At 40.4% G+C, this 72,089-nt stretch overlaps 1 protein-coding gene across 2 annotated transcripts; it reads right to left on the minus strand.

The window, feature by feature from the left end:
- Nucleotides 1–1,312: 1,312 nt before the first annotated feature.
- MTX2 (metaxin 2) lies at nucleotides 1,313–56,714 on the minus strand. Of its 2 annotated transcripts, XM_042440177.1 has the most exons (11): nucleotides 56,484–56,714; nucleotides 33,543–33,700; nucleotides 29,135–29,182; nucleotides 28,068–28,114; nucleotides 14,682–14,754; nucleotides 8,753–8,829; nucleotides 7,144–7,236; nucleotides 6,730–6,768; nucleotides 6,215–6,340; nucleotides 3,438–3,514; nucleotides 1,313–1,807 (listed from the first exon to the last, which is right to left on the minus strand). In XM_042440177.1, exons 2-11 carry the CDS (start codon nucleotides 33,586–33,588, stop codon nucleotides 1,597–1,599), a joined length of 837 nt encoding a protein of 278 aa, XP_042296111.1. In that variant the 5' UTR covers nucleotides 33,589–33,700; nucleotides 56,484–56,714; the 3' UTR covers nucleotides 1,313–1,596. The 2 variants fall into 2 exon arrangements, with proteins under 2 accessions (XP_042296111.1, XP_042296118.1); XM_042440184.1 differs by lacking the exon at nucleotides 33,543–33,700 and having other exon boundaries at nucleotides 56,484–56,713.
- Nucleotides 56,715–72,089: the final 15,375 nt, after the last annotated feature.

Below are 72,089 nucleotides of genomic sequence, written 5' to 3' on the forward strand. Positions count from 1 at the left end.
CGCATGACAAAACTGATCAGTTGATCAAGCTGACATGAGAAAAGAATGAGAGGAAAAAGGCAGGAGACAAAGTGTTTTGAGTAAGTTTTGATGACTCTCTCGGCATCAAGGACACTTTTCACAAATTATTTTTAAACCTAAACATCCTGAGGTAAGACATAGTTTACATCAAGACTATGAAACATTTGACTATTCAGATATTCTGAAATGGTACACCCGGACATTCCAGTTAGCATGGCTAATGGTCGGGGATTCTGGCAGTTACAATCTGAGTCTGGAGGGCCAAAGATTCTCCATCTCTCATTTACATTGTCAGCTAAAAACAGCAATTTTTAGAACAGAGGCATGGAGCTTTTGGGACCCCGAGGTCCCTCAAATCCCTCAGACCCACCACCCATCTCCAATTTTAAATAAATGTTGTTCAGGGTGATTTGCAGGCTATTTTTATTTTATTTTTTTTTTGCCATCTGAAATCTCCCAAAATCCACCTTAAAATGTCAGTTTGCTTCCCCTAAACCCCCCCCCCCCCTTAAATCTCTCAAACATACTCATACCCATACACCATCAGTTCAAAGTCCTAGAAAATGGGGGCTGAAATTGACATCATGTCACGTTGGGGATGCTGAAATGTACTGCTGCAGCTCAGGGTGCAAAAGAAAAATGCTCCCCCCCCCATCTGTTTCATGTGCAGTTGCCCACCTCTGCTTTCGAAGACAGGCTAATCAGTTCTTCTCTTCATGTTATATAGAAAGTTACTAAAATGTCAGGGAGGGCAGACATTTTTGTATAACTCATAAGTGCTCAAACCCATGCGCCAGAATAGCTGCAATGGTTTCAAGGCTGGAAGGGTAGGCAACAGGTGGGCCTTTGGTTGTTGCTGTCTTGTAATTCACTGAATCCTAGTCAGCATTGCCAGTGGTGAAGGATTAGAAGCCAGAAGGGGAAAAGGCTGGTGGTAAGTTTTATTGTATATCCACCCTGAGATCTTTTGGTGTAAGACAGGATATATATATTTCAATAAATAAATGCATACATAAAAAGATACTGTCTACCCTGATATAAGACAGAAAGCAAGAGCAATATCAAAATCACAGTGGCATATTTATTCAAACTGAGTAGGGGGGGGAAAGTCCTTTTTGATTCTATGTAGGGCTGGTTAGATTCAGAAGTCTGAATAATTCCTTTCTGGATATCTATAAGTGTTTACTCAGATTGATAGTTCAAGAGAAAGCAGTGCAACATTTTGAGGACCTTAGAGAATGCAAAAAGGTTTGTTTGTGGTTTTTTTGGAAAGATTGAGAAAAGGTATCTGTAGAGTTATCATAAGTTTTATTGTTATTACAACCTGAAATAATGCTGCATCAAGGACACTTAACAGTAATATTATAATGGCATGCAGTCTACAATTATGAAAACTCTAATAATTTCACTTTAAATAGAATGTGAATTTGAGCAGAGATTACCCTGGGCTAGAACAGTTTGGCAGTTTGAAACAAAGTGTACATCAAGCTCAGTTATCAAAGCCACAGCTAGTATCTTCTAAACAATACAAAAATCAAAGACATCCATTTCATAATTTCTGCTACCATAAAGCATTCAGCTCCTTAATGTCTGCCTCAGTGTTGGAGATGGAAGTCTTGCCGAAATATCTTTATTATGGCCCTCAAAGTAGTGTTGCTCTATTCTTCTGCAAAATGCAATGAGGTTGCTGTAGCCTTTCACTTTTTCAGACAGTTCATCACTGATCAGCTCGGTAGTAAGGATTGTGAACAGATGGCCAAATACCAAGGCATCTAATTCAGTTGGCCTAGGAATAAAGAAAAATTACTATCTTGAAAAGAAACAGATCAACTTTTGCATATAACACTAAGCATCAGTATATAAGTGATGGCGAACATTTTAGAGACTGAGTGCCCAAACCACAACCCAAAACCCACTTAACTATTGCAAAGTGCCACGTCCCTCTGGCTTTCTACGAACAATCTCTGGCAAACTCTGTGCTGGGGTAATGGCATGTGTACCCACGGAGAGGGCTCTGAGTGCCACCTCTGGCACTAGTACCATAGGTTCGCCACCACTGGATGGGTTTCTTTATACAGTGGGCCCTTCCTTTACACGGGGATCCGTTCTGGACTCTCCAGTGTAAGGGGAATTCCGTGTATGCTTGCACCCCATTGAAAACAATGGCCCTCTTGTGGTGCACACAGCATTAGCTTAATTGTTGTGCACCTTCAGCGTAAGCTTGAACCTGCGTATGGCGCACCCGCGTATGATGTTGGCGCACTGTATAGGCTGCTGGACAGCCATTTTAAGGAGAACATTCTAATGATCACCATAATGTGAGAACTGCCCTTACAAAAGTTGGTTGGGTTTTCTCTTCTTGAATGCTCTGAGGTTCCAACACTGATACAGGAGCACAAAATGGTTTCCCACACTCTGCTCACTGCCTGACGTAATGGCAGAATGAGGCCAGGGGAAGGCAAGACAGACAGCGGAGGCAGGCTGGGTGGTATATTAAGCAGCAGCAGCTAGTTTTAACTCTTGCACCTTCTTGTTCTCCAAGTCTTTCCCCTTTATTATAAAGACAGAAAGGTGGGCAACATTCACAGAAAAAAATGTGTAGGTAAGGTTAAGGGGTGGGGTGGCAAAACCCCCAATTTTTTTTTCTTTTTAAGGACAGGGTGGATAGGAATGATATTGGTGGGACAAATCAATTTAAGGAGAATTGATCAGGAAGCTGTTTAGGGTTGAAAGAATCAAAAGCATCTAAAATAAATTAAAACACACACAACAATAAAAAAATAAATTCCCCCTGCAGCCAGACAACAAAGGATTTTGTTATCAACCACTGCTTGGTTTGTATGTATGGTGTGGTGTGGTGTATGATAGTATGGTACAGTAATAGACTGCCGATTGCCAGCAGCACTTTTGCATACTGATATATCTGCATCTCATGAACAAAAGCAATACAGAAACTTCTAACCTCACAGCTCATTTGCTGTTAGCCTTACCCTAAACCCTCAGAAGGTGTAATATGTAATGAGATAAATAAATAAATCCAGATCTTAAAAGGTCTGTAGAAACCAGTTTGGAAACTAATATAAGCAGAATTCCTCATATCTTAGATCTGAAAAGCAATAGAGTATTTTGTTTTTTGATCACACTGAAACTCTTTTCCTGACTTCTGAAATTAATATTGCCATAGTCTGTTCAACAGACTGAAGTGTAGACAATCAAATGAACTTTTATACAGACACCTTAACATTTCCCCACTTGTTAGCTCTTCCACTAATTCACATTCCAAGGCACTGCTGCAGTGTGAACAAAAAACAGGGGAGCAAGACACTAGGAATGTCTCCCTATCTTTTAGAAAAGTAGATGATGCTTTCCTCTTCCTAAACAGCCAATTCCTTAATTTAAATGTAGAAGTCACTTACTTCTTATTGAAGAAATACAGTTGTGTCCCAAGTCTTTGAGAAAGGGCTTGACAACACTGATCTACATCTTCTATCACCTAAACAGCATGTAGATAGAAAGAGCAAAAATTCAATTAATAGTGGCTGCCTGCAGAATGCATACTCATTCATATTCATACTCATATGCTCAAGGGTTCAAAATAAATTGTAGATATTGGTACAGAAAAATGTTACAGATTGATACTGACATGTCACTCCAAACAGCTTCTAGCATAGAAAAATTACCCCCACACCACTCAGTCCATGGCTGACTCTACTGCTGATCAGAGTGAAGCACCTGCCTCAGGCAACAGGTGCTAAAAGATGAAGAGTGGATAGATTTGTACAAGAGAGATGGCATGCTTTGTCCACCCTCCATGATCTCTCTGTCCTCAGGTGTGGCTACCAATACGTTTAGTATGTTACCAGTACTAAAATAAGATTCAATTCCAGTTCAGCTGACTTCTGAACATAGAAAGAAGAATGCTTCTGAAATGGATCGGTCTTCTTTTCCCCAAATATACTTCTGCTTTTTGCTTTTTAATCTGGTAAAAACATTACACTGACAATATGAAATAATTCTCACATATGTTTTTTCAGGAATAAACAATACAATCCGTGTGCTACTACAGATCATATATGGAGGGCAGTATATAAAGGGCCCAACATCTTACTCTCTGCTACACCTATTAGTTAGGAGGCCCTTCATGATGGCTGCTGTTAGGAGGAAAACCAATGATGCTCAAACTAAATCAAAGGCAATTATACAGGGGCTTATTTTCCATGAACCCCACCCCATGGTTACACACACACACACACACACACACACACACCTTGAACATGCTAAATCATCTTGTTTTCCTTTAGATTCTCCTTCAAAATCGTGACAAGAAGTAATATTGTGTGACTTCCTGATAATATTTTAATAGAGAAATGGGGGAAAACAAGATATTTGTAAGGAAGTAGCATTCTTGAAGTTTGCATGTTTACTTGCATTTGGAAAGAATTCAGGTGTAATTTTCAAGCACTTTTCATTTGAAAATAAATATTAAAAAATAATAAAATGGAGGGTAACCAGGCTTTAGGAGACTTGTTGGAGGCTTCAGGAGCCACAGAAGTTAGAATGCCCAACCAGCTATTAATGCAATCCACCTGCAGGTCTTTGCCTGGACCGCAACTAGAGATGTTGTACTGGCTCTATGTAAACATTTAAAATACTTATTAAAACTGGGAAAACTGAAATATTCTAAATTCAATTGTTCCGTTTTTTTATAAGGACTTCCATGGGCACCATGGGAAGCTCATGGGCACCTTATTGTCTTCTTAATGATTTTATGTCAAACATTCATATCTCCCATTCAGATGTTCCACAGCATGATTTCATGTTTGGTTGACCTTTTTGGACAGGAGACATGTGTGTATGAAATTCAAAAAAATCTTACAAACTTGGGTGGAGGGCAGGCACCTTCTCAAATTACCAACAGCATACCTAACCAAAAGAATACTTCTTCTGGCCTTGCCATCCGGCCTCCCTAAAGGAATTGAACCCTTCCCACAAGGCATCTAACTCCATCCTGGCCTCTGAGGGGGAGAGAGGGTGGGCCAATGCCATCAGGCCTATCCTTAAGATACAGAGCCCTCCATCTGTCCATCTGCCTTGGTCCAGGCCTCAGAGGGAGAGAAGAATGCTCGACCTGATCCTCTTCCCCTCCCCCCCCACCATTCCATTCTCCTTTTGTGTCGTGTCTTCTTAGAGTGTAAGCCTGAAGGCAGAGAACCGTCTAATTAAAAGATTTTATGTACAGTGCTGTGTAAATTTACAGCGCTATATATATAAAGCTTAATAATAATAATAATAATAATAATAATAATAATAATAATAATAATCACTTTCTAACACAAAATTTATGGAGTGTGTTCCACTGTTGAACAGCTCACACTGTCAGGAAGTTCCTCCTATTGTTGAGGTGGAATTCCTTATCTAAGCATTTAAACAAAGGCTGGATGGCCATCTTTCATGGGTACTTTGATTGTGAGTTACTGCATTGCAGGGGGTTGGACTGGATGGCCCTTGTGGTCTCTTCCAACTCTATGATTCTAAATCCCGTCATCCCTCACCACTGGCCATGCTGCCCAAGGCTGATAGGAATTTCACCCCAGTATCGCTGAGTCAAGGGTTGCCCATAGCTGCTTTAAAAGTCCTTTCTCAACCAATCTACCAAGCTGTTGGGGCTACAGTGTCTGCCAACAACCACCACTGATCATGCCAATTGAGCTGACTAGAACTGCAGCCCAGAAAAACTACTATAGAATGAGAACTGGGATGGGCAAGAATGTTTATGAATGAGTAGATCACATCTGGAAGAGTTTCCTTCAATTCTCTTATTATATTTAAATGAATGTATAAAATATCCAAAAGGCATCAAGTTCAACTCTGGTTAGTACTGGTTAGAGAACCAGGTGCTGTAGGCTGTATTTCAGAGGAAGGAACTGAGTATTCCTTGCCTAAGAAAACCCTGTGCAATTTATGGGGCAACCATAAGTCGATAGGCAACTTGAAGTCACATACATTCTTTCACACACATAAGCACACACACACAGATGTAACAATGAATTCTTTAATATGTGACCATGTTTCTATGTGTATTTAGGCAATACAAATAATCACATGCAAAAAAAGCAGCAACCTTGTCTAATTTTTAGATTTTTGATATCATTTTATACAGACACAATTCAAGGTTGTAGCATTAGTGACAGACCTGATCAAGTGATTTGTTGCCCCATCCAATAGCTTTCATTTTACGACGGACTTCCCATTGCTTCTGATAGGCCAAAATATGGTTCAAGGGCCAAGGGTAAGGAGATCCATATCTTGGGTGAGTAATCTTTAAGAGAGGAAAAACACCTACTCATGTTATTGCACAGTTGAGAATAAAGCTATGTTTTACAAAATGATTCAGGCTGCTATGTTTTTATTGTCATGGCATAGCTCTGTACACTAGTCTGTGCAATTATTCATAAACTGCAGCTAAAGAAAAATCAGAACACATGCCTTTAAAATTATATGAAAAACATTTCTGCTCTGCAAACAGTATATCCAGTAATGACATGGAGCTCTTCCTCAAAACGTATATGCAAGCAAAATTAAAGCAAAAAATGGTATCATCAGTGGTATAAACCTCTATGTTTCATTTATGAGGAGGGACTTGCAATTGTGAGCAAAAGTGTTTTCTCATTAAAATTTAATTAAGATAAATGCTGCGGAATCACTCACCTCCTGGACTGTAGCATCGTCACACCACTGGAGATAGAGCTAGAAACCAGAAGAATACAAAAACTTCCGTTAAGATATAAGGTTACAGAGACAGCTAGTTATTCCTTACAGCTTTGTCTTCTTTCTCTCCCAAAGAAGACATTAAGAATAATATTTAGAATACAGAAAGGTGGTTGCCAGTTATGTAATGGAACAAGCACAAGATCCCACTTGACCAGACAAAACCAAAACCAAAATCTCATTTGAGTCTGAGTATGCAAAACAGAAATATGCTGTGTCTTGAGCCTTTAGCCCACCTTATATTTTATTTTTAAGGCTGGTATCACTTGTAGTATTGCAAAGAAAGCAGCATTCATCCCCACCCAAGTATCAATTATTTCCCAAGAATGAAGAATTAGCAGTGTTTTGCTATACCTCTGCTGTCAAAAGCATATTATTGACTAATTCCATGTAGGCTTTCATCTCAGCTTTTTGGACTTCATCCAGCCCATCACTAAGTGAATGGCCCTAAGGCAAAAAAAAGAAAAGGGGGTGGGGACGAAAATTATCAGTTTGGTTTACCTCCCTCCAAAGCCCATGGAATATTGGGCTTTGGCTCACTCAAAAAATTCACTACATCATAATATTACACATTAAAAGCAGATCTGTTGAACACAACGACAATTATAGTTCCACAAAGAAAAATAAAACAAATACTGAAATGTAATACTTTAAGCAGAAAAACATAAGGGATATAAGAGACAGTACTGCAAATAACAACATATTGCAAATATTGTTTTGGCTTTTCCGTTGAAAAGCTTTTTTAATGCTTTTTTAAACAAAAGTACATTGCAGTGATAAAAATAAAAATACAACGCACAGAAACAATAGCCTGAATAATGATTACCTGGCACTGTAAGATTTAAACAAAGTGAATCCCTGCTCCAAAAGCAGTTGACTGCAGAAGCCTAACCCAGCCAATATGGCTGAAAGCTGCATGCAGAAATCTTTTAGGCTTGAAGGCAAATTCCAGAAGGCTATTTGGTTTCTGGGACACTTTTGTTTCTACACTGCCAAGCTGCCTGAAGAACAGTCTGCAAAACGGAAGGGGACAGCTTGAGAGTGGCATATGTGCCACTAGAAAAGGAATTTATAGTTTGTTTATTTTTTATTGTAAATTTATTGTTAATTTGTTTACTCATACAAAGCCAATTAAGAATTCTGTTGGCCATTGTTATGGAAGCTCTTAAGTAGGGGCACAGGCACTAAGATATACAGTTTCTAGACCTACCTTAGTCTACAGATTTTAACAAAATCAGACATCATTCAATACTTTTTTTCTTTTTCAGCAGGCATTCTAACACATTCTCTTGTCAAAAACAGCTATGTTGAATTATTTTCAACAGAAAACAGAAAGGCATTATTGTGTCTGTCTTTCAGGTTTCCAACTCAGAAGGAGATCCCACAGAACTTCTAGACATTTTTGCACCAATCTCAAAAATGTTGGGTTCTTGTTTTTACATGAGAATGTCTGTTTTGGTTTTCAGTAGGTCTGAGAAGTGAATCCACCCTTTCTGGGCCCTCCCATGTCCACACATTCAGAGTACTGCACGAGTATTTCAAAGCAAGTGAACCTCTTCTAGGGATCACAGGCTCCAAACTGACAAGAAAGGGCATATGGGCTAACTTGAAAATGTAACTTTTTTAGATTGTAAGCCTGAGGGTAGGGAAATATCTAATTAACAAATTGTAAGCCGCTCTGATAGCCTTGGCCGAAGATATCAGATTATCCATCTGCAGATGTGTGTCTGCAAACTCTCCTTGTATCCCTCCTCCTCGTGCAAAACTGAATCCAGTCCTAGAGCTCATTAATAAATTATTTTCTTTATGAGCCATTAAAAGATGCCTTACCATGCAAAATAAATTATTCTGTCCTGTCTTCCAAAGTTCTGATTCTACTTTATTAAGTCACAGCATGATTTCATAGACACAAACTTAATTAGTACAACTGCTGAACAGATATTTTAAGCAATTTGCACCTTACCTTGGCTTTTACAAATTGAACAATGGGGCCAAGTTCGGAAACTACTTGACTTCCTACGTGAATAAAAGGCACTTTTCCTGGGGTGGGGAGACAAATAGTGCTTAAAAGAAAATACTGTTGTACTTTAAAGAAATTTTAAAACTTGTTACCAAATCAAGAATATAATTTGACCTTCTGATTTATTACTCTAACCAAATGTATATACAGCGAACCCGTTATCTGCTGGAGTTTGGTTCCAGGACCAAACAAAATCCTTGGATGCTCAAGTCCCATTAAACACAATGGCATAGTAACATGGTGTCTCTTATATAAAATGGAAAAATCAAGGTTTGCTATTTGGAATTTATACTTTTTAGGAGTATTTTCACGCCATGGATGCTTAGATCTGTGGATAAAAAATCCATGGATAAGGAGGGCTGACTGTACTGTATTTCATATTTTTTAAAAAGCTCCCAAAGTGGTCTGGGGAAAATTTATCTGAATTTAAGTGCAGTTTAACTGTTACACTGAAATTGTGAGACTTCAACAGAGACAAATATAAACACCTTCACCAGAAAATCTGCATTCAGAGCTGCATTTGTTTCAGCTAGAGATTGAAAAAGTTACATTTTGGACTCCAACTGGTTTCCACACAGCTATGGTGAAGCAAAATGTAAAAACAAATTGTGATCAGTTATACGACATAATAGAATTGCTTGGTTCCTTCAGCACTGAGAATCTCGCTGACACATTTATTCAGAGGAACCAGACAGAGTGACCACACACAACTCACCCTACCCCTCTGCAGACCTGATCACCAGTTGTAGGGAATTGTGGTCAGCACTTAAGATTGGTCAGACTCCAAGTTATAGTTTATGCTTACTTAGCTTATGCATAAAACCAACATTGACACTATTCGTGGAGGAAAATCTGGGTCACATCACACTACCATTTTCCTGCCTGCCTCTTCCCGTTGTGTATTAAATCAAAGAGACCGGACTTCCCTGCAGTACTCTTTCAGGGTAACCTATGGACCTCCAAGTAGTGTTTGACCACTATTCCTGACATGCCTCACCATTCACTATCCTGGCTGAGGCTGATTGGAGCTGCAATGCAATGACATTTGGGGGGGGGGGGGGCACAGGTTCCCCACGCACGCTTTAAAAATATAAAATATCATGCACAATACCCATATGGGAAGTGGTAAATTTTAACATATTTGCTTTCTTTTTGTAATTGGAAGCCTACATCATCAACTGACTACATGTTTCCATTTTGACAGCTGTCACTGTACTCTTTTGAATGCGATTTCAAACCAGATATACCTAATATAGTAAAATTAAACCAAAAATTAGGAGAGAGTATCACTTGATGACCAGAATAGCAGCTACATTTCTTGTTGATGTCCTATGCATGCCTAGGTTCCCCTACAGAAGAGAGGACATTTTTGGTCTGATGTCAAATGGCTGCTGCATTGAGTCCAAGGCTGTGGTAGCAGAGTTGCACCTCTGTGACCACTGAGCGATACATCTATGTACATTTGAATGCAAATCTGGGTGTGTTACAGTTGCTCAGTGTTACCGTTTAACGCAAGGGCTACACAGCACAATCAGTGTGCAACTCTCAATGTTGAGACTTATGTCAAAAAGGGAAAAAAAGAGGATCCCAACAATTATCGTCCAGTTAGTCTGACATCAATACCAGGAAAGATTCTGGAGCAGATCATTAAACAAAGGGTCTGTGAACATCTAGAAAGCAATTCCATAATCACAAAAACTCAACATGGGTTTCAGAGAAACAAGTCATGCCAGACAAATCTAATCTCTTTCTTTGATAAAATTACCAGCTTGGTAGATGAAGGGAATGCTGTGGATATAGTATATCTTGATTTCAGTAAGGCCTTTGACAAGGTTTCCCATGACATTCTTGCAAAGAAGCTTGTAAAATGTGAACTAGACAAGGTAACTGTTACATGGATTTGTAACTGGTTGACTGGCCGAACCCAAAGGGTGCTCAACAATGGCTCCTTTTCATCCTGGAGAGAAGTGACCAGTGGGGTCCCACAGGGCTCTGTCCTGGGCCCAGTGCTATTCAACATCTTTATCAATGACCTGGATGACAGAATTGGGAGCACACTTATCAAATTTGCAGATGACACCAAATTAGGAGGAATAGCTAATACCCCAGAGGACAGGATCAAGATCCATAATGACCTGAATAGACTAGAAAGCTGGACCAAAGCTAACAAAATGAAATTCAACACGGAGAAATGTAAGGTATTGCACTTAGGGCGGAAAAATAAAATGCACAGATATAGGATGGGTGACACCTGGCTGAATGAAACTACGTGTGAAAGGGATCTAGGAGTCCAAGTAGACCACAAGTTGAACATGAGTGAACAGTGTGATGTGGCAGCTAAAAAGGCCAATGCAATTTTAGGCTGCATCAATAAAAGTATAGTGTCTAGATCAAGAGAAGTAATAGTGCCACTGTATTCTGCTTTGGTCAGGCCCCACCTGGAATATTGTGACCAGTTCTGGGCACCACAATTCAAAAAGGACATTGAGAAACTGGAGCGTGTCCAAAGGAGGGCAACTAAAATGGTGAAGGGTCTGGAATCCATGCCCTATGAGGAACGACTTAGGGAGCTGGGGATGTTTAGCCTGGAGAAAAGAAGGTTAAGAGGTGATATAATAGCCCTGTTTAAATATTTGAAAGGATGTCATGTTGAAGAGGGAGCAAGCTTGTTTTCTGCTGCTCCAGAGAACAGGACCCGGAACAATGGATGCAAGCTACAGGAAAAGAGATTCCACCTGAACATTAGGAGGAACTTCCTGACAGTAAGGGCTGTTCGACAGTGGAATGCACTCCCTCGGAGGGTGATAGAGTCTCCTTCCTTGGAGGTCTTTAAACAGAGGCTGGATGGCCATCTGTCAGGGATGCTTTGATTTGGATTTCCTGCATGGCAGGGGGTTGGACTGGATGGCCTTACTGGTCTCTTCCAACTCTACGATTCTATGATTCTATGATTCTATGGTGTAGTGTCTTGGCCTATAACTCTTCAATTATCTATTGAAACTACACTTGGTTAGCTTTAGCAGTGTTATGTCAGCTTCATGAAAGATATGTAAAGATGCAGTGGATGCTTCAATACAGATAAAAACAGATATATGACTTAAGAATCTGTTAGCTCCACCTAAAGTATAATTCAGAGCTAGTCTACATATAAGTATATTATGCAAATTGGTGTGGATTTTCTCACATTTGCACTGACAATTAATTGTCTTCACTTTCCTGCGCAAATTCACACCTATTTGCATCTATTCATCCTCCGTCTGCCAAAAATGTGCAGCCAAGCAATCCACACAAAGCAAATGGATGGCCATACATGCAATAATGCACATTTGGGCATTTGGGGACAAAGAATGGGAAAAGGGGTCCTGATGGCCACAATAATGGCCTGGAGGGGGCAGCATGAGGCCCATGGGCTCTACTCTGCCCACTCCTACCAAGAGTCAAAGGCTGTAATCCTGAGACCTCTTTCTTGTAGTACATTCATCTCCTCAGTGAAGGGCTTTGTATCACTGGTGGTTGGTGGTTTTCATGTCAGTAGGTTGGTGAATCTGAAGTTTTAAAGCAACCCGGGGGGGGGGGGGGTGTTCAGCACTTTAGATAGTGCCTTTAATTTTGCACTACAACCTGAAGCAGATTTACCACCCAACTACTGGGAGACACTGCTTTAAATTAATAGGTATAAAAGTAAAGTCACTTTCATCAATAGAGAAATACTGTTGAAGAAAAGAGGAGAACTTATAGCAGTTTTAAAGGATTATCAAACAGGTAAACTCCATGGTCCACAGCATTACTCAGGATCACTGCCAATCTCAGACACTCAACAAAGTAATCGTAAGCAAGAAGCAACGTATCCACACAATGACGTGCATTGCAAAAGGCACCCGGGGTCTTTTGAACTTCCAGACCTCTCAATGGTTTTATCGATCCAGACTTTACTTCCACAGAGCTGCTATATAAAGAATGATCTTTTGGTGCTCTTGCAACAGGAGTCAGCATTTCAGTGCTCTCAGAAGGTTCTTAACAGATGGCAAGAATGAAAGTAGAGCCAACCATGCTGCTCTTGCATACAAAATCCCAGAGAGGGGGGAAATGCTTCTGCAACTATGGGTTTCACTTCATGCAATTAGAGCCGTTATCCTAGGCATACTGCTCTCAAGCAAGACCCACTAAATCCAGTCAAATATATTTCTGAGTAAATACACATAAAACTATATTTGAAAATTAATAAGACTTTTCCAAGTTTAATAAAGTTAGACAGGAGAAAATGCTAATAACCAGCCTATAAAACCAAGAGAATATTGACTTAAAATTGCAATTTTATTTGTTTCCATTATTTGTTTGTTTTCTCAAAACACAATGGCCTGGATAGGTGATGAGTAAGTAGGATAGATCCATCATATTATTAGTTCACTTTTAGATTATTTTCCTAAAGAGGAACAGATTAAATCCAAGTATTTTTTTAGAAAACAGGTAGGCATGCCAAAATGATAAATGGAAAGGATTCGGCACCACTATTTCAGTAAATCCAGTCCTTACTTCTTCACACAAAGCATGCTTTAGTCCACAGATGGGGAACACATAGCCCCCAAATGTGGCTGAGCTACTTATTCCCATCATTCCTCATTACTGGAAGAATGGGAATTGGAGTTGACAACATCTGGAGAGTCACATGTTCTCACTGCTGTTGCATTAGCCTATAGTTGTCCACTATTAGTCAGTTCAAATGACAAGGAGTCACTGAGGTTGTTGAAGTTGACATATCTAGTTTCTTGCAGTGAGCAAAGGGTGTAGCCATGTGCATGAGGGTATGTGTCTAGGTATTTCCATTCTCTAGTTATATAATAAAGTTCAAGTAATATGGTAACCTCCCCCTCCCAGATATGATCCCTGGAAAAGTTACTTTTTTGGACTATGCTCCCACAACCTGCCATCAGCATGATCAGCAGCTCTGCTGGCTAGGGCAATCGGGGAGCTGTAATCCAAATAATTCTTCCAGGCTTTAACCTTAGGAAACTAATGAACAATGTCATTTAAGTACAGTTAGCCCTTCTTATACACGGATTTCTTATACATGGATTCAAGCATCCACAGCTTGAAAATGTTATATATATCAAACCTTGATTTTCCATTTTTATAAGGGACACCATTTTGCTATGTCATTATATTTAATGGGACTTGAGCATCCACAGATTTTGTTATCCACGGGGATCTTGGAACCAAACCCCATTGTACAGTACTAAGTACATAAATCAATGGTACTTGAATCCACACAACAGTTCCATAAATACACAAAATTACCCCCAAGTGAACTAGAAGGGGAATGGGATTGGGGATTCTGACAGCAGAACTGAAAGGGCGATGTGGAACTGTGGCTTCGCTTTCCACAGGCCCTCTTCTCCAGCCACTTTTCCCAGGTGAACATGGATACTGTAAGTGATCTTTGTTAAGAGAAAAAGGATTGGCAAAAAGAGGCTGCAGAGATCTTTAGTCACGAGTAGTGAAGGTCTAGTTTCTCTCCTTCTGATGTGCAAATATGGCTTCCCCACTACATTTCCTAATCTAATACAAAGGAAGACAACAGATGAAAAACATCCCGAATCTCTCTTACATGATGAGTGGGACAGTTCCATAATTAAACACACAGAACAGCTGTCATCATACCTACCTCGCAGCTGAAACTGTTCCATTTTAACCCACTGTACTGCAAGTGATCCTAAATGCTTTAGTGTATTACATCTCTTCTTTGCAGAAAACAAATTTGTACAGTAACAAGAAGCAAGCTCACATACAGCAACTCTGACTGATCTCCAAGATGAAATATTGTTGTCATGGTTTCTGATCACAGGTGTGTAATGCAAATGATTGCTACACTTACCAGATGGGGACATATATTCTGCATTTGCCGTACAAACCACTTGGACTGGCAGATTGCACATTTGTAAAAAGGCCTGAAAAAGAAGATTTTTTTTTTAAAAAAAGGTTATACTTATTATCTGAAAATAAAATAAATATTTCTAAAAGTGCTGGAATTATAAACCTCAAGACAGTGAAATATCTGTATTACCCAGCTACAGGATAAATGACACAAAATCTTGTGGCACTTTAAACACTAAAGAAGTTTTATTTGGTGCCTGAAGGCACCTGGAGTCCAGAAAAGCTTAGGCCAAATAAAATGTACTAGTTTGTTTGTCAAGCAGCTTTACTTGTACATGAGAGAGAGATACCTGTAGCCCTCCAAATCATGGGGGATTCCAATGCCCAGCAGCCCTAGCCAATGCAGTAGATGGTGACAGATGCTCCAAACTACAGCATAACAATATCTGAAGGGGCCACAAGGTGTGTGTTTCCCTTTGAAGTGGACAGCCTGAGATTTGGGTGTCATAAAGGGGAAGCAAACTCTTGGTTACTTAATTTGTGATTATTGGATTTTTACTGCCATGGAGTCGTTAAGAGATGTCTATGGGGTTTTCTGCTTCTTGTGCCAAGACCATTTGGCTGGTTTTGAATACTGTTTGGGGATGGGTGGGTGCTATTTGATATAGTCTGGCTCTGGCAAAATAATGTCTGCCAGTTGAGCTGGTCCACAAACGCATACGCAGTAGCAGAAAACCAAAACCAAATATTTTGGAAAACAAAGGCTGCTGAAATAAAGCAGTTTGGCACCACTTTAACTGCCATGGCTCAATGCAATGGAATTCTGGGATTTGTAGTTTTGTGATATATTTAGCCTTCCCAGTTAGAAAGCTCACCAAACTACAAATCCCAGAACCCCACAGCACTGAGAAATGGCAAGTAAAATGGTGTCAAACTGCTTTATTTCTACAGTGAGGCAGCAGCCAAAATCAACCAAATTCTTTACAGCTACACATTATTAGTCTTAAAAATAAACTGGTTTGAATACTACCGCAGTAAGATAATATTGTTAAACAAAGCTCCGTACGATGCCTTTATGAAAACACATGGAAAGAAAAGAGATTTGTACTTCCCATCACAAAACACACACACACACACAGGGATAGCTACATTGACAATTGAAGAATTATTCTCCAGTGTAATGGGGAAAATATGCCTGGAAATTATAATGCATGAATAAATGTACAAAATCTTCCAGTTTTCCTATCAAGCAGTGGCAGACACTGTAAACTGAAAAGTCTGTCTGAAATTATAAATGAAAACTGTTCAGGATCTTCTTGGCATGACAGATAGTATTCCTAATGCAGTTATGGTAATAGGCACATTTGTAGTTTAACATAAATTAAGAGTTTAATTGTATTTGTGACTCCTTTAAACAAAGTAACACATTCTTTTGTACCTGTAAATGTAATTTATTGCAAAGCCAGGTTCATTTTCCAAAACAATCTGTTCTACACTGCACTGGAATGCTGCTATAATGGTATAATGTAATTCCTCCTGCAGAATGTGAGAAAGAGTAGACTCACTAGTAGCACAGAGGAGGTTTTGAAGATAAATGAAGATGCTATTCATTCAGGGGTAATTTCATCTTAGAACCATATGAAAGATGTTTCACTCAGACACAGTAGATGCCTGGCTTGGGATTTCAGTCTATTTTCAGCTACAATGTAATGTTGTTAAATTGATTATGTAGATACTGTATTTCTAATCATGAAGAATTCCAGCTATTATTCTGCTTAAAAATGGATTGTCAGGCTTTCATTCAATGGCTCAACCTCTCTCCAGGCTGGAGCAAAGAGCAGCTTTTAGTTCACAAAATTGAAATTATAGATTTACATTAAAAGAGTCACCAATTAGTAAAACTCAAGACCAAACAACCTGTAAAGTTGCTTTTTTAAAAAATGTGGTGGCATAAACAGCCCTCTTTTCCATGCTTAATAAAAAGCAGACCAAAGATCTGAGGTTTTTTTTAACCGTCTCCATGTTTCTTGGTTGCAATGCTTTCTTCTGCCACACCAAGGAGGCCTCCAGGGGCAGATCTCTCTCTCTCCAGGAGGAATCTACAATATCCTATGGTTCTTCAGCCCCCTACACGGAGCACAGGCTGCTTCCCTAAAATGTCATGGAGTGTATTCTATTTTCACAAGGGGCAAAAAGTTCACAGAAAGGTCTAAAGCTCATATATAATTTTTTTAACTGCCAGTTATTAGGAAAACAAGGTAGAAGTGGATAATATTGGTACTAAATATGAGCCCTCGCTTAAATAAAAAAATACTTTCTAAATGGAAAGTTCCTGAAGCATTATCAAGAGAAAAGCTAGATAGGAATAATGGACAACTGTGTGAACAGACACATTTAAGATTTGAAAAAGCAGGTCAACAGCAAATCTACTGAAAATAGAATGTATTCATTAGATACTGCAAATGATTTACTATTTAAGGGATTTATGTTTCATGTTTCTAATTTATGAAAGAAAATGTTTTAGGTGACTTTAAATACCTATATACCTCCAAGATTTAAAACAAATGACCTAAATTCAACTGTTACCCCAGCTAGAGAAAAGCTATTAAATCAATGGAAACTTGCAATGTTTGCACTTAAGTAAGTTCCATTTACTCAGTGGATCTACACCTGAAGGGACAAGCAATTGGATTTAAGCCATAGAGCAGAAAATGAAGCCTGCTACCACCTCCTTACACAATTTCAGACCTAACCCCAAATATAAGAAAGAGACTCTTGCTGTAGGAGCAAACATTAAGAGCACATCTCTGTAATGGCAATTAAAGTCGTATTAGGGAAATATTTCTGCTCACATTGAGTCTTCCTTATATTCAGTTCCAAAATCCAAATGTTCACATGGCTGAGACAGTGACACCTTTGTTTTATAATTCAATGAATTCTGATAATTCAGTGAACACAAACTTTGTGTCATGCACAAAGTTATTTAAAATACTGTGTATTAAATTACCTTCAGGCTATATGTATAAGGTATACATAAACATTAATGAATTTCATGTTTACATTTGGGTCTCATCTCCAACATATTTCATTATATATATGCTAATATTCCAAAATCTGAAAAAATCCCAAATCTAAAACATGTCTGGTCCCAAGCATTTCAGATAAGGGAGATTCAACCTGTATCCCCTTGTACATGTAAGAGGGTTAAGAATAATGCTACTATTTCTCTCTAATCTTTTTATCTTTACTATTGAGTCATGGACATGTTCAGTCAGTAAATGTATCTATAATATTTCTGTATAGCTACTCCCAACTAGAGTACACTTATTCAATTAACTACTGAATGGTAAATCAGCACATATGTAAATCCCACTGATTCAATGTGTTTATTCTAATTAGGACTAAGCAATAGAATTCAGGCCTATGAGTGACTGAAATAGCCAACTACCTATGGGAAACTTAATCATACAGCAAAAGTATAGATTTCTGTAATTTTCATGATACAACTGAAAGTACACTAAGGGCCAGAACAGAATGGCAAGAAGGGGCAGCTTGAAAATTGGGGTTGCTGCAAACACACGCCATGGCCCCAATCTAACTTGAACCCAGCCCAAACAGGAGAAGAAAAGATCAGCTTTTATTTGGGCCTGGAAAGGACCAGCTTTCCCAGCCCCACCACAACCCCAGGGTGGTTCAAGATGCTCCAGTGGCACACAGTATGTAAACGTTTTGACAGGAGCGTTTTGAAGCTGCCCACGTTTGGGCAGCCAGTCTGCTTCTGGGCATATTGGAGTATGCAGCATGTAAACACCGCACTTTCAAGATGCCTGGAAGGCATCTTTAACAAGCCATCTATTCTGGCCCTGTATACAAGTTTTAAGCACATCATTGGGGAACAGGCTAGGTATGTCTAAAATAAATATCTGATTACTGAAACTAAAGTGCACACACACAAGGGACTGACAATTTACTGAACACTACACAACATGGTCATTAATGACCTAATAGTGTTGCATTAATTCTATTACCCATTTTGTGAGGAAATCTGAAGAGATGGTATTTCACCACATGTACATAATATTTCAATAATATAACAGGCAAGGAAATATTTAAAGATTGTGGGCAACCTCCTTGATTGCTCTCAAACTCATGCCCAACTGGTAATTGGAAGTCTAGGCTGGCTCCCTTCTTGCTGTCCTTCTGCCAGTAAGTGAATAACTTTTTAATCCTAGCAGACCATGGGATCTCACTGTTTTACAAGAAAAGGGCTTTTGTTAATGTTCTCCATTGCTTTTACTCTTTGACTTTAATTTTGAATGATTTTAATTCTACAGATAGAATTTGAGAGCCAGTGTGGTGTAATGGTTTGAGCACTGGACTATGGGGCGAAACAGACAGTCCACCAGGAGTGGCCAGAGGCCACTCCGGCCACAATCATACTGATCATACTGGGACCATAGCGACTGCACAGCCTGCTTCCAAAGCGGGCTGCTGCCATGGTCCCAAGCCAGTCACCACCAGGAGTCAGATCATTCCAGCTCCTTTTGATCCCACCCAATGGACTGGATCACAGTGCTAGAGCAGCTTCAAGCCTCTTTTGGGGTGTGTGTCATCTGAACGCCATACCCTCAAATAGGCCAGAAGCTGCTTCCTTCGGCCTGTGCATTTTGGGCCTAAGACTCTGAAGACCAGGGTATAAATCCCTGCTCCACCATGGAGACCCACTAGATGACCCTCTCTCAACATCAGAGGAAAGCAGTGGCAAAAACCCCTCAGAATGAATCTTGCCAAGAAAACCCCATAATAGGTTCGCCACAAATCAGAAATGACTCCAAGGCATACAACAAGACAGTTTAATATTATTTTAAGCAGAACTTTTTGTATGTTTTTAGTTACATGTGTTTTTCTTTGTTTTTCTTTTTATCTTGCAAGCTGCCTTGAGCTCCCACTTTAAAAAACAGGAGGGTATAAAAAAGAAAGAGAATATGCAGGGTATAAATAAACAGGGTGTCCCTCCAGATGTTTTGGACTGGAATTGCCATCAGCGCCAGACAGATGTGAGTTGTGATCTAACACATCTGGACAGTCCTGGACTAGGGAAGGCACATAAGAACTCTCAGGCACAGCAGCTTCCTCAAGTTCCACTTTCGCAGGGACTCTGGACTTATTTATGGATCAAGCATCTAGTCTATGTATATGTCCCAATAGGTGTGTGGGCAACTACACTAGATGTAGTAGACGATTTTCACACCAAGCCCTTCCAGTGGGCTACAAGAACATGTTAGGTCTGATTTAGAAGTGACATGGTATAACTTCAGGGTTAAGGATAAACGATAAAAACATAACTGACAAGTTAAAACAGAATTAAAAGACTGAAAACTATGCGCAATAGCATTTGAAAAAATCAATGTGGCTCAAAGGTTCTGATGAATAGCCATGCTTCTCCTTGGTACATAAATGAAATCAGTCAGTCCTCTGAGGGGAGGGCATTCCACAATTGGGGTGCCATGGCTGACAAAGCCCTTTCCCACATCTCCAACAGATTGTATTGATTTCAATGTGTCCCCAAGCATAGCAGAGCTCAATCCTTGGCAAGCACATATAGAAAGAGGCGTCCCCTCAAGTATCAAATCCCAAGTCATTTAGGGCTTTAAATGTCATCACAAGCACATTGGATTCAGACTTGAGATATATTGGCAGCCAGTGCAACTGTTTCAGGATTGGCATTATATATTAATGTGATATAGTGATTAGAGTGTCAGACTAGGACACTGGTAGACCAGGATGTTCAGCATGCACACACACAAAGAAAAGAGAACCTGTTTCAAGGAGATTATTGGAGAGAGAGAAAATAGGAAAGAGTGTGATGGGTGAGGCATTCAGTCTGGCCCCATTTGAGAATGAAGACTGGGTGAACAGTTGCACAGCTTTTCAGGAGGGATGCATTGACTATTATGGGTTAATTGTACATTTTCACAGTGGTAGTACTTTGCATCATAGCAGAAGGAAGGATTTCTCAAAAGACTGGATACAGCTGAAAGCCAATTTATCACTACCACTGCTAGTATTATCACACAGGACCAAAGAACCCAGTGGAACCAAAATAAAGTGTGTGCTATTTCAAGCAACACCTGCATCACTGCCACTGAGCCAAAGGGAAATATTTGGGGGGGGGGGGGAGAAATGGAGAAGAAACAGGCAACATAAAAATATACTGAAGAAGGTCTTACACACTGGTTTCTTTTGTTTGTATACTTCCTTTACTATTTTCTTTAAATGGTCATCTGTGTCTACTTACTGTATTTCATCTTATTATTTATACCACCGTGGAAGGGAGGATATTATCCCACACTAGCTTACAATAAAATTTAGAATATAGTAATAAATAGAATTAAATCTAAAAATCAGTTAACAACAAAGCAGCAAAGCAAAATATTTCTACAATGTCCATACTTAAAACATGAAATCTTTAAAAGCCTCAAAACAATAGAAGTTTTAACCAGCCACCTAAAAGATAGTAAAGTGAATGCTAGCAAATTCTTTGGAAAAGCTGCACCACAACTGAGATATCACAAATGAAAAGGTTCCCTCCTTGATTGCTAACCGCCTTGATTCTGTTGATTAAGAACCACCACCATTAAGGTTCTTAACATGTGATCAGGATGATAAAGGAACAGGTGGTCCTTAATAAATATATTGGAAGAACTTCACAGGTCAAAACCAGCACTTTCAACTGTGTCTGAAAAACATTATTAGGAAATAAATAAAGAAATTATTAGGAAATAAAACTGCCATATTAAATTAAATTTTAAAAACAAAATAAATGGACACCACAAGATGCAATTCTACCCCAACTAGAATCATGGCTCCCAAATTCTGAACCAGCTGCAGCTTCCTTTACGGCTGATGCAAAACAATGATCCAACCAGTTACAGATTATGGATTACCAACAGGTAAAGTACAAGGTAGTCTTCATCAGAAAGGTTAAAGAGTTGTTATTCTATTAAGTACTGCTTAAAATATTTAGTAAACCAATGGACCAATGCACTCCTTAGAAAACAGCTCTTTTAAAAAGAAGAAATAACTAGTGCATTCCTTATTACAGATTCTTATGAACTGATACCATCACCTTACATCAAAGAAAATTGTTCTATAAAGTTTAAAATCAGATATGTTGTGAAGTCATTTTTATAGTCATGGCTACTATCAGCTGTCAAAACAAAGAAAATTGAAGAAAAATAAGATTTGTAATATATTACGGTTAATTTATCATCTAAGTGACATGTGTAGAACAACAGGTTTGAAATAAACTAAATCCTCCTTTGAAATAAAAATTTGCTTTTTAATGTTCTTATGATAATGATTACAGTCTCCAGTAACTTTGCTATAATACAGATAGAAATAAAGATTAAAAATATAATAGTTCCTTCTTCTCTATTAAGTGAATACTTACAATGACTATACAATAAAAATACAATATGGGCTCCATCCTGCATCAGGCAGGAAGACATATCTTAATGCAAAGGGATTTCCACTTACTCTCCTCACCTATGCACCCCTCCTTCTTCTCATATCTGTAGAGGTTCATTCTCCAAATTTCTGGAAAAGCTTTGCAAAATTTATAAAACACAGAATCCACTCTATCAGTGGTGTCCATTCTGCTGGTGGCACCATCAACAACAATTTTATTTATATCCTCCCTTGTTCCAGAAACCTGGGCTCAAGAAAATTTATCAATTAAATTAAATTAAAATAAAATATAAAAACAAAATAAATGGACACCACAAGATGCAATTCTATGCAAGCAATTGCTCACCAGAATACTGTAACAGTCCTAATCTCATCCACAGGATCAAGATTATCAGTTAGAAATGGTCCCATAAAAAAATAATTTCATAGACTTTCATTGGTATTGTAAATACAGTGGTTCTTTCCTTTATGCAGGGGATCCATTCCAGCCCCCCCCCCCCCCCCCCCCCCCGCACACGTAAGGCAAATAGTGTGTATGCTTGAGCCCCATTGAAAATAACAGGGCTCGTGCATGTCACGGACGCACACACCATTGCCATTTCCATTGCGCAGCTTTCAGCATAAGCTGAAAGCCGTGTATGACATGGGCACATTGTATTTGCACAATATAATCCTATCACAATCGCCTAGGAATAAAAACTCATAACTACAGAAAGGACAGTTAGACTGTGCTAATATTCTTATACATTCGCTTTTTTTAAAAAAATCTACTCAGTCCTTTCTTTCAAAACAGTAGGCATGTTCATCTCCTGCAGAATTAAAAAAGAGGAAGAGGGAGAAGAAAAAGAAATATGGCAGCACCTTTAAGCTTAACTGGTTTTTATTTTCACATAGCCTTAGTGTACTTCGTCAAATGAAGTACGGAGCGATAATAAATGTTCAGTTCATATTTACATATTTCTGAGAGTGGAATGGAATGTAACAGGAACCAAAAAGATGCAAATGCCCATGAACTATTTATGAAAAAATAGGCCAAAAATACAAAATGACAGAACATCCCTAGTGGTCACCTTCAGTCCATTCAAATGAACCAACTACAAGCTACAGCCAATTCTGGAGAATAACACAGCCCTCCCAAAAGATATGGGAGGCAGACTTTTATTGGCCTAAATCTTAAAAAAATACAACAAGATAGATTTTATGGATGGTAAGGCAGAGACAAGACCTTGCCACAAACACAGATGCCAACCCTGTCCCCACATCTACTCTGGGAGCAATATTGCAGGGGTCAATAACCTCACTCACAACATCAGACGTACATTTGCTTGCTCTTCCTCCAATGCAATATATGCTATCCTAGGCCAGCAATGCTCCCCTACATGCTACAGTGGACAAACAGTACAATCTCTATGCTAGAGAATAAACAGACACAAATCCGACATTAGAAATGGCAATACACAAAAACAGTTGCAAAACATTTCAGCTTTCCAGGATATACAGTAAAGAATTTACAGGTTGTAGTCCTTTAACAAGGAAATTACAAATGAGTACTAGTAAGAGAAAGTGCTGAACAGAATTATATTCACAAATTCCAGTCCATTAGCAGAAGTATGACCAAAGCCAATGTCTTCACGGCACACTATCTATAGCAATACAAGAGTCCTCACTACTGTACATGTAACAAAAGGAATCCTCTCAGAGAGCGTTCTGAACTCAGGAAAACTGACTTTCTATAAGCAGATTTATTGCTTTCACACATCAACACTAACTGACCACTGTACAGATCTGAAAGACCTGTTTCACCTCAAACCATCCTATGAAAAGTTAGGGCAAGGGTCATAATTTCCATCTTTCTGGATCCACTCGGTACTGCGCTGGAAGAAGTAGGTTTATCTCCATGAAAACTCATGCGAAAATAAAAACCATTTAGTCTGAAAGGTGCTGCCACATTTCTTTTTCCTTCTTTTCCTTCCCCTTCCTTCCTCTTTTTTATCCATCCTTGGTTTCACTCAGGATTTTTAATTTAAATTTTAGAGCATTTTAACATAGAATACATGTATGTGTGTGTGTGCCTTCAAGTCACCTGTTCACTTATGGCAAACCCATGTTTAAGTGGCTTGCTATTTATTGCCTTTGTCTGAAATATAGTCTACAGCATCAGGTACTCCCTGATGGTTCCCCCATCCAAGTACTAATCAGGGATAACCCTGCTTAGCTTTCAAGTTCAGAAGAGATTTGGTGTCTTTAGGGTATTTTGGTAATAGAAAACATACATAACAATAGCAACAGAACGTACAGTACATTTGTATAACACTTATCAGTGCACTTAAGCACTCCCTATGTGGTTTACAATGTGTTAAGCTAATTGCTCCCAACAAGCTGGGTACTCATTTTAGCAACCTACGGAAGGATGCAAAGCTGAGTGGACCCTGGAGCCCTTCCTGGGATCAAACTCACAACCTTATGGCTGTGAACAGCTGCAGTACCAGTATTTAACCACTGTACCACCAGGGTTCCCTATATGCCTGCAATTATGACAAAGTGTACAACTGTCACAATTTTGATTTTTTTTACATTATATATGGCTTTACTAATCTACATACCTCTCCTTCCTTTTTACTTAAGAAAAAACCCTTAAAAGTGAAAACCTATACATGACTACTCAGAAGTCAGCCCCACTGGATTAAGTGAGGCTCACTCGCAGTTAAGTAGATAGAAAGAGGACTGCAACCAAATCCCCTTTTCAGGCTACAACTTATCTGTCACGTTTCTGCTCTTTACACCTATATGCTGTTGTCTTGTCCTATTTCTCATCACACAGAATGCTGAAAATCAGCATGAACAATTCTCCAATTTTCAATTTTTGGGATCGGGGCAGGTTGCAACTTTCTCCCAATTCAAGCTGACATCTCCCACGAGTTTGCCACTAAATCTACTGTATAAGTTTCTCCTCTTTACAGAGCCCAGGCATTTTACACCTTTCAACCTTAAAACCTCAGGAAAGTGATGTTGTTTCTTCAGAAAAAAACAGAACTGAAAAATCTTCCAGAAAATCTTCCAGTGCTCTAAATAATAGAGTACAGTCGCCCCTCCAAGTCCACAGACTTGAGATGCGTGGACTTGAAAATCCATGGAGGGGCAACCACCATTAATGTTACTGGGCTGCGTGCCACAGGCACATGCTCCTTTCAAGCCTATGAGGCTTGAATATGTGCAGGTTTTGGAAGACATGGGGGGGGGGGCGGAATGGATCCCCCACAAGTTCCAAGGGCCAACAGTATATACATTTTCACAAAACAACATTCCTTAATATAATTTTGTGCTTTTTCTCCACTAATATAAGCTTTCATATACAAAGTTTTTCATTCAGAGAGAAAATTCTGAGACTTATGAAGACCAAAGCATATGGTTTATATTTTGATTTTGGTTCACTTCCTGACAAGAATCCTGTTGGGAGCCTTATGCATGCATAGGGTCCCCTACGATAAGCAGCTGGACATATTTGCCCAGTGCAAAATGCATGCATCCACTTCAAGGCTGCAGCAACAGGGTTGGGCATGTGGCCTCATTGCATACAGATGCATGGGTGAATTCAGATGCATATTCAGTTGCTTAACTTTGCCATTCAACATACGAATTCTGTAACACAATCAGTGCATAAATCCACATGTTGAGATTTATGTTATACAACCCTGATGCAGAATCTTGGCTTCTGATTTAGGAAGGATGAATCTGTCACATTCCCACTGAAATGAGAACTAAATGGAATCCTTTTCCATCACTATTCACAAAATGCTTGGAACCAGAGGTGTTTTGGATTTGTAGCTTTTTTGGAATACATGCTTAAACATAATGAGATATTTTAGAGATGGAACTCCAAGTCTAAACGTTAAGTTTATGTTTTGTACACAACTTATACACATAGCCTGAAGATAATTTTATACACAATATTTTTAATAATTTTTGCATGAAACAAAGTTTGTGTATATTGAATCATCAATCATCAGAATCATCAGACAACAAAAGTGTCACTATCTTATGTAGGCAATTTTGGAATTCTGGATAAGAAGGACTCAACCTCTACAATAGACTATTTTTTATCCTGCTGCTCTTCCCTAAAAAAACTATAATTTTGTGGATTATTAACTCAAAAAATACTAACAAATCTTCAAAGATTCTGGTGTGGGGGAGTACAGGGACGTAGCCAGGATTTTAGGAAGGGGGGGTCCAGACTAAGTGCCACCATTATATTGGGGCTTGGGTGTGGTGGCGCAGCAGCACGCACCATTCATTTTTCTAACGGAAGGTGGGGGTCCGGACCACAAGAACACCCCCCCCTTGGCTATGTCCCTGGGGAGTAGCAATTACCCAACCACCCCAATGTGCCAAGGTTGGCACCATATTTGTGCCCATTGGCTACAACTGTTGCTTTCTTTTTTGGAAACTTCCTAGGGAAAGTCTAAAGTAAAGAGGAAAAGAATCTAAGGTCCAAAACACACTGCAGAAATAATCCAATTTGAGGCTGCTTTAACTATCCTGGATCGATGCTAGGGAATTCTGGGAACTATCATTTTCTGAGACATTTAGCCTTCTCTGTCAGAGATCTTTGCTGCCACCATAAACTACAAATCCCAGGATTCAATAGGATGGAGCCAGTATTAAAGCAGTCTCAAATTGGATTAATTTTGCAGTGTGTTTTGGACCTAAATAATATTTTCCCCACATTCCCATTAAGCTTCTTGAAAGAAAACTGGGAACACAAACACTGCCAGAATAAAATGACTCAGAGTTAAACCCTCACTGAAGCATAAAACTCCAATTTCAATGGAATTAATGAAATTTTCAGCCAACCCGGTAAATCCTATGAAATTGATAGGGTCATCATAAGTCGACAGGCTACCTGAAGGCACAGGTGTGCATGTACGTACACACACACACACACACACACACACACACACACAGAAGGTCCCCAGTCTCATGCAACAAAGGCTCCCAATTTACAGTGTCCAGATGTTGTTGCATTTACATGTATCAGAAGCCCAAGATGGCCTAATGAAGTCTCTTCTAGACCAACCCTCTGTTATGCAATAATGCATAACTAAAGCACTTCTGAAAGATGCTCATCCAACCTCTCTTTAGAGACTTCCAAAGAAAGAGAGTCCTTCCTTCAAATCAATCTATTTCACTGGTGAACAATTCTTTCAGTAAGAAATGTTTAATTGGAATTTTTCTTGTAATTTGAATTCATTGGTTCATATTCCAGTCTCTGGAAGAGCAGAAAACAAGTTTGCTCCATTTTCTACATAACATCCCTTCAGATATTGAAAGAAAGCTATCATGTCATCTTTCAGTATTCTCTTCTCCAAGCTAAAAATTGTAAGCCGCTCTGATAGCCTTTAGGGCTGAAGGTTGGGGTATAAATACAATAAATAAACCAACTCCTTAAGCCATTTCTCAAAGGGTTTGTTCTGACCCATAAACATCTTGGTTGCCATTCTCTGGACATGTTCCAGCTTCCTGAATTGTGGTGGCCAGAATGGAACATTATATTCAAGGTGAGGTCTTACCAAAAGCAGAACAGAGTGGCACTACTAACTACTTCCTTTGATCTGGACACTGTACTCCTGTTGATGCAACCCAGAACTGTCCAAGAACATCTAGGGACTCATGGTTGAAATCTAAGATATATTAATAGGTGGGAAACGGCTGTAGCACATATGTAGAGCACATTCTTTAAATGCAGAAGATCTCAGATTCAATTCCCGAAATCACCAGGTACCGTTGGGATAGACTCCTCTGCAAAAAGCCAGATTGCTGTTCCCAATCAGTTCAACATAAGTGGGTAAGAGGAATCAATAGTCCCATTAAGTATAAAAAGTACCCTACATTCCTAAGCAGAAAAATGACTCTGTTTTACCTGAACAGCAAGACAGGCAGCATTATCAGAAAGCAGAATTTGTTCCTCTGTAAAATAAAATAATAAAGAAAGTAAGGAATAATTATCAGAAATAGTAATTTCTTCCGCTTTCAATAATTGAAGCTCCTTTAGGGTGTAAAAATAAATGGTGTACAAACTTAAGGAGATAAACTGCTTTAACACGAATCACATGCCCCATTACATTAATACAGTTTCTAAAAGCCTGTGGTCTGAAGGATCAGAAATATTTCTTCTAGATATGCCCTCACAATTTACTGTATCATTCCAACAGTTCTTTTAAAAATCTCAACAAAAACCATGTCTTAAGGTTTTTCCTTTCTTTTTTAATATAAATAAAAAGACAATTACTCATTTCCTAATAGAAATAAAAACCAACAACTTCATAATTTCTCTTGCTAAAAAAGTAAAAGCATTTGGGAACCTACAAAAAAAACAGCTTGCAGTTAATATCGCACACTGTGTCTAGGTCTGTCACACAAAAGAAAGATGACAAGTACACAGCAATAAAAATTCCATGCTTAGAAGACTAGGGCTGCTACCTATTAGTCTTCATTACTTTGCAGTCTTCTGACAACTGTAGCAGGCTGCTGAGCCCCAAATGGGGGCCATAATGTGATCTGATGATATATGAAGAGCTGCTAAAGGGAGCCTGAACCATCCTAGCCTATACATTTTAACAGTTCCTTTTTACCGAGAGCCCACTTTACCACAAGACTTCAAAAATCTGCTGCCTCAGCTATTGGCGCAGTAAATCTGCCAAGTGGGCCTGCAAACCACATCATTTTACACTGCCTACAGCAGCCAATATAATGAGTCAATAATAAACCAAGGACCTTATAGGCCATGAATAGCTGGTTTATATTGGCAGATACAAGTTTAGCAAAGAATAAGAAAAAAAAAAGATGAACCAGATAACTACCACAAAGGATTCTCTTTTTAACAAGGTCTATCTGAACTACCACCACCCTCACCTGTCAGGCTCCCATTATGCTGCTGCATATTTGATGAAGAAATCATGGTTAAACTGCAGAAAATCAAGTACTCACCTTTCAATGGCTGGTACAAGGTTGCATTCTGAGGCCAAGGTTCTGCAGCTGCAGAAGAAGATAAATAGTTTAATTTAGAATGTATAGCATATACATAATTGTTTTAGACAAGAATTTTCTCTCTTTGAATTGACAGTGTCTCCCTGCACCCACCACAACTTTATAAACTATCTCAAGTATCTCCCAGTTTTCTCCTTACACCACCAAGCAGCCAGCTAGAAGAAGAAGCATTCATAATCGTGCTTCAATATTTTTACAAGGCCCATTATGTACTACATGCCATATCCCAAACCCTACCAAGCCATTACTATAGGTTACTCCTCAGGTTTAATTCAGAAGTAATGTCCCGCAGAATATACTATTCCCAATATACTGTTTTCTTTTCTGCCCTCTACACAAGGCCCTATCCTATAATGCAATGAATGAAAAACACTTCCAACAAGTTCATATCCAGTTCCATGTAAGAGGGCACAGTGGTAAGCATCTTTAATTACACAGTCTGCTTTTGCCTTGAAATGTAAAACATTACATTTCAAATATTCACACAGGGCAACATCCAATATGCCATTCAGTAGACTTCCTTTTCTCTCCTCCCCCATGTGCCCCCAATACTCCAGAGCAGATTTGGGAGACATATAGGGGGGCTGCAGTGGGAAGGTAACTTGTTCCACCAAGATCCATTCTGCTGGTAGACATTCACCACTGGCTATAAGACAGTAGCATAAAAACTGGAAGCAGAATATTTTATTTGTTCATATCTTTAATATAAATATTGTACCATCACTTCACAGAAGATTTCAAGCCACATGCTCTCACATATGAGAATACCACAAGAGTCAGCATTCCAATCTGTTTTCAAACTCGCTGCCTTCAGGTAATTATTTCCATGGAGAATTATCTGCCAAGAAACTCCTGTGTGTCTATGACAAACTCCCTGGCTATCTCAGAGGATGTGGGAGGAATGTGTCACAGGAGTGCACACCTGTTTTGTCAGGCCTCCCCATCTCTCATGCTCCCCTGCAGCTGCACACTAAAAGGGAAGAGCAGGAGGAAAAAGCAAAATGCTTTTCAAAAGAAGCTGGTCTGTTATGGCATATCTTCTCCCTAACAGTTTTTGGGGAAAACTTCTGAAAATTCTTCAATGCAGTTTGAAAATGACTGCAATAACTATATAAATGTTAACTATTGCACAACCAATTGATCAACCCATTCTCTATGAAACGAAGTTGCAATCCTACTACACACACATACCTAGGAGCAAGCCCTGTTGAACTCAGTAGAGATGATTTCTTGCCAGACATGCAGAGGCCTGCGTCAATATTCAACTCATGCATCACAGTCATGAACCAGATTCTATAAATATCACCTGAACACATGTTGAGGTTTGTACTTTTTTCAATGTTGAGCTATAGTTATTTGGCACTGTGAAAAAGATCTGTAGATTCAGCAATTCCTTATGAATAACATGCTGAGTGAGATTCTAAACCCAAACGTTTGTTTTAAATAGTTAACCCATGTGTGAAAAGGCTACCTATAAGCTAACTCAAATTTGGACATACACCTGAATTACTGTTTGGCCTTTTGGAATGCATTTTACCTTGTAAGCGATTATACTAATATTAGAATTTACTTCTTAAACAGATTTGGGAGACAGGGGATTCAATAGTCATTAATAGTGATAATAGCCTATTCACAGGCTTACAGCCAAAATAAACTGAGAAATAAAAAGGATGGAAAAACAATCCAAGAAGAGAATCACTGACCAAAATTAAAATTACAGTTACCTGGGAAGATATCCCTCATCAGTGTCAGTGAAAGAGTTCCCTCCAAAGTATACATCAGCTTCAGAAGAAAAGAGATTTTCCTCAAGACTTCAACAAAGGAGGAAAGATTTAAATTTGAACCACCATACTTCACCAGTTAACACAATTTGCATCTTTAAAAGCCTGCAAGATAGATGCAAAAGTGTGGATATCCTCACATTTAACTTGGTTCTAAGTTAAAATTTCAATGAATTAGAAGCAGCCTTTGAAAAAGAGAGGGAGGGACTGAATTATACAAATATTGGGAGGATAGGAAATCTGAAAATAAGATGCTGCCAAAGAAAATGGATGGGGATATCAGACAAGAGATGCAATCTTTAATCTAACCAAGAGATCAGTATCAGAAGAATGCAGAGCTCTAGAATGACTATAAATTAGCTAAAACAAGAGCAATAAAAGCATTTAGAGCTTGTAGCATTATACAAGGATTATGATGAAGAAAGGATCCAGTGCAGTGTAGTGGTTTCAGTGCTGGACTAGGTCAATAGGAGACCAGGATTCGAATCCACCTTTAGCCATGGAAACCCCATTGGGTGATCTTGGGCAAGTCACACTCTCTCAGATTGAGCGGAAGTCAATGGCAAACTCCTATGAACAAATTCTGCCAAGAAATCCCTGTTTGTTGTAGCATTAGAGCTCTCTGACAGAGATGGCTAACGTCTCACAAAACGACAAATCCCAAAATTCCATAGCATTGAGCCATGGCAGTTAAAGTAATACCAAACTGCATTATTTCTGTAGATGCAGCCTTAGTGTTAAAATGCCAGGATGGTTATCACTGCAGTGAGCATTCAATAGAAGTGAACTAGGAAGTACAGTATACAGACATGATTAAGATACAGGTATTTAATAGAAATTGATTGTGGAATGTGGAAATTCAAACATTTGCATCAGTTAGAGGAAGAGGGGTATAAAATACAGTGGTTATTGTATTACTAACTAAGGGGCTGTACACATAGGCCAAAAGGCCCATTTCTCTCCCTAGCCTGATGTCATCCTGCTCAGATTACACAGGCCAACAGCCCCAGACCAAGAATGGGTCGACTGGACACCATTTTGGAAGATCTGGCCTAACTCCAAACCAACCAGTCCATAGCCCAATTCTAAATAACCAGCTATTTGCAACAGAGTTCCCAGAAAACTTGCCGTGACACCCAGTAATTCAGATAGCCACATGCCCTCTTATGTGCCATTGCTGCCATCATCTTTCTTTGCAGGCTCCAGTTGTGGCCTGTGATGTTGGAAGGGGACACCTGGCCACATGGGTGAAGCCAGGCACTCTGTTTTCATCCTTACTGGCCATGGCAGGAGCCTGCAAGGAGAACTGTGGCGGTGACAAGCTAGGTGGTGGCTCCATGGTGTGAGAACAAGGAGACTTCTGAATACCCAAGGTCATCCAGTGGGGTTTCCATGGCCTGTCACCATGCCAAACTAGGTAAGTGCCAAAACTAGGAATGGTCCAGGTCCGTGGACAGGATACAATGGGGTTGGCTCATCATATCCTGACCATGCATTTAGCCCTTAAGAGAAAAAAATAGGTAAGATAAATTTGATTTTGGAAAAGAGGAAACAATTTGAAAAATTGATATTTGGAGAAGATGTTCATTTGATAGCCAAAATATATAAATTATTATTAACATCTGTCTGAAACAAAAGATGAACACGTAAAGAAATGTATGACGAAGTGAGCTAGGTATATAGGCCAGACGATACCATTTGAACAATGGGAGTATGTATGGTTTAAGGGGTTAAAGTCTGCTTGCTGTTATGATTTGAATGGAAAATGTTCAAAATGATAGGAGGCTCTCGACTCCCAATAAACTGGCCACAAATTATAAAAATATAAATAATAGATGTTGGAAGAGTGACAAATATCTGGGATCATTTTAGCATCAATGATGGATGTGTAAAAAAGTTAGTAAGATGATACAAAAGATTGTGAAAGTAGAAATACAGTTTATACCTTAACAGTTCTTCTTAAATTTATTAGACTTTGAAGAGAAAACTGAGAGAACAGAGTCTTATTATGTGATATGTCATAAAGGATGATAGTAGAAGTGGAAGAAAACCCCAAATGTTGAAAAGTGGATCCAAAAATTATTGGATTTGGGTATATCACATAAGCTTACAAGCTGGTTAAAAGGAAATTTAATACAAACTTATGTACATGGCAGCCTTTTATAAATTATGATAAGAAAAGGAGGCAACAAAATAATAGGTTTTAATATGTAAGAAGAACTTCCTTCTGCATAGTAGAAAAGAATATATCTATATCTATCTATCTTAGAAAGAGTGAAAGTTAGAGAGAACTGATTTTATGTAAAAATTAAATACAGTATATGCAGTTAGTGATGTGTGGGAAACTGGGGGGGAAAGGAGGAGGGGAAAGGAGATATTTGTTATGTTAGCGTTTTTTTGTTATTGTGGAACTTTCTTTGTTATGTGTTATAGGTCACTTTTCATTTTTGTTGTTGCCGTCTTTTATGAGAATAAATCTTAATAAAAATTATATTTAAAAAAAGTTTTAAAATTTTTTCACAACTGTTATTGTCAAATCATTACAGATTTTACATAGCATCATGCACCTGAAGAAAGAGGCTGCAGTTCACAAACGCCTATGTCACTTAACATTAGATGGCCACAAGGCTTCTTCTTTTTGCTCAGGCTGTGTGTATGTGCCTTCAAGTTGCCTGTGACAGACCAACCTTTTTCTTTTAGCTCACAATGGTTCCCGAGGCAGTCACTAAAAACAATACAATGATAAAAACATATTTGCAAATGTTAAAAGCACTGTTTTGGCTACCCACTGGAAACTTAAAACAGATGGAGCCAGAGATGGATCATGGCTATTCATTCTGAAAACTGTAAGAGAAGTCGCTGAGGAACCAAATGGAAAACGGAAAAACTGGTTTCTGCCTTCTACAGGAACCAAAGGACCAGTCAGTAAGCCCAGCTTTCTAAAAAGGGCAGAAGCTACCAGGTACCTGGAGTTTTGCACTTCTGAGACAAAGCAAGATGCCTTTATTACAGCAAAACTGAGGTCCAAAGCACACTGCAGAAATAATCCAGTTAGAGACCGCTTTAACTGTCTTGCCTCAATGCTAGGGAATTCTGGGAACTGTAGTTTTGTGAGGTATTTAGCCTTCTCTGTCAGAGAGCTCTGGTGCCACAATAAACTACAATTCATAGGATTCCCTAGCACTGAGCGGTCTCAAACTGGATTGTGTCTGCACTGTGTTTGGACCTCAGTTTTGCTGTAACAAAGGGATCTTGTAGCACCCTTGAGGTAAAGAAATTCATAAGCTTTCACAGACTTCAGTCTACATCAGGGGCACATTGCACTGCCATTACAGGGCAGTTTTCATGCCACATTTCTGCAACAATTGTAAAGCAGATGCCATCTCTTTCAACAGCATCTGTTTGAAAGAGATGATTAATCAGGGGTGAGAAGTAACACTTTACGAGTACCTAAGGAAATTCTGGAAGAGTGGGCTGACCCAACTCATTTTGCTGCTGAGGTGAAAGACAAGGATGTTTTTAGAGATTTTGCAGTTCAGATCCGGGTTGACTGCGGGTCCAATGATGCGGATTCACATCATAACGTGAATGTGTTATCAGATGAGATTCCTTTCTATGGGCACTCGTTCCGTGGCGCTTCCACAGTGATTCCAAAATGAGGGTTCATTTTGGAATCACTGGTGTGGCTCGATCTGATGTGGAAGATCACTCTGATGTCGCCCCCCTTGGCCCCCTGCGTCCTGATCCTTCATCCCCCTCCTCCTCCTTCATGCCATCTCTGGCACCCTGCCACCCATCCCATCATCCCGACTGTTCCTGCATCCCCATCTCATCCTCTCTGCTACCCTGTGACCTATCCCATCATCCTCTGACTGATCCTTGAGCCCGATCCTGGCTCCAGTGACCCCCTGTGACCTATCCCATCATCCTCTGACTGCTCCTTGAGCCTGATCCTGGCTCCAGTGACCCCCTGCAACCTATCCCATCATCCTCTCACTGCTCCTTGAACCCGATCCTGGCTCCAGTGACCCCCTGCGACCTATCCCATCACCCCCTGACTGCTCCTTCAGCCCAATGAAGGATGACAGCTAAGGAGGGGGCAGGGAAGGACGACAGTGTCCAGAGCCCCACTGAGCATGTGCAAGGGTCCCAATTTGAATAGCTGAATCCGCATGGTATGCACCAGTGTGGTAATACAATTTGCACTCACTCCACTTTGCGTGAATCCGCATCATGTGACTTGCCACAGATTTGATTCCCCCTCAGTTCAGAAGAGCAACGGAAGGGCAACCAGGTGTGATAAAAACACATTATAACGTGAATCCGCATCATTGGACCCACAGTCACCCTGTATCTTAGTTGCAGAATCCTCCATGTGATAAACCTCAAGGTCTCCCCTTCCTTTCACATAATGAAGCTGAACAGACTGGCTTGAAGTTAGCTTAGGGGCACAGAGCAGGCTAAACTGGATAGATGTCTTGGTCCTTAAACACCTCACAGTGCTTCCCCACCACCACATCTCAGCATCTGCTGCCTGAGGCAGTTGCCTCACAGCTAGGTCCAGCCCTGGTAGCAAGGAAGGATGAAAGTTTTAAGAGTTTTACTCCAAATCAGATGGCTTTTCTAAGTTACCCTGTACTCTAAGCACACATAGGGCTCTCAAAAGCTGTGATGCAAGTGAAATCTACCACAAGATGTCTTTAACAAGGGAAACAGAAAGGAGCTGAAGTAGAGAAAAACATCTTTCTTTAGAAATTTATATGCTCACATATAAATTTAGAAATTTTAGTCAAAAATTGACTCAAAAAAACTGAGATGACTTATCCATGAGTTAATGTAAATACTATACTTTTACTCTTATCAAATAATGGAACCATCCATTGGTGAAAAGCAAGGGTGTAATCTGTCTTGGAAGCACTGATCCTCTCTACTCTCTTATCTACCCACCCTTTTATATGAATACAAACAATTATTCCTGCTGGAATTTAGTAGGTTGTTTTCCATTGTTTTCCTCTGCTTCATCCTTTGTTGCATATCCCCCTTTTACCCACAACATATCTATGGGTCAATTCAAAATCCATAACTTTGGCCCCAAAACCTGCCCTCAATTTATACATGAAATCGACTTATAGTTGAGTATATGCTGCACATTTTTAAAGATGATACAAAATAGTATTCCTTTGCCATAATATATATGCAGTTTGAGTCTCTCTTATCCAAAATGCTTGGGAACAGAAGAGTTCTGTATTTTGGATTTTTTCGGATTCTGAAATATCTGTATTTGCATATACGTAATAAGAAATAAAGAGACTGGATAGAGACTGAGGATCTGTGAAATAAAAGGAATCCAAACACAGTGCTTGCTACAAGTCCATGCCTCCTGCCATTTCACAGACTCTTGCTTGTCTCTCCAGTTGTGCAAATACAGTACAGAGGTGTAGCTCAAAAACTGGGGGATTTTGGAAGATTGGGGATTTTGGAATAAGGCATACTCAACCTGTACAGATATTACACATTAAAACATGAAAATAAGATCTTTCCTTACGTGTCAAACTGATTCATCATACACTACATGAATGCACAGCCTTGCATTGGCAATACTGATTGTCCTAATATGCCAACACTACCAGCAACCATAGTATGCTTAGAGTTCGAGGTTAAAAGGCATAATGGCCTTAACACCAGGATAGCAACAGAGAACTAATCTGAGCAAATTAACTGGCTGTGAATATAATCAATAAACTTTTCAACTTATACTTGCCATAGAAAGGCAGGATACAAATTACTGTAATAAATAAAAAACTTTTTTAAAAGTTGTTCAACATAATCACCACAACTAATGCGTTAACTACAGTTACGGTAATAACGGCAAAGAAACATTACTCTCCAGATGACCTTGGAACCAGAACTGTAAAAAAATGCTTTCCAACTTTGCAATTCCTCTTTCCATTCTTCACAGTTTACTATACTTGCCTCTTCAGAAAATGTGGATTCCAATATAAAGCATTATGCTACTTTTCAGAACTCACTTACTTCTTCATCAGATAAGGATACTAAAAAAAATAAATCATGGAGTGCAAACAAATGTGACATTGTTGGGATAACACAAGTGTCTATTTGGTGATTTTTACACTGAACTGTGTCAAAATAGTGGCTTTTGGGCTTCACTGGACAGAGTCAGAACAGACGTCCAGGGAAGATACTTTAAGGGCTACAAACTTTGTCCCTGTTGCTCTTCCACTTCGCTTTCAGATATGGGAGCGAAGCTTTCTGCCCCCATGAATACACTCTCACTGCAACGTCCAAACCTGATAACCTCTGCAATTCCAACATCGCTTTTTTCTTCACATGATTTACTTTTTTTAAAACCATCTTTGCCTGCGAAAGCCCCCAGCAAGCTTCAAAAGCAAGGATAAAGTTTTCTGCACCTTTTGGTTGGCCTAACAGCAACAAAATCAATGTGGATTTTGGATTCTGTTTAATGGTCAACACAACTTTGTTGTTGTTGTGCCTTCAAGTCATTTCTGACTTATGGCGACCCTAGCATGAACCTATCACAGGGTTTTCTTGACACGTTTCTTCAGAGGGGGGTTGTTATTGCCATCCTCTGAGCCTGAGAGAGTGTAATTTGCCCAATGACACTCAGTGGGGTTTCATGACTGCCACTCCTGCATTTTTTTCCAGTATAAAGCATGTAACAGTGTATATACACACTGGCAAAGGTTACTTTCTTTAATATTAAACACATTCACAAACATTTGTATTTGTATGTGCATGCAGAAAGTTATCACATCCAAATGTCATAACGGGGGGGGGGGGGATTTCATTGCACTGTTTATTACTTTAACAGTAAAGCTTGCACCCTAGAGAAATAAGGTTTGTCCGTGGTGATGTATTCTTAATTTTTTGAAGGGGCATAATTAGGGTCACCATCAGTTGGAAACTACTTGAAGCCACACAATAACAACGGTATCAGGAATATATCAGATACAAATGCACCACCATTTTTAAGAGAGATAGAACTAAAAAAAAATAGACATATTCTGGATTGAAATAAGGAGTCCTTTCTATCATTTTATTATGAAATGAACATATATGTTTGAATCCTATTGTTAGACCTACCAGTAATTATGATAGCAACTACCGTAATAAACATTTTGTAGAATTATCTATGCCCATAACATGGACAAACACTGGACAAAGAACGTAAGTTCACTAATGATGGAGGGGGGGAGGGGGAGACAGGTACATACATAAATACAGAGATTACCATCTACTACCCACATACACAGCCTCTACAGAGGAACAGATGGGGGGGGGGGGGGTTCCTCCATTGGTCTAAAACAGCAATATAAAAATGTGATTCTAAAAAAACCTGATCTTAGAGAAAGTCCCAGTGAACTTAAACGGGCTTTATTTTCAGCTAAATAGGTACAGGTTTGCACTGTAAGACACAGTCCTAGTTTAGCTCCAAAACAAAATACTCCCTCAGTCAAACAATGCATAGACATATTAATGATGTCCTTCTTGACAGCATCAAATAGCTGTGCCACAACAATATCTACATATCGACTGCATAAATATGACAAGTTTAAGAGGCTGCCCCCTGCCTTGGTAATACGCAAACATTAGGAGTCCACTCCTAATTTCCTGGAAGAAGATACAGACACTGAACACAATGTGACTTACTTTAGAGCAGATGTATACAGGATTATACTATATATTTTTATTGTGTGCAATGAAATCCTAATTATGTATATAGTGGGCCCTTGATATCTGGTTCCAGTAACCTCTTCCCCCATGGATACCAAAATCTGTAGATGCTCAAGCCCCACTAAATACAATGGCATCGTAAAATGGTGTTCCTTATATAAAATAGCAAAATAAAAAAAAATGAAATTTATACTTTTTTGAATATTTTCAAGCCATAGCTACTTGATTCTGTGGATAAAAAATTCCATGGAGGGGGACTATATTAAGAAGTAATCTTCACTGAGTTCAATGGGAGATCTAGGCATGTACAGACAGGAGTGCAACCTTAGCTTGCTTTTCTAACCATTGCCCTTAACACAGAGAATAAAAATCAGTTCAATGGGTGAACACATAGCCCTGGGGGTTTTATGATAATTACTGCCTAGTCAAAAATACCCCGTATTTAGGCCTATTTCTTGGGAAGATGGTGGCTGGCAGTTCCAGAAGCACTTAGAATAAGCAAAATTACTATGCAGTAGTATAAGGATTTATATAAGTATATATACAAGTAGAAAAGTGTAAATTTTTGAGATTTAGTCTAGGTTATAGTAGTTATCTATGATATGGAGGTTATTGAATCAGGGCATAAGATTTATTAAGTTATATTAAGGATCCACAAGAAAATCATGTGAAATAAGTATAAGAGTTAGTTGGAAAAAGTGACATGGAAAATAGGAGGAATTCCAGTAAATGAAAGGAAGTGAGACATCTAAAGTTGTTATAGGAGATTAAGACCAGAAGATTTGGTATTATGTGTTGTTTGGTTTGCTTGTTTTGTTTTCACTGTCTTTTCCCCCCCATTATATGAATGTATGTGTGTATGTATGTATATATGTGTGTGTGTGTGTGTGTGTGTATATATATATATATATAGTTTTGTTTGTTGGTTGGGTTTTTTAGGCTATTTGTTAGTTATTTTGTGTATTAGCTTGTGTATGTTTAATCATTTTGTATGTTTGTGAAATTTTGTAAAGATTTTAATAATAAAAATTATTAAAAAAAAAAAAGAATAAGCAAAATTACTTTGACTCACAGCAGTTTGGTTTCAGGTCCAAGTTTAGCCTTGGTTACCCTGGCAGGCAACCTGTGCCAGGAGAGGGAAAGGACAGATAAGTCCCATTCAATTATTTGGATTTCTCAGCAGTTTTGGATACTATCATAATATTCTTTTCTTTGTGCGTAGACTGCACCTCCCTCCCCCAATGATGTTCAAAAATCTAACAACAGAAAAATGCAACAGTGAAAACAAGGCAAATAAACCACACATTTATATCTGCTTTGCTGACAACCATTTAAGTTACCACACTACAAAGCTGACAAATGTCAGGAATTATTAACGCTTTTATATGTTTTTTATTACCAGATTTTGGGATGAGGCTTATGTAACCTGTGAAAGAATGAAAAAAGGTCATTGAATCCCATTAATGTTATTCTAGTCTGTTGGGAAGGGGCTACTTTCCTGCCTGCCCTGATCTTTTGGGATGCAAGTGAGCTATGGAAATTGGGGGGGGGGGGGGAATGCACTTGTTTCTCAAGCACAGTAAGAAAAAAAAATATTCACTACTATTACTCATGCTTTTCTGAAAAAGTGGCAAAGGTTCATATTACCAAATATTAGTAGTATGAAGGGTTGGGAGATGTCTTAACAAGAGAGGGGAAAAATGAACACACAATATTTTTAATGTACAGCATAACTCCTGCCTCGTGAACAATAGGTGAAGGCATAATTTGTAGAGTAATGGGCACTAATATTACACGCTGCTTCAGTTCTGTCATATTTCCAATCCATCAAGTTGATTAATGCCATAATAACTCCCCACAAACTTATCATTTGTCTAATAATGAAGTCAAACCAAGTTTATCCTTCGGCCACTGGATTCTTTTGGTCTTTTGCTATTATTTGCCCGTCTATCTGCGCCACACTAATACAGGGAGGAAAATTGTGAAAGCCAAGCCTGTGGCTGATACCTTAAATAAAAAACTAGTTTTGCTATACAGGGGAAAGGATCAGAGACATCCTGCAAAAACCTTGTTGCACCCTTGCCATTTCCCAAGCCATGAGAAATTTCAAGGGTAGCACTGATCTGGATTTGGATTCCAGCAAAAGGAGAGGTCACTGGAGAGACTTCTGGCATTATCTGACATCTGCTTTCATTTAACATGTATACCAATGGAGCAAAGGTGAGAGGAGGCAAAACAGCACAGGCAATTGATACGCCTACTGCCTGCATATCAGACTTCCAGAGACACCACTGCACTCCTCTTCTCTGACACATGAACCCTTCAGCTAAAGGGAGGTATGGAATGAGCCACCTTTTCCAAAATAGCTCTCCAAATGATCAGGACTTTTATTTCATAGGCCATATACCTTGCAGCCTCTCTGACAAAAGATATTGGTGAAATGCTTGGCTAATTACTATAAAGGACTGTTAGCCAGTCATTCTGGTCCCCCTTTCCCTTTCTCAGAACTGTTCAAAACAAACTAATATTAAAGCCAAAATATCATCTTGGCCATGGCTTAACAGAGCCTTCAGTAATCCAGTATATACTGCAGCAGAGGCCACATTAGGAAGGGTTCTGCTACCACAACTGCAATCCCCCTTCTCTATATCAGTAACTACGTATAATTGTCATTTAGCAAAATTGTTCTGGATGGTGAATAGCTTCAAATACAAGGTCCTCTTTGTATCTTAAGTTTCCTCTTTCTACCTACAGACTCCACTTTTTATGATCTCAAAGATAAGATGGCACAGATGCTGCACTGTGCATAAAATAAATCCACTTAAAAGTATTCTCTTTCAATCAACCCAGAGATGTCTGTCCTTATCCTTCTGGCCCACTTCACTGCATCATAAGTTGATACTTATAAACAGAACTTAGGAACGTTAATTTTTTGTACCATAATACCTGTGCTAAAATATCAGCAGTAGACATGCTGGCAGGGGAATTTGGGGAGTTGTGCTGAAAAAATTTTCCCCAAGCCCTAGTTATAACTAGTTGTTGTCCACATGAGAAAACTCAGGCATCACAAAGAATGTTTACTCTTCGTCGAGCTGTCCAAGTCCTTTCTTCCTGCTCCCCAGTCCCTTGCTAAACGTCTCCCAGTTGTTGTTGTGTGCCTTCTAGTAGTTTTTGACTTATGGCTAACCTAAGGTTAACCTATAATGGGTTTTTCTTGGCAATATTTGCCCAAAAAGGGTTTACTTTTGCTTTCCTCTGAGCTGAGAGAGTGGAACTTGCCCAAAGTCACCTTGTGGATTTTCATGGCCAAGATGGGACTGAATTGGGTCTCTGGAGTCACAGTCCAACACTCAAACCACTAAACCACTCCAGCGCTCAACACCTCCCTCTTCCCCAGACCCCTGCAAAAACTGCATGTGTTTTGCCAAAACCCTGATCTTCTTTCCTCATAACATTTTATAAATGCCCATGAAGATAACCCATGCTGTTCTGCAAACCAGCTGAAGAAAGATGCTTTGCTTTAACATAAACCTCACACTAAATCCTGAAGTATATATCAAGCATCAGGACTAGTCAGAAATAGTGATGTAAAGGCTTGAAGACAAAACAAAAACTGAGATGCATGCTAGGGAGACTTTTTCCCCCCTTTTCCTCCCAAGGACAAAATTTTCCTTTTTTCCATTGGAAAGAAATCCAGATGAAAATTTCAGAATAAATAATATGCTTTTTAAGATAAGGTTTCACCTGCTTAAGGGTCTGTACCTTGTTAGTTATATTCAGAAGATCATGAGCCCCACATCTGTGTAATTATATAGCTAAACAGTCATTCAATTCACACACAGAGAGACTCCTTAAGAATGGGAAACTACCACTGATTCCACAAATTTCACTCCCAGTTGACCTCTTCCCCCCAGAAATATATTTTTAAATTCAGAAATGTATCAGAGATAAAATATATTTTAAGTTCAAAGCTTCTTCTGCACCACAGAAAATTTTGAAAGCATCTGCCACATCCTTTCCAGTGATTCTCAGGCCTGTTACAGACAACCAAAATAAAGCTGCTTCGGGTCTCTTTGGAGGTATGCTGTTTAAATGATGCATGGGTCCTAAGAATCCGGAAGCTGTACCAAAGCTGCACTCCAGTGCTTAGGAATGGAGTGTGGCTTTGGCGCGACCTCCGGACTCTTAGGACCCATGGATCACTTAAATAGCATACCTCCAAAGAGACCCGAAGCAGCTTTATTTTGGCCTGTCTGTAACAGGCCTCAATCTTTATTTTGGACTACAGCTTCCAGAAGCCACAGCCAGTTTGGCCAACAGTCAGGAATTGCGGGATCTGAAATTTAAATCATCTGGAGCATCAAAGGTTGGGAACCACTGCAGGCTTAAACCAATGGTGAACAAACTGCAATCCTCCAAATGTTGAACTGCAACGCCCAACAGCCAGCAGTTAATGAAGAAGGCTGTGAAATGCAGCCGAACAAAATCTGGGGAATTCACTTTGCACACTCCTGCCCCAGAGAGAGGCACAGGGAGCCTACCACTAACTTGCTGTCCTTTAAATTAGAAAAGTTCATTATAAATCATATTTCTAAAGGCTCACAGAGACATGAAGAGGCTGACAAGTTTGACTGCTTCAAATGCTAAAATACTGTACATAAGCCTTCATTGCTTCAACAAGGCTGCAGTCAATTTGGAACTATAGTTAGAAGAGCTCTCCTCCATTAGTAGTGATCAATAAAGAATGCACAAACACATCCCTTTATGAATTAGCTGCCTCATCGTCATCCAGCATAAATACCTATATGAAGGCACAATCAATTTCAAAATGTACTCAGAGCTCTCTCACAAAATTGACCTTATGCTACTCACCAGAAAGGGTCACGAAAACAAATTCATTGAGCTAGAGATTCAATGGCTCTCCAAAGAACATGACAAAAAATAGACATGCTTATTTAAAAATGAAAAATATATCATTCCACAGTTCAGAAGCTTATGAACACATCCATCATCTTTCCTTACATTAATAAAAGCTAGAGCCCTATGTTCACCTGCTAAGGACTGAGTGCCACTGAACGTTGTTGTTGTTATTGTTGTTGTGTGGCATCAGGTTGTTTCAGAATTATGGCAACCCTAAAGCAAACCTATCATAGGGTTTTCTGGGGCTGAAAGCATGCGACTCACCCAAGGTCACCCAGTGGGTTGCCATGGCCAAGTGGGGATTTGAACCAGATCTCCAGAGTCCTACTGCAACACTCAAACCACTATATCACACTGGCTCTGCTTGGGGGTTGCAAAATAAATCCACAAGAAACCTAACGGCAAGTTATATTTAAAATTCAGCTTGTATCAAAGAGGTATGTGCTCATATTGGAAGTCTTACACTTGTGTAAGTTGAAGTTTTATATCTCTCAAAAAGCAAAAACAAATAAAATAAGCTTTCACAACAGCATTTCAGCTGAGAAGTGCTACTCACTCGTGAGCTTAAGCTTGCCTTTTGCTTCTTAATTTTATTTTGCTTTACATGCCTCTTCTGCATTTTTCCTATAGCAGAAAAACAATGAGTACTTAAGGGTGCAAATCCTTATACACAGTGTACTTCCATGCAGATATGTGCAAGATTTCACTGTATGTCAGGCTCAGCTTCAAGAATGCAAGGCATCTCATGAAGAAGTAATGCATAGACTTAAGCTTGTGTCTTGAAAATATAGAGAATTAAATCATATTGAATTTACAGGGACTTACTTTTGAATAAATATGCTTATGACTGCTTTATAAGCCACAAGTATTTTTATCTGCTGGACAAGATGATGGTACTAAATCATTCTCAGATTATTCTACTTGCTCTTTTCCATTTATTTTCTTCATTTTTTTATTAAGCACTCTTATGGTTGCCAATATTTATCTCATAACATAGTCCCAAAACACAAATCATTACACCACTTGATTACATATTAGAATTGTTACTATTATAGCACAGATGCAGCTCTAGTAGGACTGTGCATTCTACTGGAAAGATGTTGATTCCGGAAGGCTCTTAAATCACTACAGTGGGCCCTTCACATTCACTGGGGTTAGGGGCACATGGCCACTATGAAAAGGAGGAACACCACAAATAAAACAAACACTATTTTTTTTTTTACTTGAGAGAACATGGGTCCTCCAGCACAAATCTATGGTCAACATCTGCCAGAAACTGATCACAGAATTACCCTAGAGGACCTATAAATGTCTAGAGAAGTATTTTCTTTAGGAATCTCTTGGTCCTCCAGCACAACTCTATGACCAACTTCCAGCAGAGTTGCACTGGAGGACCTAGAGATTCTTAGAGGGAACATACAGTATTAATCAAATCTGCATACAATCAGATTCGCAAAAGTCAAAGCTGCAAATGTGGAGGGCTGACTGTATTGCATATTAGAGACCGAGTGCCCAAACTCAGTGGTGTTCCTGCACCGGGTGCCAGTTCCCTCTTTCTCCTTCCTTCCCCTTTCTACCTTCCTATTCATCCTCCTCCTCCATATCCCCCTTCCGTGCCAGTTCCCTCCTCCTCCTTCCTTCCTCCTCCTCTTCTCCCTCTTCCTCCATGCCCTCCCACGCAAAACTCCTCTGAACAAATCTTGCCAAGACACCCTATGATAAGTTTGCCTTAAGGTTACCATAAGTTGGAAACATGTTGAAGACACACAGCAACAAACAACTACAGTTCCCAGAACCCCAATCTCAAGGGGTGGGACCTCCAGCCAGAACGCTGGCGTTGCTGGCCAGCTTCTTGCAGCCCCATTGTCCTGGAGCAAACTGGGCCGAGGAGCCAAGCCGCGCATGCTTAAACAAGGAGCCAGGCCGTGCATACTCATGCTCTGCCACCCGCTCCTTCCACTGGTGGCTGTTGTGCCCTCACGCATGTCAGAAATGGCACGCATGCCATGGGTTCACCAACATGGGGACATTCAGATCTTCACTCCCTGATGTCTCTCCCATGTTATATTACTGCCCACTATCCAGTTCAAAGGAAACTGCCACCATATGTACTGCAATACACACTACACAGCCACTGTCAATGTTTAGAGATGCTCTATAGTACAGTATACACTTGTGAAAAAAGGTTTGCAACTACAGCTGAAGATGGGCTTCGCAGTTTTTTCTAAAGAATTAATTTATCACTGAAAGGCCATGGAAAAATCATAAATAACTTAAAGGTTAGGAATATGTATGACAGACTAAATTGGAAACCTCTTCAGACAGGATTAAACACCTGGGTTGGCACTTCTTCTTCCTTGAGTTACCTGGAAAGGTTTTAAATATAACTACGGATACAAGCAGTTGCCATTTATGGCCACATTTTTCCCACAAGGCTTTGGTCAGAGACATTTTGCAACAAGCCAATTTAATGCATTAGTTTAGCATACACACATTTGTTATTCTGTCTGCCTTGTTAGTTGGAATGTTGTTGGAAAGAATTAGGTTTGTTTGCAAAAGAATTTTGTGTGGCATCCTACATATTTATTTTGAGTACAATCATGGCTCAGGCTAATACATCAACAGGCAGCAGAGGGAATTGTCTTTGCACATCTGTGTACTACTCTGACAGTGAATTTCTAGTGAACCAGCACACAGTGAAAGTCTCATTTTCAAAACAACAATCTTTTTGCCCACTACCAAAGCATAAGATTAAAAGGGGCATCCCTCAATTTTTGTAAATAAATAGCCTTCCAATAACCCCACAAAAAAGTCACTTTGTTTTCTTTACCATTCCTTACAGGAAGAGAAGGAATCCTTAGGAAAATTCTCTCTCCCTTGGATTCACTAATCTATCACTTCTGCAACCATTTTTCTGACCCAACATTATCAGCTGATATTTAAGTTGCTGCTGTAAGAAAGATTAAAGCCTGATACCATCTGAAAACCAAGACGTTAACTTTCAAGTGGTATAGAAAATTCATTTTCTTATCCTGAGAGGTCATTTGTGATACATATATGATTAATCTCTATAAATCCTCATACATGTCTATGGAAGAACAGGCTGCACTGTGGCGGTCTGCCTCAAATAAGATGTTGAACACTACCTTGTGTGACAACACATTTGAAATAAAGGCATACAATTACCATTTATAACAGATTACAGCATGCAGGGAGAAGAACTGTTGCCTTGGTGCGAGAAGCACTGTTGTGCAGAAGTACTACAGCTAAAAACAACAGGATTCTGCAGAGAGGGAAGAAAGCAAATAATGCTTTCATCGTTATCCAGGCAGCATCATTATGAAAGGCCTCTTAACCATTTATAAATGATATGGTCATCATTTTATATTTAATCATTAGTGCATTAGAGCAACAGACTATGGTCAGCATGTTCAAAGAAATGCGGCTTACCTAGTGGAGGGGGCAACACATTTTAGGAATGCAACATTCATAATACAGCTAATGTGCTGCACAGATACAAGCCTGAAAAGTAAGGCTATTATGTTTGGCAGAGACTACAGAGTAGCATTCCATGATTGTTCCCCCTTTGAATGTGTTGGATAGCAAACCCCATCAAACTTGGAAAATGTGAAAGTCAGAAACGAATACATCTGGAGTGGACAGAGCTGGGGAAGATTGCTGTATGCTCCTCCAGAGAGAAGTAGAGAACTTTTTTTAAAGTCAACAACCACACTGAAGCTATGACCAGTATAATCACTGTTGTTGTTGCTGTTGTTGTCTGCCTTCATGTCACTTCTCTTTTATGGCGGCCCTAAGGTGAAACTATCAGGGGGTTTTCTTGGCATGGTTTGTTCATAGGGGGTTTGTCTTTGACTTCCTTTGAAACTGAGAGAGTGAGATTTGCCCAAGGTCACCTAGTGGTTTCCATGGCCAACTGGGGATTCAAGCCCCAGTCCCCAGAGTCACAAGTTAGTGCTCAAACCATTACACCATGTTGGTTCTCAGTGTAATCATAGAACAAGAAAAAAAACTTCTAATACATCTCTACCTATATATAGTATTGTATAATCACCGTAGAGCTCATACAGTGAAGATTAATGTTTTACTGCTGCTATATAACCACAGCAGTTGCAGTTAAATTAGAACTGCATGACAAAGCAATTGTTTTCATGAATAGGACCTTCTATTACTAGCCAATCAAATTTCATTTTTATTATCAGTATAAAAAGTTTCTCGCTTATAACTGAACTACCATGCATACCTAATAAGAAAGCAGGCCTCAAAGAAAAGAGAGGATCAGAAAACAAATCCATTATTGTTTTAAGCAACGAGTGGGCAACCCTGGTTCTCCAGGTGCTCTTAAGACTGCAGCACTCCAAATGAGTTCTTTTATTTTTAATACCACTGGTGCCCTTCAGTGTACCACTTCTTTAGAGCAGTCTTCCTCAACCTATTACCTGCAAGATGTTTTGGAGTGCAATTCCTACTAGTTCCAAACAACCCAGTCAATGATTCCAGCAAACATAGCCAATGGTGAGAGACCAGAGGAACTGAAGGTCAAAATATCTGGAGGGTAGCAAGATAAGGAAAGGTACTTTAAAGCTTAAGCCATCCTTGTCTTGAGCAGGGGGTGATTCTGTGACATCAACATCTTTCCAAGCTTCCAGTTTAGGAACAGGAATCTTTTTCAAGGATCAAGTGACACTGGGGAGGGCAAGAATACATCTTGTATGGAAAAGAAAAAGGAAAGAGATGTGCTGTCTTACAGATTACCATGGCACTGGGTACAGCCCAGTAAGAAATGAGTACAATGAAAGAGAGAGACAGATGTACAGATCTTGCACCCAAGTTCTACAAGTTCTCCTTCTATAACAACAACACAAAAAAATTAGCTATGCAAGTGAAGGGGAAGATTAATGTTGCAAAATTAATGCTTAATTTTAATTGAAAACTCACTGGTAGCAACAGTTCCTCCAGTATATTAAACCTAATTTGCAAGATGTTGAGTTTCTAAAAGCTTTGTACTATTAAAAATGGAAATAAAAGGAATCCATGCAACAACAAAAAAATCTTACTATGAGAAGGAAAAAGGAATCAAAATTACATTTCTCAACCACACAGAAGACCCCCCCCCAAAAGAGGTTGTTTTTGGTTTCCTAAGTCGACTCACAAATAACCAAAAACTACTGAAAGTTACAATAGCAATAGCAGCTTCATTTATATACCGCTTCATACTGCACTAAGCAGTCTCTAAGTCAGTGATGGTGAACCTATGGCACACGTGCCAGAGGTGGCACTCAGAGCCCTCTCTGTGGGCACACATGCTATCGCCCTAGCACAGAGTTTGCCAGAGTTTCTTACTAGAAAGCCATAGGGACATGGCACTTTGCAATAAATAAGTGGGGTCTGGGTTGCAGTTTGGGCACTTGGTCTGTACACAGTTCAACATCGCTGCTTTAAGTGGTTTACAACTGTAAGCTAATTGCCCCCAATAAGCTGGGTACTCATTTTAGCAACCTCGGAAGGATGTTTGGCTGAATCGACCTTGAGCCCCTGGCTAGGATTGAATTCATGTGAGTGAATGGCTGCAGTACTGATATTTAAACACTGCGCCACCAGGGCTCGTTGGCATAATTATTCACCCACATTTTAGCAGAATGATAAATTCTGCCAAATAACAAGAACAAGGTCTTAATGAAAAAGGATTTTTTAAAATGCATGTATCCACAAGTCATTTATTCTCTCATATTACTACTGCCAATGAATACAATAGAATTATTTATTTGTATTGGGTACAAAATTAAACAAGCATCTCAATTATATAATTCCTTTATTTTATTTTTAAAATCTAATCCAACTGGATAGTGGTCATCACTACCAAAATTCTAATGTCACATACACAGGTTGCCTCAGTTATAGAAGACAAAATAGTAGCAATGCCTTCTGGCATTATGATGAAAAAATTGGCCTGAATCAGATAAGCCAAAAGGGGTGCAGACCGGCTGTGTTGGGGGCATAGTGTCTATATAACGCAGGTCTCAAATGCAGCCTGAACTAAAGGTAAAGAACCATCTTGAAAAGGAGCAGGAAATAATAACTCCTTTTCAGAAGCTGGTTTAAAATAGCAGCAGTGGGGTGGATTGGAGACGGTTGCGTGTGGATGCTGCAGCAATGGGACAAGCCGTGCCGGTGCGGCCCCAATCCACCCTTTTTTGGCAGTCTGTTTCACTGCTTAGTCAACTAACTCTATGGATTTGTCCATGTATTTCACAGGAAGTTACTTACTTAAGTCCAGTCAATCAGAACAACTATCAATTTATTATGAACACACTCTTCACTACAGGATCATAGTCTGGTTCACAGAAGCATCTTCACTGCATATAGACTCATCAATAGACCGAACTGCAGAAATAATCCAGTTTGAGACCACTTTAACTGCCCTGGCTCAATACTAAGGAATTCAGGGAACTGTAGTTTTGTGAGACATCTAGCCTTCTCTGTCAGAGAGCTCTGGTGCCATAATAAACTATAATTCCCAGGATTCTCTAGCACTGAGCCAGGGCAGTTAAAGCGGTTTCAAAGTAGATTATTTCTGCAGTGTGTTTTGGATCAATATGGGTCCCATTTTGGGAAAAGGCAAAATATAAATTAAATAAAGATAAAATTTATAAATGAAGCACTACAAAGCAGTGATAGCGCTCTGCTCAAGAGTCAGGCACAACAACTGGGGTAAAGCACTCCTCTGCCGTCAATCACGGAAGAGGAGATGAGTAGCTTCTGCACTGTATGTGTGCATGTGCATCAGTAAACATTAAAAATAAATCAGCAGATAGTTGGGGGGAGGCATTTAGACTTCCCTGCCTTATTCATGATCACTTAGTGGGATGCAAATGGAGGAAGAGAATTGCATGGGGGAGGCAATCAATGAGAGTGTAAACTGACAGGATTGAGAGGTAAACAATAAGGCTATTGGTTGATAGGTTTTGCATGCTGGGAAGAGAAAAGGCACATCCTTTTTGTACTGATTTGAATTTGGGTGCAGGAAATGTGTAGCAGTCAGTACAATTTGAGTGCTGTCTATTTTGGTAGGTATGGCAATAATGGAGGTCACAGCAGACCAGTAAATGTGAGGTGAAACTGATTTTCTTCTTCTATCAGTATAGACAACTTTCTGTCAAGAAAACAGAAGACTACGTGCTGAGGAAGAAACATATTTCAGTTTAAAAGACTAATACAGTTGTTCTTAAACTGATCTGGGGGATTGACAGCTTCCCCACACGCGCATCAGCCAGGAACTGGCAATATATTTGTACCCACTGACTGCAACTGTTTCTTTTGTTTGCTTGCTTGTTTGTTTGTTTGTTTGTTTGTTTTAAACTCATTGTGGACTGCTCCAGTCCACAGACCACCACACTGAGTAAAACTGGAGTAGATTACTTTCTAGATAAAGATCTGTGCTGACACAACATCCATATGCAAAATGTCCAAAGGAATTAAAAAAAACCATAACACCACCACAAAAAATGTCCTCCTCCTTTCTTTCTTCCATCCACCTCATGCCCCATTTTATGCAACACCCAGTTACTCCCCGGTCATATCTTTTACTACCACCCCCTTTAACCTATTCTTAAGAGACTATCCATAAACTAATAAATAAAGTTCTGCCTTTTCAACAGAGGGAGAAAAAACAGCACTGGAAATCAACAAGTGTAACAAGCTCAGACAGTAGGCTAATTTGGATGTACACTGATGGTGCTGTGTAAACAGATGAAAACTACAATACAACTTGCTAAGTCTCTCTTATTCAGTATTCCAAAATCCAGAATATTCAAAAACCAAAACTTTTTTCATGGATGGCTGAGATAGTGCCACCTTTGCTTTCTGATGATTCAATGTGTGCAAACTTTGCTTGATGTACAAAATTATTTAAAATATTGTATAAAATTACTTTCAGGCTATCTTTATAGGATGTATTATGAAACATAAATGAATTTTGTGCTTAGACTTGGTTCCCATCTCAAAGATATTCATTATGTACGTATATGCAAGTACAGGTATTCAAAAATCCAAAACATTTCCAATCCCAAGCATTTTGAATAAAGCAGACTCAACCTGTAATAATAATGGCACCAGATTCCCAGATTATCTGCAATATATTTGCAAAGTGTCCTGGCTCCCACTACTGTATTCAGATTGTGCTTCACAGAGTAACAAGTAACTGTCCCCATTGCCTGGGCCACCAATTTGCACCTGGCTACAACTACACAGGGGACGTGACTAAGACGCCAATTCTGACAATTGTTAGGTTGGAAGGTTGGCAATTCAAAGCCCAAGCACTGCGTAACAGTGAGCTCCCATCACTAGCCCTAGCTTCTGCCAACCTAGCAGTCTGAAAGCATGTAAATGCTTTCCTACTTTGGGTTTTTTTAAACAGAGGCTGGATGGCCATCTGTTGGGGATGCTTTGATTGTGAGTTCCTGCATGGAAGAAGGTTGGACTGGACAGCCCTTGTGGTCTCTTCCAACTCTATGATTCTATGAAATGCAAGTAGATAAATAGGTACCACTTCAATGGGAAAATAAACAAGTGTTTCGTGCAGTCACGCTGGCCACATGACCACTGGGATTGTCTTTGGACAACGCTGGCTCTTCAACTTAGTAACAGAGATGAGCACCACCTCCTACAATCAGTTATGACTAGACATTCATGTCAAGGGTAAACTTTTAACTTTTACAACTACACAGAAAGATATAATTATATTTTATACCTGGCTGCAGTAAGTGAGTTCCAGCCAGGCAGGCTCAAAATGGGGCAGCCTATATTCCCAGGGAGGAAGCCTCTTCGCAAGCCACAAGCCATGGGTGGATTTACGGGGAAAACACAAGGAGCTTCTGCAACCCTGAATTCTGCCTGTACCCCTAACAAGGGATTTAAAGGTAACATGGAAACAGATCAAGAAAAACGTGTTTTTCTGGACTACAGTTCAAAGTGGTTGTGCTGGTTAGAGAATTCAGGGAGATTTACGGTAGTCCAGAAATATTGCTTCTCCGAGCAGTGTGCATGGAGGATACCAAATTATAAGACAACTCTGGTGACCCTACAGTTATTGTTGCATGCTTCCAAGTCATGGTCAACTTATGCAGACAGTAAGGTGAACGGACCACATTTCTTATTTTTTTATTTATTTAATTTCTATGCCACCTTTCTCCCCAAGATGGCTCACAAATAAAATCATTTCAACCTTTACAATAAAAATTTAAAAACAATTAAAAACATCTAGCTAGAAACAGTATAAAATTATATAAAACATACTGAAAGTTAAAAGCCATAACTAGAGCTCATACCCTTTATAAAAGCCTCGCTGACACAATTATATACTAAACGAACTGAAATAAAGCACTGCTTGGATAAAAATGTCTTTGCCTAGCAAGATTTGTTCACATGGCCTGGGCCTTTGCTTTGTCCAAGGTCATTCAATGGCTTTCCATGGCTGAGCAAGGATTTGAACCCTGCTCTCCAGGATTCATTGACAGCCCATGCCACTGTATTTCCCATTTCTGCTTACGGTTGTGAAAGCTGGACAGTGAAGAAATAGGTTGACAGAACAAAAATAAACTCATCTGAAATGTGGTGCTGGAGAAGACTTCTGCAGATACCTTGGACTGCTAAAATGACAAATAAATGGGTCCTAGAGAAAATCAAGCCTGAACTCTCCCTAGAGCCCAAATCATGAGAAGACAGGACTCGCTACAGAAGTCAATAATGTTTGATAAGATAGAAGGCCATAGGAAAAGAGGAACACAACATTCCAGATGGTGAGACATGATAAGTCCGTGGTCCTTATCACACGTGAGACTGGAACTCCAATTCAGAGACAATACTATGGCGGGATACACACCGCCATATAGTACGTATACAATACGTACAAGATGGTGCCGGCCCTTCTACATGGCCGGCGCAATCTTTATGTACTGGACGCATAGCGTCCAGACGTGTCGCGGCGCTAATGACGTAGCAAATGCGCCCTTGGCGCTTCGCTACGTCATCCGTGCGCCGCAGAAAGAAGCTCCGAAATGGAGCTTCTTTTTTGCTCCGCGCGGGAGCCGCGCGGTTTGGATGCTGTGGCTCCCTCGCGGAGCAAATGACGCCGGCGGGGGAACGCCGCAAAGCGGCGGTTTGTATCCCGCCAAAGTGAAGGAGAAGCAGAGTCAATTCGGATCCAAGGCAATTCACGTGAATTATCACACGTGAAGAATGAAACTGTGATGATTCCTGAGTCAAAGCGGAGCAAGTGCACATTATATTATCACACTGGTACATACCATGCAGAGTCAACGATTCAAATTGGGACCCCTGAGCATGCTCAGTGGGGCTCTGAACGCATCATGAACCTTTGCACTTCTGGAGTGAAGAAAGGGGCCACTTCCTGGTTCCAGTTTCACGTGAATGGTAGCCTCACATGAATGATAGGGAATGTCACCTATCCCTACATGCCCTCTGCTTCATCCGAATGTATCACCGGCAAAATTATTATTATTATTATTATTATTATTATTATTATTTTGCAGTGAAATAAAATTTTTATTAAGAATAATAATATTTCCTTAATAATAATAATAATAATAAATTTCTTTCACTGCAAAATAATCAGTGTAGAAGCTGCAGGTCTACTTGGAAGTAAATCCTTTGGATCTGAAGGAGACCCATTTTGGAGGAGTGCAGAAATGATCCTGTTTCTCTTATTCTCCATGCTCCCTAAAGTACCACCTCCCTGAATCCAATCCACTCTCCTTCCCTTTGTAACAGTTGTCTTCTCTTAAGTTGCATCCGCACTGGAGAAATACAGTGGATCCTTGTTATACGCTGGGGTTTGGTTCCAAGATCCCCCGTGTATAACAAAATCCGTGTATGCTCAAGTCCCATTAAATATAATGACATAGTAAAATGGTGTCCCTAATAAAAAATGGAACATCAAGGTAAATTTATACTTTTCTGGAACATTTTCAAACCATGTATGCTTGAATCCGTGTATAAAAAAATCCATGTATAAGAAGGGCCGACTGTAATCCAGTTTGACTCCACTTTAACTGTCCTGGCTGAGTGCTGTGCAATGCTGGGAGTTGGAGTTTGTCATGGGATCCTTGGCTCAAAGCTATGGAATTCTGGCAGTTGGAGTTTGTTGCTCCCCCCAGCCTCCGATGGCCCCCTCCGTTGCTCCCATCTCTCCCCCCAGCCTCCTGCTTCATTCCCTTCATCCCTGTCAGCTACATCCAAACATGCCCTCCGTTCTTGAAGGCGCACCGGAAGCAAATGGAGCAAAATTGCAGTGCAGCATCATAGGAAATGTGGGACCCCCTAAGCCTCTCTGCTCAGGTCATGCAGGTTGAGGCCCATGACCTCCCTGATTGAACCCATTCATCTGGCATACGGTCTTCCTCTCTTTCTACTACCTTCTACCTTTCCTAGCATTATTGACTTTTCTAATGAGTCCTGCCTTCTCATAATGTGACTGAAGTACCCTAACCTAAAGATAGCAAGCCTATCATGGAGTTTTCTTGGCAAGATTTGTTCAGAGGCACTTTGCCATTGCTATCCTCTGAAGCTGATTTTGATTGCCATCTCCTGAGGCTGACATCATGTGACTTGCCCAAGGTCACCCAGTGGGTTTCCATGGCTAAGCTGGGATTCGAACCCTGGTCTCCAGAGTCGTAGTCCAACACTCAAAGCACTATACTGTATTGTAATATAAAAGTATAATTTTAATTTTGCTTGCTGTTTATGTCACAACTATTGCCATGACGTGCAGTGATATATGAGAATTATGATGAGTACAATTAATAGAAAAAGAAATTACTAAGGATTCTAGATGGTGTAGTATAGGAGGTCGTCAATGGGCAGGTGACCACAGTCCTCCTTTTTCAGGACATGCCCTACATTTCAATGTTCTACAGGAAAATTCTAAAACGTCCTCCATTTTGAGCATGACTAAGCAGCATAAAATTACATTTATACATATTGTGAAGTCGAAGGCTTTCATGGCCGGCATCCATGGTTTTTTGTGGGTTTTTTGGCCTATGTGGCCATGTCCTAGAAAATTTTCTTCCTGACATTTTGCCAGCATCTGTGGCTGGCATCTTCAGAGAATTCTCAGCCATACTCAAAATGGAGGACATTTACATTATTTTTAGCTTTTATTTAGACATGATCTCCATTCTGAGTATGGATAAGGAGAATGAATTCACATTTATATGAGTGTTTCTAGCTTTTATTTGGTCATAGCCTCCATTCTGAGCATAGCTAAAGAGCATGAATTTTAATTTATAGGTGTGTCTTTAGCTCTTGTTTGTAATGCCCTCCATTTCTTTCTTGGATGCCCTCTCTATTTTGGGCATGACTAAAAAGCTTTCCTTTAGTCATGTCCTCCATTCTGAGCATGGCTAAGAAGCATGGATTTACACTTATATTGTTTCTTTAGCTTTTATTTAGTTATGTCCTCCATTCTGAGCATGGCTAAGGAGCATGGATTTATATTTATATGAAGTGCTTTTAGCTTTCCTTTAGTCATGTCCTCCATTCTGAGCAGGGCTAAGGAGCATGGATTTATGGTTATATGAAGTGTTTTTAGCTTTCCTTTGGTCATGTGCTCCATTCTGAGCATGGCTAAGGAGCATGGACTGACATTTATGAGTGTCTTGAGCTTTGTCTTTGGTCACGTCCTCCCCTTTTTTCCTGGAAGGGCCTCCATTTAGCAGTGAAGAGGGCCGTCCTGTCTGGTCTCCCTGTCCATGGGGCATGGTGGGGTGGCCCTATGGGTGCCCAGCCCCAGCAGTGAGGCTGGCTGTGCCCCTGCCCGACACACGCTGCAGCGCCCTCACCTGCTATCTGCGTAACGAAGGCCTCGGCCACCAGCGACATGGCTGCCTGGAGGAGGGGGCTGCCTTGCCTTGCCTTTCCTTTCCCCTCCCGTCCTCAAGGAGACGGCGACGAAGGCGGAGGAGGAGGCCTCAGGGCCCGGAGGGAGAAGTGCATCCGGGGCCCGCTCCGCCCCTCAGCCCCAGCCGCCCCCGCCGACTAATCGACGCCCAGGCTGCAAGGCCGGCCTTGTTTGGCAAATGGCAAGGCTTTTCCCGGACACGCCCTCCATTTCAGCCTCCTCCTCCTCCTCCTGCCAGCTTTTCAAAATGCCCTCCCATTCTGAGCATGGCTCAAAAGCATAGCTTTGTCTCTATATGAAAGGCTTTAGCTTTTATTTTGGGACTGCCCTCTTTTTTCTCCCCCCCCCCCAACAAGCCCTCCGTTTCAGCCTCCTGCCAGCTTCAGAATGTCCTCCATCTTGGGCCTGACTAAGCAACATGGATTTATCTTTATATCGAGTGTCTTTAGCGTTTATTTTGGGTGTGTCCTCCTTTTCCCGGACATGTCCTCCGTTTCACCCTTCTGCCAACTTCAGAATGTCCTCCATTTTGAGCATGGCTAAGGAGCATGGATTTACATTTATATTAAGTGTTTTTAGCTTTTATTTGGTCATGTCCTCCATTCTGAGCTTGGCTAAGAAGCATGAATTTATCTTTTTATTAAGTGTTTTTAGCTTTTATTTGGGAATATCCTCCCTTTTTCTTTAATGTCCTCCATTTTGAGTATGGCTAAGAAGCATGGATTTACATTTAGATGAGTGGGGGGGAGTTGCTTTTTTAATATCCTGCATTATAAGCATGGCTAAGAAGCATGAATTTGCCTTTATATTAATTGTTTTATAATGCCCTCTGTTTTTCTTAAAAGCCCTCCATTTTGAGCATGACTAAGATGCACGAATTTTACTATTATATGAGTGTCTTTAGCTTTTATTTTGTAATGTCCTCCATTTTTTTTAATGCCTTCCATTTTGGGCATGACTAAAGAAGCATGAATTTAGATTTCTATGAGTGCAGTTTTATTTCATCGTGTCCTCCATGTTTCTTGGAATGTCCTACATTTTCCCAGTACCTTGTCCTCCTTTGCGGTTAGAAGGACATATCTGGTCACCCTGGCCAAGAGGGCTTCCCAACCTCTGTAGCAACCCCCAGGGTAACCCCAGCAGGATCCACCTGGAGGACCAGAGCAGAGCCCAAGGCTTATGAAATGGCTCTTTCGAATCCCCTGCTCTGCCTTGCAAACCCACTGAGTGACCTTGGGCAAGTCACACTCTCTCAGCCTCAGAGGGCAGCAAAGGCAAACCCCATCAGAACAAATCTTGCCAAGAAAACCCCTGTGGTAAATTAACCTCAGGGCCACCATAAGTCAAAAATATTATTATTATTATTATTATTATTATTATTATTATTAACCTTTATTTATGAAGCGCTGTTATACTCTTTTAGTTAGACGATTCCCACACACACCGCAGAATGAGTGCAGTTTCACACTGCTTTAATTGCTAAGCTGCCTTACTGTGGAATTCTAAGGTTTGTAGTTTTGTGAGGTATTTAACCTTCGATCCCAGGACTCCATAAGATGGAGCTATGGCAGTTAAAGCAATGTCCAATTGCATTCATTTTGCAGTGTGGCAGTAACTAAGCTCTCCCCTTCCTCTTCAGGGTGGTGGGAGTTTGCTTCTAGGATCCAAGGAGTTCATTTACACTAGAAATAATGCAGTTTTACACCGCTTTTAACTGCTACAGAATTATTATGGCACCAGCACACTTTGGCAGGGAAGGCGTTGTAAAACTACAAATCCCAAGATTCAATAGGATGGAGCTACAGCACTTAAAGTACTGTAGTGTAAAACTGCACCTAAGCACTGAAAGGCTCCCAGGATTGTCCTCTCTAACATTCACAGTACTGTATCTGAAGCAAAAACATTCTGAGGAGGTTCCCAAGTCCACATTGGTTGTCATAATTTCAGTGTACGAAGTAAAATTTGCACACCACACATAGGTCACTGTGCAGTTCACACAGAATTAGCCTCCCTGTACTTAACTCCCACAGCTCCTGTCCAGATTTTATTTCAGCATTTCCCCCAACCCTGGTTTCTCACAACAGTCCTCTTTTAGTTGCTGTAGAGCGTTCTGCCTTCCTATCCTTCCCTCCTTATTTTCCAGCTGCTCCAATACTTCTAGGGTCTCAGTCCATCAATGGATATAATAAATGATCACTTGTCAAAGGCTTGCACTTCCTCAGCATTGGTGTAGTGGCTTGAGTATTGGACTGCAATTCTAGAGATCAGAGTTTGAATCCCTACTCAGGTATAAAAACCCACTGGTGATCTTGGGCAAGTCACACTCTCTCAGCCTCAGAGGATGTCAATGGCAAACACCCTCTGAAGAAATTTGCCAAGAAAATCCCATAATAGGTTCACCTTACGGTCGCCATAAGTCAAAAATGACTTGGAGGCACACAACAACAAATTGGGGAGTCAATTGATTTATAATTACTTTATCAAAGCATTAAATATTTGCAGAGGATAATAACTTTACTAAGAAGTAAGGTACAAAACACACTGCAGAAATAATCCTGTTTGAGACTGCTTTAACTGCCCTAGGTTGGAAATTCTGGGAACTGTAGTTTTGCAAGACATTTAGCCTTTTCTGTCAGAGAGCTCTGGTGCCACAACAAACTACAATTCCCAGGATATAATAATAATAATAATAATAATAATAATAATAATAATAATAAAATTTATTTGTATCCCACCCCTCTGAGAACAATCGGGGTGGCTAACAAAGTTAAAAATACAAAACATAAAATCCCTGGTACCCTCCCCTCCTTAAAAAAGTATTAAATCCAATGCAGAATTAAAAAACAAAACAAAAACATACAAGTTAAAACCTGACCAGAAGGTCAACAAAATCACATCAGCAAACAATCAATGGCAGCGGCAGTATCTTATTCCCAGACGTTTTTCTGAGGCCGGGTTCTCTATTCTGAGAAGGCCTGCTGGAAGAGATCCGTCTTAATAGCCTTTTTAAAGCTGTCTAAGGATGTAAGTAGACGGATCTCATCCGGCAGGCCGTTCCACAGTCTTGGGGCGACAATGGAAAATGCCCTCTGGGAGGTAGCCAAGAGCCTAGATTTTTGTGGCTGAAGTAGGCCTCTCCCAGAGGAGCAGAGTGAGCGGGGAGGGGAGAAGGCGGTCCTGGAGATAGTTTGGACCCAAGCCATTTAGGGCTTTAAAGGTGATAACCAACACCTTGTACTGGGCCCGGAAACTAATGGGCAGCCAGTGGAGGGACTTTAGAACCGGGGTAATATGGTCCCTCCTGGATGTTCCAGAAATTACTCTGGCTGCCATATTCTGTACTAGTTGCAGTTTCCGGACCAGGCACGAGGGTAGCCCCACATAGAACACATTATAGAAGTCTAGATGTGAGGTTACCAGCGCTTGCACAACAGTCTCAAGATCCCTTACTTCCAGAAAAGGGCGCAGCTGGCGTATCAGCCGAAGCTGATAACAGGCGCTCCTGACTGTTGCATTTACCTGGTTCGACATCAGGAGCGACGAGTCAAGGAGCACCCCCAGACTGAGAATGCAGTCCTTGATGGAGAGTGTGACCCCATCCAGGACCGGAGGTTGCAACCCAATTCTTGGTTTAGGGGCCGCTACCGTGAGCACTTCCATTTTGTCTGGATTCCCTAGCACTGAACCAGAGCAGTTAAAGTAGTCTCAAACTGGATTATTTCTGCAGAGAGTTTTGGTTTGGCTTTACATTGTTTCTCAGAGAGGAATGATCCTGAAGGTTTTTGGTCTTCAGCTTTAAGATAAATTGCACTTTCAGACAGACATTTCAGATCTCTTTTAGTACTGGAGCAATATCTCCAAACTGTTCCTTGCTTGATTTGATTTTTGCTTTTAATAATTACATTCTGTGAATAACAAGTGCATGCAATTTGATTTTATGAATACATATACAACCTACAGAACACTCCATTCTATTGCAATCAGACAGCATAAGCCTTATAAAAATAATTTTAAAAATGCATAATGTATCAAAAAAGGTGTGAATACATTGAATATTAAGGTAGAAATATATGACATTAAGTCACAATCTCAACATCTTGAATTATTCTTTAAAAGACTACAAACTGGTACCAAGGTGGAATTCTTTAGGTCAAGCTGTCTGATGTAGCAAACAAGCAATTTTATTTCCAATGTGCCAAGGACCAGCACCATATATGTTTTTTCAAATTATTAGCCTACTGAAACTGCCTCCAGGATATTGGGCAAAGACCAGCAGCTGAAGGCTCCTGAGCCAACAACACTCTCCAGACCACCACTTTGAGTTACACTTTTAGGTGATAAACTTCACTATGCAGTGATTCCTACCCTGAAGTCCCTGTGGTACTTCTTTGTATTTTCCCTCCCCCAATATTGATGCAAAATTCATCTTCATTGAAGGAATGGGATAGATGCATGTGCTTTCAGAACTGAAATCAGTGGCTTTGGATGTCATACATTTAGCAATGCAAGAGAAAACAGAAAGTACAGTATAGTCGGCCCTTCACATAAACTAATTATGTGTCCACATATTCAAGCATATGTAGCTTGAAAATACACCCCCCTCCCCCCCCCAAAAAAGCAAACATTGATTTTGCCATTTTATATAAGGGACACTGTTTTACTAGGTCGTTGTATATCATGGGACTTGAGCATCAACACATTTTGGTATCCGTGTGGGGGGAGGGAGTCCTGGAACCAAACCTAGTGGATACCAAGGACCCAATGTAGCTTGTACATGCTGTTTCCAGGGTTAGCAGGAGGGCAAGGAAAGATGGTACAAATTACTGGAGCCCAGTGATTCTCCAGCCCACAACTACATTGCATACATTTTTGTCTTTGGGACAAAGCAGTCACAAATTTTTGATTCTGAGAGAGCAGGAAGACCAGATGCCAGCTGCTCTCACACCAGACCAACCCCTCCCTGCACTTGGCACACAGAAATGGCTTCAGATTACATATGACTGCTGCAAAAGTCTCTGTTTTAAACATAGCTAGTGCCCACTCTTTCTGCCCTCAGTTTTGCAAGCCCACTCCACTGAGGTGAGTAGCACATGAGGCAGGTCTCATGTCCCCTATGGGGAGAGTCCCACAAGAGTTCTTGGCTCAGTCTCTAATCTCATGGAACCCTCTTAGGAGAGTCCTTCCTCCCATGAAACTTGAGGTGGGATTTATATAGGCCTAGCGTGGTGTAGTGGTTTGAGTGTTGAACTACAACTCTGGAACTCAGCCATGTAAGCCAACTGGGTGGCCTTTGGCAAGTCACACTCCCTCAGCCTCAGAGGAACACACTGGCAAACCTCCTCTGAAGAGATCTTGCTAAGGAAACCTGATGATGATGATGATGATGATGATGATGATGATGATGATGATGATGATGATGATAGGGTCACCTTGAAGTCACCATAAATTGGACACAACTTGAAGGCAACTACCACATCAACTCTGGAAATCAGGGTTTGATTCCCCACTTGACCATGAAACCCACTGGGTGGCCTTGGGCAAGTCACATGCTCTCAGCCTCAAGGGAAGGCAATGACAAACCTCTGAACAAATCTTGCCAAGAAAACCCCATGATAGAGTCACCTTTGTTGTTACTGTTGTGCACCCTTCAAGTGGTTTCTGACTTATGACAACCATAAAGTGAACCTATCACAGGGTTTTCTTGACAAGTGTCATCAGAGGGGGTTTGCCATTGCCATCCTCTGAGGCTGAGAGAGTGTGACTTGCCCAGGGTCACCCAGTACATTTCATGGCTAAGTGAGGATTTGAATACTGGGGTAACCATCAGTTGGAAACATCTTGAAGGCACACAACAACAATCTTACATGGACCAGCCAACTGACCTGATAACAGAGAAAACTCTATTGCTGTTTGAAAAATCTAGCAACCTGAACAGGTGTTTCTTTTGATCTGATTTTGTTACAGAAACACCTGCAGAAATTCTCTCTTCAACACCAACGTTAAAGGTACAGATACCCTCTCTAGTTTTCACTTGGGAAACCCTAGCAAACTCTCTCTCAGCAGCCCTGCTTGACCCCACAAATTTTTAATGCCTTAAACATTGCCATATCGGGCATCCTCACCCAATTTGCACTTAATCTCACTTTTCACCTTGTCTCCCTTCTTTTGTAATGTCAGAAGCTTTACTAGAATTTACAAAGTCTGTTCTGGAGAAGAGTAATCTCTGTTCCTTGGCAACCATACCATGAATCCAGCCTCTGTTTGAAGACCTATAAGGAAGGAGTCTCCACCACACTCCAAGGCAGTGGAACAAACTCCCTCGGAGTGTGGTGGAGACTCCTTCCTTAGAAGTCTTCAAACAGAGGCTGGATGGCCATCTGTCAGGGATGCTTTGATTGAGATTTCCTGCATGGCAGAATGGGGTTGGACTGGATGGCCCTAGCAGTCTCTTCCAACTCTATGATTCTATGAATAACAGTGCCTCTTTCAAGGTAATTCAGCTGTTGGGGGGTGGGGGGGGGCAGATGCAGTAACATCCACATATTTTTAAAAAGCATCATTAAATATTGGTCCACTGCACCCAGAGTTGAGGTGGAGCACATCTTCTGGTCCTGATCCATTCTTCTGAGGGAAACATTTATGCAGAGCTTGGAAAGGTTTTGCTTGGACAACTCCAAGTTCTGGGAGCTATAGTCCAAAAAAAGTAAATCTTCTACTCTGATGGACACATTTATATTAATGATTAAAGCCTATTAAATTATATTTATAATGCATTGTTGAATTTCAGTTTTGCTCTGTAAACTTATGAAAATCCGTACCTACAAAATCATATTAGTGTTCCCTCCCAGCCAACAACCACAATACTAAAGACTGCAACCCCACATGGTTTTAGTATGTATATGTCAAGCCACCTTGATTCCTGAGGTCCTCTCATACATCTGACTTTGACCAGCATTAACTAACAGCAAGGCTGACACTGTATACCCCAATAATTCCAATGTCTGCAGGCTTTCAGTTGCTCTTACTTCATATTTCATTTTAATAGCAGAAGCAGAATTAAACTGTCAGCAATATTTGAGAAGCCAACACTGTTTATGTTACTAACGGGTTTTACATCCGTCATGACTTATGTAGTAAATGTCATCACCTTCAAACATATGCTTTGCCTCCATTTGCTGGATAGTTATGTGGCTAATCCTCAAACCAACAATCCATCATAATGAACAGAATTATGATAAATATCCCCATCCATTGTAATATTGGCTGGTGCTTTTCATTACTACACTGTCTAGATCTAATTTCAACGTGGCTCTTTCTCACTATATTTCCACAGTGAGCTAGTCATTATCTCTAGCCTAATCTTGCAGCTCTCAATGAAGGAGGGAGGGGAAGCAATTTAATGAGAGATTTTATGGGAATTTCACCTCAGGTTGTATCTACCATGAATAGTGGTGTATGACCTTATAGATGGTAGCTATTTATATATTGAAGAAAGGTTCATTTTCCACTCAGTATTTATATCTGATTTTTTTAGCCCAAGGTGTCACTTCCTGGAATATTAAAATGTAATCTACGGGCTGCATAAATTATGACATTTCTGTTCCGTCTTTTTCTCTAGTGAAGCTGCAGTACACACCAGAGCTTGGAAAGTCACTGCAAAAAAAAAAAAAGGATTCAAGTAATTTTAGTTGCAAGGCAAAAAAAAAAAAAAAAAGGGGGGGGGGGAGAAAGTTACAGTTATGGACTACTATGTTACTCAGTCCTCCTAGCCACCTTGTCAGTTCAACACCTGCAACAGAACATGAGGTAACAATGCAAGGCACAGCACAAATGTGTGAACCAGGTGATACTACACTGCCATTTAGTGAGGTCACACCCCATAACTATAAATACACCTTTTAACATAATTATTACACTGCAAAAAATGATGTTATCCCTCTTTGGCCTACAATTATAACATACTATAGTTTGCCTTTGCTTTTGGCAAAAGGAATACATTACAACTAGCTCTTTATAACTAGTTACCTCCAAGCTGTAATGCATGCACATGAATTACTTGGGGAGCAGAAGCTTGTCCATTAGTGTCAGTATTAGGGGATTCTATGGAGCATGTGGTACTGAAGTGTGTGGTCACTTTTCAGCTCCAGGGGTTTCTGGGTGAAGCTGATTGTTATTGTTGTGTGCCTTCAAGTTGTTTCTGACTTATGGAGAACCTATAATGGGGTTTCAGTGTGGCTTCATGCCTGATTATGGGGCTGAGACAGCTTTGGTCTCCATGGGCTGCCTCTCTAGGATGGGACTTGGAGGCACTGTTCTACATTGGTCCCATTCTTTTCAGGAAGGAGAGCCCAAATGGTGGTTCGGGGAGGGGGGTCCCATTCGACTATTTGCCAGGTAGAGTCCCTCAAGGCTCTGTTTTGTCTCCCATGCTGTTTGCTACATGAAACCACTAGAAGAGGTTGTCCAAAGTTTTGGGATCAGGTGTCAGCACTATGCTAATGACACTCAGCTCTCTTTCTCTTCTCCATCTAACTGTTTCCATAGTAAAACAGTGTCTGGCATCACATCAGAGCAGTTCAACTGTTTCAGCAAACTTCCCTCCACCTACCCCCCCCCCCAAAAAAAACCCTAACAATGTGCAAGTGTGAAATGAAACAACCAAGTTAGATAAACCTTGCAAAAGTAAACAAAATCATTTTGAATCTTCCTAAGACCACTTGAGGTCTTCTTCCATAGAGCATCCACGAATGACTTTTTCATTCACCAGGCTCCATTTTGAAAACTATGCTTTTTAACATGCTTGGTCTAGCTGGTGAGGAAAACTTATTTGCTCTCCCCTTCTCTTTCTGTTTTGATGTTCATGCATCCTCAGAAAGGATTTCTGTAGGCAGCTGCTGTTTACTCAATTTGTTGGAGGCAGACACAAACAAATTGGCTATAACAGAATCCTGCTTTCAGCTCTAGTTTTATTGCATTCTTTACAATAAACGTTGCAAGCTGATGCAACCCAATGCTGAATGTCTGTGTTTCTCCAGTCCTTTTTCACTATTCTCCCAATGCCAAGTCTACTTTAAAAACACCTTGTAGCTATGCAGAGGATAAGGAGCAAAAGGAGAGTGGGTTGGCGAGCCTAAAAAGCCTTTGTAAAAGTTCCAGATAGAGTAAACCCATTGAATAAACTGTTGAACCATGAGTTAGCATTTATGTAAATCCTAGTAATTCAGTTGGTTTACTGTATTAAGATTTACAATAAAATTCAGGCCAATTTGTTCATTTTAAAACTGGAGGAAATCCTAATTCTGATCTTTCTCAGGAAGAGGAATTAAACATAATCTGGATCCATCCATCTATCATTTTATTTATAGCCCACTTTTACTCCAAGGCTGGAACTTAAAGTGGCTTACAAAAAGAAAGAAGACTTTGGTGTGTTACAGATCGCCGCTGCTGTTTGCTCCGCAAGGGAGCCACAGCAGCCAAACCGCGCGACTCCCACGCGGAGCAAAAAAGAAGCTCCAAAATGGAGCTTCTTCCTGCAGCGCAGTTATGACGCCGCGAGGCGCCAATGGCACACTCGCAACATCATAAGCGCCGCGCGACGTGCGGACGCACAGGTCCGCTACGTCAATATGGCAGTGGCCATGTGGAACAGAAGCACCGCCCTTTCCTAACCCTAATACGTAGTGAATACGTACTTTATGGTGGTTTGTAACCTGCCAATAAAACACACATATAGGCTGTACAGACCGGCGTTATACACCAGCCAAAGGGCAGAGTGGGGCTTGGTGTCCACACAACACACACCTGATGCCGCTGTCATGCCGTACGCCCGACCGCACGGCAGGCGGCGTCATGACGCTCACTTGGTGCTGCATCCAGATAACACAGCACCAAAAGGAATGCCAAAAGGTGCTGCCAAGACAGCAAAGGCACCATTTTCACAGCACAAAAAGGAGCCACTGATATGCCAGATTGGAGCCACAGCATGTACTTGCCATGGCCCTGATCCAGCGCTGAAAAGAGCAGCAGCAGGCTGCTCCAAAAGGGAGGTCAGTTTAGCCCCACAGTTAAAAATATACAAAAACCAAGATTAAAACAGTATTAAATATCAACAGAATTAAAACCAATTAAGGATTTCCAGCTGACAGTAATGGCTGGCTGACACCCCTTCATGGAGCTTCGTGAAATGGAGAGCTGCAACAGTGATTATCACCAGTCCAGAGGCAGGTTCTGACCAATGATTCTCTCTCTGGAGAAAGGGAAAGTGTAGAGCTATCCGATGAAAGTCTGAGAATCTTACCAAGTGTCCATGGGACTGTTGCAGCTCTCCATTTCACGACCCTATTGCTGGGGGGAGGCGGGAACCACGGGAAATTTCCATTAATACTCTTGCCACTATATGCAAGCCTTTAAGGACACTAAGACAGCAACCACACATTCTTTTACAATTATTTCTTCAAAAACATCTGGATGTACTTGTTAAAAAAAAACCTGCAACCCGGTGGTGATATTAGTACCTCATCGAATTTCCTGCTTTCTGTATTAATATGAGAGATCTTAAGGACTATTTTAAAGAATTCTTAAAGACAGCAAACTGAAACCAGAAAGTTTGATGAGATCATAATTGGAAAAAGAAAAATTAAAAAGCATTTAAGTGGGTAAAGGTACAAAGACCTGAAAAGATGGAAGTAACTTTTAAAGTTGGAAGATTGGTTGGTTTTGTAAGCATTTTCCAAATAAAAATGAACTAAAGAAACAGATTGGTTTGTTATGGGAAATTGAGTATGTTTTAATTGGGAGAGGTATCTCATTAAAAGCAATCTGAACATACCATAAACATAAGACTATTTTATTTAAGATGAGAGATAAAGTAGTTATGGATTAAGTGTATTAGAGGAATATATAATAAAGGGCTGAAAGTATATGTAGCTATGTAAAATCATAATAGAGGAGATGCTATAAAAACTGCATTACATCTCATTGGCGGGATACAGACGGGCAAAAAGGGGTGTGTTCATGACATCATGAAGGTATAGCCTTCAGACGGCCCTTACCTGAATGCCGCCATGAACACGCCGCCCGCACGCCCCAAGCGGGAAGAAGCGGCATTAAAAAGGTGCTGCTTTTCCCCGCTCCTTTTCTATATAGTGCGCAGCTGTGCATCTCCATCTGTAAGCTGCTGCACCGGTACGCCAGAATTGCTATGCCGCTAATTTAAGTTGCCCATTTAAAAGCTCCGTGTCTGCTGCGTTGCATAATGAGTCGGGGTCCTGGAACATGCGCAGTTTGCAGTCAGGCTTTAATTGCAGCGTCAGCTGCTATGCAGGTGTGGAAGCTGCAGCACAGCTGCAGCACATTTTAAGACTCGTAACCCTAACCCTAACCCTAGAGCTGCATGTACGCATGCGCTGCTAGTATCGTGGAAAGTTTGGAATTTAAAGTGCACCCCTACACACATTCCTGCGCCATTTTCACCTAACAATTAAAAAAAACGCTAAAACTTTAAATATTTACGTATGTACAAGGGAGGTGATGGGGGATGGCAGGGGGACAGCGGTGGCAGCGACGACAGCTGTGGCTGTGCATTGCAGATTCAGCAAGAGCGCGGGGACCAAAGGAGAGGAGGCATCCATGATGCTGGTGACACTGGCAAGGTGCAAGCGGACAAGGATGCCAACACCAGCTGATCACCAGCTGGCAGGAGACCACCTTTGTTCTTGGCCAGGGCGGGGAAAAAAGTTTAAAGGGGCTTGGGTGCTTTAAATGTGCACATATGCTTTCTGCCGCTGGTGCTGAGAAAAAAAAAGCCCCGTTTTTGGCCGCCCGTGAGGAAGCTGCCTCTCTCTTTGCGGCGTCCTCCAAGGCGGCGGTATGGAAACTGCGGGTCGGAAACTGCGGGTCAGAAACTGCCCCAGGTGAGGCGTCTTCACTGCCCCCCATGTGGAAGCCCCATACACCTGAGCCACGCCCCCGGGGCGGGAGGTCTGGAGGCTCCGTATTCAGCAGAATACACCTCCAAGACGTCTTCCCCTGCCCGTCTGTATCCCGCCATAGTAAATACATCTCTTCGGGAGGGTATATTTCCATCGGCCTTAAAACAGGCAATAGTAAAACCCTTACTGAAGAAACCCTCCCTTGATCCCTTGTTGAGGTGTAACTATAGGCCGGTCTCCTTATTACCATTCTTGGGCAAGGTGATCGAGAGGGCAGTCGCCTTTCAGCTCCAAGCTGTCTTGGATGAAACCGATTATCTGGACCCATTTCAAACTGGCTTCAGAGCGGGACACGGAGTTGAGACTGCCATGGTCACCTTAGTCGATGATCTTCGTCTGGACATCGACAGGGGAAGCGTAACCCTGTTGGCGCTCTTGGATATCTCTGCGGCCTTCGATACCATCGACCATGGTATCCTTCTGGAACGCCTGAGGGAATTAGGTATAGGGGGCACTGCGCTCCAGTGGTTCCGATCCTATCTCTCGGAATGGTTCCCGATGGTGAGGCAGGGGGACAGTTGCTCTCGTAAAAGAGAGCTGACATCTGGTGTCCCTCAAGGCGCCATTCTGTCCCCTATGCTATTTAATATTTACATGAAGCCGCTGGGAGAGATCATCCGCAAACATGGAGCACGGTGTTATCAGTACAGTGGTACCTCGGGATACGAAATACCCAGGTTACGAAATTTTCGGGATACGAAAAAATCCCATAGGAAAACATTGTTCCGGGTTACGAATGTTTTTTCGGGTTACGAAAAAACTTTTGGTGCTTTTTTCGGCTTTTTCGCACGGAATCGCGGCTTTTCCCCATTAGCGCCTATGGCAATTCGGCTTACGAAGGCTTTTCGGGTTACGAACGGTGCCACGGAACGAATTAATTTCGTAACCCGAGGCACCACTGTACGCTGATGACACCCAGATCCATCTCTCTATGTCCCCGGTAGATACAGTGACTAAGGATGGCACCTCTCCTCTGGATGCCTGCCTGGGGTCAGTAATGGGCTGGATGAGGGAAAACAAACTCAAGCTGAATCCAGAGAAAACAGAGGTACTCATGATAGGTGCCCCAAATCTAGACAGGGAAATTTACCATCCAGTCCTAGACAGGGTTACACTTCCCCTAAAGGACAAAGTTCGCAGTTTGGGAGTACTCCTGGACTCATCTCTACAGTTATCATCTCAAGTGGATGCGATGGCCAGGAGTGCTTGGTACCAGCTTCGGCTGATACGCCAACTGCGTCCCTTGAAACGATAGTACATGCACTGGTAACCTCTCGCTTGGATTTCTGTAATGCGCTCTACATGTGGCTACCTTTGTACCAGGTTTGGAAGCTTCAGCTAGTCCAAAATGCTGCAGCCAGACTGGTCACGGGAACTTCAAGAACTGAACATATAACACCAGTATTAAAATCTCTACACTGACTGCCAATCAGCTTCCAGGCACAATACAAAGTGTTGGTCATTACCTATAAAGCCCTACATGGCTCGGGCCCAAGTTTCTTGAGGGAGTGCCTCTCCCTACATAATCCGCCCCACACCCTCAGAACAACGGGGAAATATGTTCTTGAATACCCAAAGGTAAGATTGGCAGCAATGCACCAAACAGCTTATTCAGTGACAGCTCCAACCCATTGGAACGCACTCCCGGAAGAGATTCGACTTAGTTCGACATTGGAAGCCTTTAAGAAGGCACTGAAAACCTATCTCTTCCGGGTAGCATACCCTCCTGATTTGCTGTAAAGGAACTAGTCCCTAATAAATTAAGACTATTTATCTGATGTCCTCAACTGTTTTTATATACTGTTTTTAAAATTTTAGACTTTCTTAATTGTAACTGATGATATATTGTACTATGACATGGGTCATACAGTTTTATTGTGTGTGAACCGCTTTGATCTGAAGAAAAAGCGGTATATAAATAAAAAGTTTATTATTTATTTATTATTATTATAGGGGAAGGGGAATAAGGGAAGATATATTATGAGATTATGTATATAGCATTTTATTTTATTTGTAAATATTAAATATTCTATTATTAAAAGCAAACTAAACATCAAGGAAGCTAAATGCCAGGGACTGTCATTGCCATACTAAGGCATCACTGTGGAGACAAAAGTGTTAACTCATAGAATCATAGAGTTGGAAGAGCTCAAGGGCCATCCAGTCCAATCCCCTGCCATGCGGGAACACAGAATCAAAGCACCCCAATAGATAGCCATCCAGCCTCTGTTTAAAATCCTCCAAAGAAATAAGTTTGTATGCCAAAATTTTGTTTGATACAAGGACAGCCATGATCCAATCCCAGAAGATGTATGTCATCCAGTGATTTGCCAGGAGATATTAGAGGAATTTAAACTGATGAAGAACTACCTTAAGATCTTTAGACTGAGCTGTAGATCTTTTCTGCTCCTATTTGGACCAAGTTGAAGGCAGATTGGGGTTGCAGCATGTGTTTGTCATTGCCCCAATCTGTCTTCATCAGGGGCAGCTTCAAGCCACCCCTTCTTGCCAGTCTGCTCAGTCCTTTAGTAGTGCAAAACATGACATATTCATTCCAACAGGTCTACTCTAGTCAGGAATAGGACTGGATTTACCACTGAAGACGTATAATCAAGACTTCAGATTTTATCTTTAAAGTGCATACAAAATCTGAATGACACACCAAATCTCGAATTTCACTTACAATTCAAAATAAAATGATGAGATACCAAATTTTGCATTAGAGGCCACTTTTGAAATGAGCTCAAGCAAATTACCTTGGCTTGTGTACCTGATTTCAATCTCAGTTTTGAGAGGGTCTGGTGAAAGTTAGTTGCTAGAAATGCAGTTATTTGTTCAGAAAATAGTATTTTGCTCTGGGGATTAGAAGTGCTTCTTACATTTTCTTGCAAGAAGGTGATTTTTAGAATGTCACTTTAAAAGACAGGGAAAGTATTTTATTTGTGAAATGACCCAACAGGCTCTGGTCTGTCCAGTTACCATAGTCATTTAGAAGATTTATAAAATCAACTTCTTTAAGACATAAATATGTGATAAAGCAAACAGTACTAACCCCAGTGCTTAAATTTCTGCCTCAAAATAATAACTACCCATCCTACACTTCACAGATGAAAACTGAAACATGTCTGGCCAAGCAATATCAGAATGTGATCAGAAATGTGTGGCCAGACAACACGAAGGCAAATGTTATTAATGAGGAAAAACACACAAAGCTATGTAATATTTGAGTAGACATGTATGATTGTGTTGTTGATGTAAATAGAATACCGCTCTGCAGAAAAACAACCTCTCTCAAAATAAGTACCGGTAGGTAGTATAATCTTTCCCAATTTGTTATCACTACATTTACAGTTCTGTCCTTTGGCACTGTGTAGCCCTGTTCCATACAGAATTAATACATCAAAAGGGTGTGGAAAGAAAAAAATAGTTAAAGTAAGCCTTAAAATAAAAGGTTTATGCAAAGGTCGACTCAGCCTGGCATCCTTCCGAGGTCACTAAAATGAGTACCCAGCTTGTTGGGGCAACTGGCTTACACTTGTAAACCGCTTAGGGAGTGC

Source organism: Sceloporus undulatus, chromosome 1, assembly GCF_019175285.1.
Source record: "Sceloporus undulatus isolate JIND9_A2432 ecotype Alabama chromosome 1, SceUnd_v1.1, whole genome shotgun sequence".
Lineage (NCBI taxonomy): Eukaryota > Metazoa > Chordata > Lepidosauria > Squamata > Phrynosomatidae > Sceloporus > Sceloporus undulatus.

Coding starts and splice junctions, on each gene's coding strand:
- MTX2 (XM_042440177.1), bottom strand. CDS start 33,588: ATGTTAAGTGACATAGGCGTTTGTGAACTGCAGCCTCTTTCTTCAG. Junction 7,237..8,752: donor TTCAATTTGTAAAAGCCAAG/GTAAGGTGCAAA, acceptor TTTTTGCCTTAG/GGCCATTCACTTAGTGATGG. Junction 6,769..7,143: donor ATATGCTTTTGACAGCAGAG/GTATAGCAAAAC, acceptor TCTGGTTTCTAG/CTCTATCTCCAGTGGTGTGA.